Source organism: Onychomys torridus, chromosome 4, assembly GCF_903995425.1.
Source record: "Onychomys torridus chromosome 4, mOncTor1.1, whole genome shotgun sequence".
NCBI classification, from domain to species: domain Eukaryota; kingdom Metazoa; phylum Chordata; class Mammalia; order Rodentia; family Cricetidae; genus Onychomys; species Onychomys torridus.
Window position 1 is genome coordinate 87,890,595 of NC_050446.1, and position 60,948 is coordinate 87,951,542.

Consider the following 60,948-nt stretch of genomic DNA (forward strand, 5'->3'; position numbering starts at 1 on the left):
TTCATAGAGGTCACAATGATTCTCCACCTGTGAGCCACAGACTAAGTTACCACTTCTGTTGCTGTGATAAAACACCTCAACAAAAGCAACTTAAAGGAGAAGAGGGTTTATTGTGACTCATGGTGTGAAGTTACAGTCCATTGTGGTGGTGAAGTCACAGAAGCAGGAACTTGGGGCATCTGGTTAAATTCTCCCTACAGTCAGGAAGTGGAAGGCAGTGAATACTCATGCTCAGCTCACTGTCTTCCTTTTACATAATCCACGACCCCATCACAGGGCATGGTGCCACCCACAGTAGCAGGCCTTCCTGCCTCAGTTATCGCAATCAAGATACTCTGGCACCAGTGTGCCCAGAGGTTAAGTAAACCCTCACAGATGTGCCAATAGGCTTGGTTCCCAGGTGATTCCAGACCTTGTCAAGTTGAAAATTAGCAGTAACCATAGTACAGACATTAGTCAGCATTGCTACATGATTGGGAACCCAGGATTATTGGGAAATGAGGTTTAAATCTCAGCATTGCCCTAAGACTTAGTAAGGTTACTTTGCTTCATCCTCTTCAAGGGCAAGGGGAAATGATGGTACCATTTTGAGGAACCTAGGGAAAAGCATGTAGAGTACCAGTTACATAATAGAGGTTCGGGAAAAATTAGCTACTGTTCTTACTTCCATGAATTTCAGCAGGTTTAGACTCCGTGGTGGGGAACAGCACTAGTGGGACAGTGGGGGTCTCTTCCTCCATGCTGTGTGTTAGGGTGATAGACTCAGGTAACTGTGGAGCCCAAGGGGTAAAAGTAATAGAAATTCTTTAATTTCTAGGGTATTTACTATGATTATATTCACCATTTCAGACCAGAATTTGAGAAAGTTACCAAAACATGAGCAAAAAAAAAAAAAAAAAAAAAAAAAAAAATGTAAAGGTAGAAATGACAGTGGTTCTGCTTTCTTCCTTAAACAACAGAAAGAAAGACTGCGTCAGAAGGAAGCCAGTGTGGCCACCAGCTAACATGGAAACAGAAGGAAATTCCAGTGCAAGAGGAGGCAACCCAGTGCTCCTTTAGACCCAAGTGCCAAGGGAGTTCCTGACAGATCTGTTACAGAACATCTGCTTTGCTTATCCCTTCTGAAGTCCTCTGTAGAAAGTACCTGTGCCTTCCATGAAAAGTCCCTTGTTAATCCACAGGAACATGTGATGCTGTGTATGGGAATGTTAAAGGAATATTTGATAGTTGTTTCTTATGGAAGTCCAAAGTCCACCCTATAAAAGAATCAGAAGATGTATCAAAATGTTTCACATTTTACTTCATGCTGAAATGCTAAGCTTTCCAATGTATAGCCATCACAGAAAAAGAGGTACATCTTTTTTAGTGATTGTTTTGAGAGAACTCAAGCCTTTTTCCTCACACACTATATTTTTTTTTTATTGGTCTTAATCTTGATCCGGTTATACCAAGAAGATCCTATGGCATTTTCAACAAAAATGTTGAAACTTATCAGAACTGGTTTTAAAGAGGTTTAACACTGTGCATCTCCCAGACTTGGGAAATGATTTTTATGATGATATAATGAAAAGGAAAAAAATTAAATTTCACATGGGTAGAGAGAGAGAATAATAACCAAAAACCTTATCCTGGAGACAATGCTATAATGCTGGGAGTGAACATTAGACACTGAGATAGGCCCACTCAGTTTTCATGGCTTCCTGACCAGTAGAGATTCTGACCCAACTTCTAATAGAAACAGGGCAGGGACAGACTTGGATTGAGTGCTCCCTTGGACAAGGGACTGTGTGGCTTCAGATCCATTGTGAACAGTGAATGAATGTTGTGTAGACTTGCATATGAGGTCTACATTGTATTCCACCACTCCCAGCAGTTTCCAGACAGGAGAGCAAATGTTACTGGCTACCTTTTGTCGTGACCTTGACTCATAAGCATGTGAAGAAGAATGGTAGGTAGCCAGGGACCGTTTGTGGTCCCAAAACTTATGATCAGAGAAAAGTTCTTTACAGTGAGGTGAAAGCAAAGTGGTTGCATTAGTATTACGCTCTGAAAAAACTGTCAGGACAGGTTGTGTTTTCTAACTCTGGCCCTTAAATCACAGAGAAAAGCCACCTGGGACCTTTTGCCTGCTTTTTTCTCCCTAAGCCACCACTGTTTGAACTTCCCTGGTGAGAAAACAAGAAAGAGGACTGGGCATGAACATGATTGTATTGAAGACTGTGTTTTGAAGCCTTGATATAACGAAGGAATGTGCGTTCTTCTCTTGTTGGTGGAGACAGTCTAGAGCTACTCAGAATCTTGCATCCCTTGCTGATCTGGCTACCTCTGGCTGCCACATGGGGCCTGCCTCTTGCCTCAGCAACTTTATAGAACCTTTGAACTTGCCAGATACCTTAAGTGTCTTCTGGAATCTGCCTGCCAGTCATCAGCCCCACACTCAGGGACACTCCGATAATAGATGCAAGCTAATGAAAGCAGAACCGTAGCCAGATAAAGTGCAAACTTTGTGAAGCAAAAGTAGCTGGCATCTACTGAGTCACAGATGCCATTTCCATGTCGGTGCTAATTGTCTTTCAGTGGCCCAAAGGAAGAAGCATGGTCACTTGGTTTATTTTAACCAAAAGGAAAGGTTGAGACAAAATAGACAATCAAATAAGAAACTTAACATGACTAGAATGCCTTGGTGTCACTGTCCTTTTCCCGTTGCTTTTTGTATATTGTTTCCTTTATTCTCACTGTAACTATGAAGAAGAGCAAAGGACTTAACCAGCAAGGCAAATTCCACTTGTAGACATCCTGTTCTCCCTGGTGTCCTTGTTAGTATTGAAGTGCAAAAGAAAAATGCAATTTTGTCTGTACCCCAGGAGTCATCTCAGAATTCTGTGAGGTCTGCACAAGCCTAGAGCCTTATGGATCCTGTGGATGGGATGAGTGGGAACAGGAAGCTTTCAGTGGGGCTGATGCCACCTCAGGTCTCTAAGTAAGATGTTCATGAGTCATCACAGGTGGCACTGTCTCTCTGTCCTTCAAGAACACAGGAGATCTTACAGGCTGTTGAAAACTAAACCATACTGTTGGGGGTTGGGACAACTTTTTGTTTTCTAATATCCTAACTCTATTTTGTAGTACATATCCCCCATTTAAAAAGTCAAAGATAAAACCAGTTGGGGTAAGGATGCTGCAGAGATAGCTCAGTAGTTGAGAGTGCATACTGTTCTTGTAGATGGCCTGGGTTTAGATTCCATTGCCTTTGTTGAGGGGCTCACAATCATGATAACTATCTTGAGGAATCTGACATCTTCTTCTGTCCTCCATGGCCAGAATACACACAGAGACATACACATACCCACACACGGACATACATATATGCACATAATTAAAATATAAAAAGCAAGTATTAAAAAACAAGTAGGGACATGATACAGCAAGATAAGTGAATAAAAATCAAAAAGTATACCTTTTCCCAAATATTTCATTTTACAAAATAGTTTAAATTGTGTTAAAAATCACTAGTGAGAAGTATGTTTTCCTTGATTTTCATTTTCATTTTATATTGCCTGCACTTATCAAGGAAAAAAATACCAAAAGATGATGGGAAACATATGCTTCCATAGAGTTGGTAATCTACAAATAAGTTTAATTATTGAATCACTAAAACAGGGAAATACTGTGAAATCCAAAGTGGTAGCAGTCCTAACTAAGCATGTATGAAATTGAGTGGTTGTGATGGCTGGTGGGAGGCAACAGAATTGCCAACCATCTGCCTGAGGCTGCAGCTTTTGGCGGCCATTTTTCCTATGGATCTGAAAGCGCTTAGGATTGTCTTGAGAAACCTATTCTCAAAAAAGCTATGTAGAGAAAGGCATGGCATTCTAGAGTGGGATGTGTCTATGTCCTTCCCCTGAGTTCTCTTAAGGGGAGTTTATAAGTGAGTGGGATATCAGAAGACCGCGAACACAACACTTCATAGTTTAGCTATTATGGCTTGAGGGACCCTGCAGCTAAGTAGAGTGACCTGGATGAAGCAGTGAACCGACACCCGCATCAACTATCCATCTACATAAGGAAATCTGCAACACCGGTGAACCAAGTCTCTTTCCAAACTGATAGGGTTGTAAAAAAAAAAAAAAAATTGCCTCTCATAAAAGGCAGATAATATCAAATATTATGATTCATCATCCAGCTATAGAAAGCTGCTTAGACCAATCCAGAATTGACATAAAGAGAAGCACCCCCCAAAACTCAACTCAGCAGCTCTTCCCTTTTAGACTTACACAAGCATTCTTAATGCTGGTGACAGCTGGATCTGGGCACAGCCAGGCTCAGTTAGGCAGCTGTGCGTGACCAAGAGGCACATTTTGTGTCATTCTTGCTTCCCTGTCAGCTGTAAGGAGCCCTCGTTATGAATCTCACCATTCTCGATTCCCTCCACAAAGATGGGCAATCAACCAAACTGCTTCAAGATAACACTTTACAGAGATATGGGGACTGTAAAAGAGTTTCACCACATTTCACACGAAGCCAGTTCAGTAGCCTTGTTTGTTCCAATGCAATGCCTTGTATCACATTTGGGGAATTTGAATACTTAACAGCTTACTTGGATACATGGGGACATTAAAATGGTGGCTCACTGACTGTGTCTCTTGAGCTCCATATACTACATACCTCATACTACAAACTCCATCTGTCCTCAGATAATTTTCTGGGTTTTTGTCTCATGTATACGAGGAATCCCCTGGAGGCTGATCCAACTGCTTCCGTGGTTCCGTGGTATTTCTCATGGTTCGTGTACAACATGACAGCCCTGGGCTGTCAAAACACAAATGAGTCAGTAGGCTCAGGCAGAAATGAACATCCCAGGGATTTGACAGGGGATAAGCAGGCTCTACCACATTAGGGTTGTCACCTAGGCTGAGTGTTACCCTGGGAACATCTTGTGCTCTCCACCTCTGATGCTGTAAAAATATCTTGGAGAGAATGCTCATCCCATAAATAGTGTGAGTTTCCAGTGAGTTATACTTATGTCAAGTAAGAAATCAAGTGTGTATCAGGAGCTCTTTGCCAAAGTCATACCTGCTCCCCTCCACTGTTCTCTTCTAGGGTTTCCTTTAACTTCCATCTTGTAAAAGCAAGGTATTTTTAATTGTTCACCTAAGTTGGCTTCCTAACTTCAGAGTTCTCAAACAAAAGCCCAGCCCTGTAGATCACTGGGCATCTAGGAAGGTTACTCTGCCTCATCATAGCATGGCAGCTGCTGATAGATGTTCAGAAATGAGCTATTCTGGGAATCCATGGGATGGATTTTCATTCTAGTCCATAACCATAAGTTGTGAAAGGGAGCATCCAGCATGAACAAAATGTTTTGCTCTTCCACTGAAAGGCCAAAAAGCATTTAGAATACTTACATTGTAGGTATGTTTTATGAACTACAAATATCTTTTTTTCCTCTTTTTAGGAGGGATGTACTTATTTTTATTTTACATGTATGAGCATTTGTCTGCATGTATATATGTGTACCACCTGTGTGCCTGGTGCTTGCAGAAGCTATAGAGGAGGCTGTTAGATCCCCTGAAACTGGAGTTACAGACAGTTGGGAGCCACCGTATGGAGGCCAGAAACTGAATCTGGATCCTCTGCAAGTGCAGCAAGTGCTGTTAAGCATTTTTCCAACCCCCTTTCCCTACCAACTCTCTCTCGGTATAAGCTAAGTTTTTCATGTCTGACCATCAGTCTCGCTGATGGTTCTGCACAGAGCTTGGAAGGCACTCACTACTCTTCAAAACAAATCCATGAATGAAGAAGAAACTCTTGCGATGATCCTCTCTGCAGTGATTTAAATAGGATTTGTGGGGTCTACCAAAGGAGCAGGTTTCTTCTAAAATCATTAATTTTATAATTCTACTGTTTTATAACTTCCTGAGACACAAATACTATGCCTGTACTGTCCTACTGACTACTGGGTGTTTAATCTTGGAGGAATATGTGATTTAAGGAAAAAGGATTTCCCTTTGAGAAAACTAAGATCCTCTCTGAAAGGCAGAAAGTTTACAAATTAGACACTGGATAATTTTTAAGAACCTTTAGTGGAAGCATGTCATCAATTCATCACAGTCTTTTCCCGTCTTTGAATTATAATCCAGACAAGTGTGGGAAGCAGTCTCACTGGGCTTTGATTTAGGGATCATGTTTTTGCCTGGAAAATAAGCATTGGCCTGCATGTCTAGAAACTCTCTGAAATCAGTTAGCATCCTAATATGAGTCAGATGCTACAGAAATGTAAGTCGCTTTAACTCATTTATGGCTTGGCTTGGCTTGGTTTAATTTTTTTAGCACCACCAGGGATCATGGAGGCTGCTTCCTAAGAGTCACATGACCTTTGCAGTGTCTCCTTTTCACCTTCTGAGATCTCAAGCAGCATGGATGACAGAGGGAAAACAGGAAACAGGAGAAACAAACAACTGAGCAAATCCAGTGCAGTGTTTTTGCACAGCCTTTGCCATGATAGTACCAGCGGCAGCTATTTAATAGAAATTTGAGTCATTTGTATTAGACAAATAGGAGTGTTCCATGTTGTTATAGCTCAATGGCAGACTTTGTGCTGAAAAAGCAGGTACTCCAATGAAACTGACCTGTGTTTAGCTGAGTAACTTCCAGCTTCAGATTCTTCTACAAGCATGACTTGCCCAAGGACCTTTCTGTTTCCTCTATGCCTGCTTACAAGCCATATCAGTAACTAGCTAGCATCATCTAGCTTTCCTCCATCCTGTATTTCATCTTTGGTCTCTACTTCCTTCACATACCACAGCCCTTCTCTTCTGAAGACACCTTTGTAGCTTCCCCTGGACCCAGCTACTCTCTACCTCTACATCATAGATACTGAATGTCCCTGAGCCCTCTCACACCCTGTGCTCCAGCATTCAGTGTTTGGACAAGAGCACCACTGTCACCAAGGAGCCTGTGTGAGACACACTGTTGAGACTGCCTCTTGCTAATGTCACCATCACCTCATCAGTTAGGCAAAGAGGGGAAAATCCATAAAAGAGATGGAAAATGCATTTCTTTTTTCATTTTGTTCTACTTTATTTAAAAGGTTGGGTGTTCTAGTTTTTGGTTTCTCACAGATTTTTAAACTATAAGTAGAGAACACTTTTGATCCATTGCTGCAGATCACCAGCTATTGCAAGGCTACATCTTGTACTCTCAACTTCCTGGGCCGCTGGACAAATTGAACTCTGTGCAAACATTTTGTATCATAAGACTTCTTATTGCTACTCCATTCTTACTACTGCTCATGACTCAAACATCTACCACAATCTGAATTGAGATGTTGACATTTTGTGGTTATGTTCAGATTAACAGTAACTGTTATGCTCTTAAAAGCACTCATAGAAAGTGTAAGCATGTCCTGCATAGTTGACTATTTTGCCATGGTAAAATCCAGCCTTTCTATTTCAAATATTAGACCAATCTGTAAGGTGTAACTTTAAGAAATTTTAACCAATAAAATAAAGACAGCTTTGGAAAGGAGAAGGCACTTTAAAGACATGAAACCTTATATTACATGCTCTTGGATGTTTTTAAGCATAATAAGCTAACTGGATTTGGGTATTCTTCCTTTAAGTTAAAAATAGTATGTATTTCTAATTGCATATTTAATTTTGTCAACCAACACTGAGAAATGTTCATGAGTTGAATCTGTAAATGTAATTTGCAACCAAATGAAGTATTTATTTTTAAAAAGGAAAGGTGAAGTAACCGATATTGACTTGTACATAATGAAAATATGTGTGTATATATATTTTTCCTTTTTGACACTACTTGATCATTATATCAAGTGTATTTTTGTACATAATATATATTGGTTAGAAGAATTTAGATTGTCTATTGAAAGAAATTCTATCTCTGTGATAGATTATATTTATCCTAATCTATTGATATTCTGTTGATTTGTTTTAAGAGACAGAACACTATTTTTTTTTTTGAATTTCCAGAGAATTGCATTCACTGCACCACTTGTGACTATGTTAAGGGTATTTTAATAAATCTTGGTTTCATGTCCATCTGGTGTGTGGTAGAGATTTTGTTTCCACAGCCCCATTTGATGCGGTCATTTCTAATTTATGTTACTGAGTTATGTTACTGCTCATTTCCAGAAATTCTACTGGAAGTAGAGTTGCAAGAGCTGGGTCTCATTAAGTCTATCATATAGTGTCCTTTTCTTCCCATCCACCTACTCAACAATGGGCAATCTGGCTAAACATTGAGGACTAACAAAGGATGGAAATCCAACTAGGCTTTATCCAAAACAGTGCCACTAGAACATAAATTGCTCAAGGAGGGGACACACAGGGATTGGTGACTTCAAGTTACAGGTGGATAATTATATACTAGAAATGTAACAGACTATAATTATTGGTTTGGGCACCAAGCAGAAGTACAAGTTTTTTGTTTTTTCAGTTTTTTTCAGGCAATAATATAAAGTATAGCAATATTTTATAAGTAACATAAAAGCCCACAGTTTAAATCAAAAATACCTCTACAAAATTGTAATTGTTTTTTATCAACTCATTTGTTCAGTGTTACAGTTTTTTAATATGTTTGCCAAAATATGCCACATTATCTGCCATGACTTTGGTGGAGAAAATCTCTAACTCTAGAAAACCACTGAAGTTCAGTGGACTCACTGAAAAGTATACCCAGAGTATGAAATATATCAAGACTGATGTTTTCTTCATCATATTGAACTGGTCTTCTTTGTGGAGAATCTTTCTAGGGCTTGTTTGAAAAGAAGATTCTAAAGGTTGTTCTTTCAATCAGGGCATCTTAGAAGGGAGGAGGCTTATGCAGCCTAAGGACCTAAGGAAAGATGACAGGCTATCACATAAAGACTCCCCTCTGTTCCTGAATGATGACTTATTCTGTCATGCTGAGTTTTCACATGGGACATTTCACTGTCCTTTAAATTGTGTAGACTGTTTTGTGTTGTTGAAACAATGTCCAAGACTAGGTGGTTTACAAACACAAATGTGTAGGTTCAGCATACTAGAGATTGACAAGCCCAGTGTTGCAGTACCAACCTCCAGTAAGGGCCTTCTTGCTGCATCATCCCCACAAGGCAGACAGAGGACAGAAGAACTGAAGCATAAGATTGATCAACATCACCACAAGAAGAGATTTCTGAAGGCCCACTCTCCAAGTGATGTTACAGTAGTAATTGCCTTCAACATGACTTTTGAAGAGGGGAACATTCAAGCCATAGAACTGTCTATAAGTTCCCTGCCTGCACTAAATAACTGTCCACTTGACACTCCAACTACCCTCTTTCATCTTTATGTGGTTTATATTCATGAGAATAAAGAGACTTTAGAGTTGACCTACATGAGTTCTGTTTGTATTCCTTTGATTTGGGTGCCTCTTGGCCTCTTGACTCTTTTCAATATGGGTAACATTTGCTTCATATTCATCAGTATCCAATGAGTTATAGTAAGAAAAAATAACAATATTAGTTATTAATTGCTACACAACAAAAATTAAAACACCACCAATCATTTCTTGATTCTCATGGCTTTTGATAATCAAGAATTTGGGAAGTACAAACTTAAATGCTTGGAGTCTCTAGTCTCTCAGTGGTTGTAGTACTATAACAATTGCCATCGTATGAAAACTAGATGGTCAGAGAGGGGCTTCAAGATACACTTCATGGTGGCCATTATGGCTGGCAAGGTGGTGTTGGCTCTTGGCTGGAGGTCTATTTCTCTCTATGTGGACCTTTTGAGTACTTTACTATGAATAATACTTTTATTGTTATTTTGTTTTTACCAAAGCTAGGAAATCAATCCCAGTCAGACATCATATTTCAGTAGTTTAGGCACTTAGAACAATCATCCAAAGACCCTTACTGTTTATGGAGCTTGTTCTGCAGTGCATCACGAGGGCATGTGAATATAGTCTATCACAATGCACCATACCATGAGAGCATGTGAATACACTATTATGAGCACCACACGGTGGGAGTCTGTGAATATAGTCTATCACAATGGCTCACGCTGCTCTGGGCAGTCTTCTTTTTCTGGTCTTTTTTTTTTTTTTCTGTCCTAACCTAAATTTGATTTTTTTAACTGTTTCCTTCTGTGAGAATCTCCTCCCACCCCATCTTTTTACTGTGTATCAGCATAGGAACAGTTTGTCTTACTAGTCTTTATCTTTTAAAAAGTAAGATTTGTCCTAAGATTTTTAAAATAAACACTAGAGGAGAGACAAAAAAAAAAAAAGAAAGAAAGAAAGAAAGAAAAAAGACTGTAGGACTTTACTTCAAAATGCTATACCTGAAGTTCTCATCACACAAGAAGGGATGATGATCCACATGGATGCTGTCTGAGCCAGCAAGAGAGGATGGTTGTCCACATTGATGTTGTTTGAGCCAGTAAGAAGGGTTGATGATCTACACCGACACTCTTTTAGCCAGTTAAGAAGGGATGATGATCCACACTGATGCTGTTTAGCCAGTAACTGAATGAAACTTTTGCTGTAGTTTAGAATGGATCTCTTGTGGTGGAAATTGTGTTCCCCAAAATATTGTGCACCCTAATAAATTTATCTGGGGTCAGAGAACAGACAGCCACCAGATACAGAGCCAAAAATGGTGGCTAGAAAATGGGTCAGAGCAAGCCATAGCAGAAGCTGGGCAGTGGTGGTGCACGCCTTTCATCCCACCACTTGGGAGGCAGAGCTAGGCAGATCTCTGTGTATTCAAGGATACAGCCAGCATGGAGATACATGCCTTTAATCCCAGAAAGTGAGCCTTTAATCCCAAGGAGTGAGGCAGAAAGAAAAAGATATATAAGGCGTGAAGACCAGAAACTATCAGCATTTGGTTGGTTAAGCATTCAGGCTTTGGAGCAGCACAATTCAGCTGAGATTCATTTGGATGAGGACTGAGAAGCTTGCAGTCTGAGGAAACAAGACCTGCTGAGGAACTGGCAAGGTGAGGTAGATGTGGCTTATTCTACTTCTCTGATCTTCCAGCCTTCACCCCAATACCTGACTCGGATTTGACTTTATTAATAAGACTCTTTAAGATTCATGCTACAACCTCTCATTGACTTTGATTATCATATGCATGTGTTCATATGATATAATATCATTAAGCTTTAAGAATGAAGGAAATTCCTTTGCTACATCAGGGATGAGCCTTGAATATGAGATGCTAAGTGAAATAAGCCAATCACAATTTCACAGGGGGCAGAAAAGAGAATGATGTTTCCTAGGAGATAGGGGGCAGAGGAAATGAGCTATTTATTACTTAATGAATATGGTTTAAGTTTGGGAAGATGAAAAACAATATGAATTTGTTTAAAGTCACATAATTTTTAATGGTTAAAGTGATGCTTTATATATACCTTATAAAAAAAAAAGTTGCATCAAAAACTGGGAAGATGGCTCTATTAGTAAAGGTACTTGCTGCCCAGCCTAATTACCTGAATTCAATCCCTGGCACCCACACAATGGAAGGAAAGAACTGACTCCCATAAGTTGTCCTCTGACCTCCATACTCAAACCATGGTGTGTGCACACTGACACACACACACGCAAACACACACAAATAAAGTAGTAAAATTTTCAAAACACCTCTTTGTCTGGGACCATAAGCATTTTGTATTCATTACTATTTTCAAACTTCAGTAAAGATCACTACTATCCCCACTTTACAGAAGAAAATGGACACTGGAGTTATTGACAACTGGTCCATGTGATTGGTGAGCAGACAAAGCAATACTACAAAGAAGCAATGCCTGCCAGCAGTGTACCTCTAAGGCTGCCCAAACGGTATTTTCTGATTCTGGAGATAAAAGGGATTGTTAGGCAAGAGTTGTAGAGTCTTGAAAATCATCTAACAATTTTTCAGAGATGTTAAAATTCGACAGTTAACAAGTTACTTCTTTTACATACATTATTGACCCATCCAGCTACAGTATGTTTTTTGTCAAACAGTCAACCCCAGGAAATCATCGATACCAGCATCTCTGTAAAAAGTGTCCTCCAGATACAGCTCACGGGCATCTTTCATAACTTGCTTCCTTCCACTGGTAAGGTTGAACAGTATAGATAAGGCATGTGTGGTCAAGAGTTGCTAAGAACCATGGGAGGAAGAATCCAAGACTAAAGCTGCTCTATCTTTGAGTTGCTATTCTCACTTAAGTGAATCAGCCTGGAAATATGTCCAACAAGGTAAACTATATCTTATCCCCACACAAACAAACAAACAAGAATGTTTAAATAAAACCTGAATCATGTAGTGGTCAGAATTTTCCAGAAGCATCTATCTACATTGTGTCTCTACTGTTTGATGTGAGACAAAAATGGCACCCAGTTTGACCTTGTTCAGGGTCACAATGGTGATATTTCCTGCTAAAGTTAGATTTTCTGTGGAAACATTTTATTGTTGGTGGAAGAACCACAATTGTATGTAATTTTTGAAAACAGTTTTATTGCACTTCATTTACTTTTGGGGAAGGAGGGTGGGTGTGCTAATGCCACAGCATGTGTGTGGAGGGAATCAGTTTCTGCTTTTCACCATGTGGGTTCTACTGATCTAACTCAGGTCTTTGGGATTGGTTGCAAGTATCTTTATCCTCTGAGCCACCTTGCCAGCATGTATTCAATTTTGTTATGCTGGCTAGAACTAAAAGCAAATCAAAAGAGAAGAAATGATTCAAGAAAAAAAATAGTATCCTCTCATCTTTCAAGTTCTAGAAGACATCAGCATTCCTAAATTATTAATGAGAGGACTCAGGGACAACCGTGCATGCTGCACAGGTTGGGTGACTTGAGTTTTGTCTATGGGACCAGATAAAGGAGGAAAGAGAAAACTAAAAGTTGTTTGCTGACCTCTATACATGTGCCATTACCACATGATTGTAAACACACACACACACACACACACACACACACACACACACACACAAACAAGCAAACACACCAAAAATAATTCTTAAAAAAATTACCAAATTGTCTAAGCACTTACATAGTCTTTCAATGTCCAGTATAGCTGCAAAGACCAAAATGTTCTGGGTACCTTTGAGAAACTGAAACTCGAATGTAAAAATTTTAAAAAGTAGGTAAAAGACACTGAGGCCAAAACTCCATTACTGATGATAAGACATTCAAGGAATCAAAAAGGATGAGAGAATTATACACATGAGTACTGTTCATAGTTGCAAAAATTAGATTGTCTACTGAGGATATTAAAATTCAAAATAGCACACATGCAATTTAGGATTGTTACCAGAAGCCCTGTCATGAAACCATGTAGCTGGAGGACTATCCATCAAAGTTGCCTGAGAATCAACACTACAGACTATAAAGAACACTTCACATTGAAAAAAGACTTATTGAGAAAATAAGACAATTTTATTTCACTTATGATGTAGCCTCAAGATATCTGAAGGATAATATTGTGTGCATATAAATCCAAAATAAGCTCTGAACAAATTATTATATTTAAGTGTACAGAGGCTTGAGGATATAATGTAAGGTAAATGATATATGTATAAACAACAAACAAAATAAATTTTAATTATCATTGAGAATTGCATAGAAAAATAGCAAGCAAGCTATTTTCTATCTACTGGTAGAAGAAAGCATGGGTTAAACACTCCCAGGTTTGGAACAAGCAAGAATTTTCTAAGAAAAACTCCAGTAGCACAGAAAATAGCCCCAAGAGTGGACAGCTCGGAGTATGTGGTTAAAAAGTATCTGTACCACAAAGCAAACTATCACCAAAGTGAAGTTTACCAGATGGAAATCTAGATTTAACATAGTGTATATGACACTTTGGCTGCAAAAAACAGAGGAAGCAATCTGAAATTCACCTGGAAACTTCCTTCCTACTTGCTGGCTTTCATAGTACCAGGAGGTGCTATGCAGGCTTCTAGGAGAGAAAAGTCATTAATGGTCTTACCCAGTGATGGACCATGTGTGTTGCAATACCAAAACTGCTAGGCAAGATATGCTCCCTGGTACAATAGTGGCATGACTGTTAGGTAATCACTAATGGTTTTCTGATCAGACTTTAGGCCTGTTGGAGGAAATGTCATGTCTGCTATAACCTAGTCAAAAGTCTGTGACTGTGACAGTCACAGATCCTAGGGTAAAACTAACTTTTTTTATTTTACTAGATGGTCATGCACTCAAATTGCCTTTTTAATATTTATGCTTATAACCATATGCCCAAGGCTGCTCTTAACCTAAGTTAGAGAAGCTTCATTGCAGTGAGCAGCAGTTGATGGAGAAAAGATGTACAACTGGTGAATATCCAAAAAGTAAAAGACTGACTTTCTCAGCCCTGACTGAAACACCCATAATGATTGAACCCTATATTTACTTCAAAACTTCAAGCTTGGGACTGCCGAGAAAGTGTTCTGGGAAAGTGCAATTCAGTGAACAGAAGGCCTGTTCTCCTCCTGAGTCGTCACCTCTCCTGATTGCCCTTCAGGTTGGTGAAGAGCTTCTCTTGGGAGCCGTCAACAGCAGACTTAAAAGCTTCAGCTGCACCTGGAGTTCATATTTCAGAACCATAAAGTAGAAAGAAATGGTTTATGGCCTAATACTTGATATCCAAGGAATTGATTGAAAACTGTCTGGAACACCTGATAGATATGTTGACATCACAGGTCAGGCTGAACTCCACTCCCACAATGCAAAGATGAGTTGCACCCCAGAAAGCAAAGGGGCAGGGGTTGGGGACCGGCATTTGTTGTTTGTTTTCTCATCGTCCACTGAACCACATGCTTCTGGGAGAAGCTGTGTGGGCAATGCTGGTGGCAGGGGCTGGGTTTGTGCTGTAACCGCTGCATCTGCTTGCAAAGGCTCTTTACAGATGGTCCCCTCTGGCTCACATTACGTGGGCAGGGGTGGCTGGGATGAGCTTTGATAAGAGAGCCAAGTCCTTAGGAAGGAGTGCTCAGCTCTGGAAATATTTTCTTTTACCTCAGACTAAAGATGGTACCTGTCTGACCTCTGGACACCTTTCATTGAACTTCATCCTAAAATAGGAAGGATGGGACCACACTGGCTGCTTTACAGGTAGTCACTGGGCTCAGGGAAGACTTTGACTATGGGAAAGCTTTTAAATGTTGTATGGGTATGAGTTTCTCCCCTCTTCCAGAGCAGGAATCTGAGACAACAGGAAGCCTTGACTCACCCAATGACCCAAACTAAAGAAAACTAGCCGAGACTTGAATCTTTTCCACCAGCAGCTAGTGTTCTGCCCATACTGGACTGACTTCTTGGGGGCCATCATTTGTAGTTAGATGCCCTTGTGGGTGGACATGGGGCCTAATGGCTTCAGCCATTCAACTGGGAGCCTACTTTACATTGCTCAGTGAAAGCCATTGAGGGAAGTTCCCAAAGGCTACTTAACTCCTCACACCTGGCCCCCTGGAGGAAGCTGGGTTCACATTTGAAGCTCCATAGCCACAGTAAAATTAAACTCTGCCTCAACTGATGGCAGACAGAGGCTATGGCACTGGGAAGAACAAGATAGGAAGAATCTTTCCCAGAGGGCCAGCAGCATAGCAGCAGAGGAAGGGGCTCAGATTGGAGCACCTTCACTTAAATCAAACTTCTTCCGTGCTTTTTTAGAAGAGATGTTCTGAAGAGAACACTTTTATGGACCTGGCTGAGACTAAAAGCCAGAACCTTTGTTTCGGGGTAAAATGACTGGATTGGAGTTCCTGCCCCAAGGAAAGTGGCTTTGTTTCCTTACAGAGAAAGTGTGGGAGACTCTGCCTGGCCCATGTATAAGCTACTGGCAAGTTTTTGGCCTTCGCTGAACCACCCCAGTTGCCTATATATAGCCTTGTCTTGCTTAAAGAATTTAAAAAGCATTAGAATGCAGAAATCAAAGAGACAATAAATTTAAAACCAATCTTATTGTCTGCAGTCTAAAGTGTTATTCAGATCAAAGGGGAGGGGACATCTGGCTTCTGGCTTGCTACAAAAGGCAGATCACATTACCTACCAATAGCGGGATTCATCCACTCTCTCATATTCGTGGGGTCTAGAGAACATAGCTTTTTCAGCTCTCAGGGAAGCAGATAGGGGGAATAGTCAAACCCTGTATAATTTCGAAGAGAAACAAGCTCCATGGGGTCATATAAAAATGTACTGATAATTTTGTCCCCAAGTCTCACTTCTCATCTGTGATGTTTTCAAGAGCTCAAAGCCATGGCCATGCCACTGTAGCCAATCTATGATCAAACCCCATCTAGACCCAAGTCCCCAAAACCAGAAATTCTAGTTTTCATAGCTAACTGAGTAGATGAGAATATACTTTTATTGCGCTATTTGGGTTTGTTTTAATGTCCAAGTCATAGTTTAGGACTGAGTCACTGAATGTCTAGTTGAAAGCTTATGTTCATTTCCCCCTCCATTTTTGTTATAAAAAGCAGATTTGTCTTACTGTAAATGATTCAGTTTTAAAAGAAATATAAAAGGTGTTCCTTGCCTAGAAATGTGCTTGTATCTGCACAAATTCACAATATCCTCCCAAATAGGAGGGAGCATTATAACAATGTAAAAGCCCTTCTCATTATTAAAAACTATTGTGTCTTCAGTTAGCACGCATATATGACTCTACCATGAGCAAACTACACAAACACAGAATATTTCCTCCTTCAGATTGTTCCCAGTAGAGTAATCAATGAAGTATCCACATTAATACTTTCCAACTACTTAGTACCTTCTTACCAATTCCTCATCCCAAAAGTATAGAATAAACTACAGGCAATGTCAATGGATCTGTGCTTGGGACATAAAATAAAGATCCCAGCAGAATTTAACTGTTGGCTAACACAATTGGTTCACTCCCTGATACGGAGGTTTTGGTTAGTAATGCCCATTGCTTGTTTGTCTCAGTCTCATGTATACATTTCTTTTCACTATAGTTTCCTCCCACCAATTTCAGTTTCTTTCCTAAGTGCCTTCCAGAAGCTTAACAAAACAGAAGAAAATTGTCCGTCTTCATGTCTTACCTTATAGCCTTGCTCCTTCTCAGTTATTCTCACCTTTCCCAATCTTTCAGGTGAAGGACTTTTTGACAATCAAAATCAAGAAGAGAAATAACCAAGATATGCCCATGATCCTAGACTGATAACCTTCTCCAAGGTACAGTTCTTTTCCCTGGTCTTAAGTCATCCTTTACTGAGTATGCCATTAGTGGTTGATGGGAGGCTGTCGTCATTCACAGGTACAAATAGCCTCAGGTGAAAGGTGAGTATGGGGAGATTTTCAATGGATTATGTGACAAATCTTAAAGAGGAAAGGAAGAGGGGGAAGGGGAAGAATAAGAATGCAGGGCTATGGTTTCTGAAGGTGCACATGGAATTTAGTGAGTTTTCACATTTCACACTTCACCTGCATGAACAGCTCTTTAATTCTGATTTGAGTTGTGGCCAGTTCCTCTTCAATAATGAGTAAGCACTGAAGGGGGGAATTTGGTACGAATCTGCCATTTTAAGGGTTTATAGTATCTGAGAATATGAAGAAAGAAAAGAACTCTTTTAGCCTTATAAACAAGGTCAGCCTGGTCTGCAGAGCAAGTCCCAGGACAGCCAGGGCAACACAGAGAAACCCTGTCTCCAAAAACAAAACAACCCAATAACCAGAGTAGTCAATTATCAGTGCTGAGACTCAAGACACGAAACCCAAACAGTTTGTCTTTAAAACTCACTTCTATCCCCTCCCCTTTCCTTCCAAATCCCAGCCTCTCTTTGGATTTCAGTGTAACATCCCCCAAACTTTGTGAAATGCCTTCATACTTGCAAAAAAAAAAAAAAAAAAAAAAGTCAGAGCAACAAACATATCCTAACTGCTAAGAAAAACTGCTTTTTTAAAATTAGGGTTTTAATACCAATCAACAATCAATTGCCTATAACTCTTAAAAGAATCTGGAGTACCCCTGAGCAGACTGTGTATTACAATATGTTTGTATATTTATAGCAGACACAATGGCAGAAACATTTTCTCCCCCCATTAGGTTCCTAAGTTTGATTTTGATAGGCACAATTTCCCTCGGTTTCTAAAATGCATACCTTGTTCCACCTTCTCCCATCACTGCAGGAAGGATAATCAGCAAAGCCCAATTTTGTCAGAAGAGAAAAAAGTGAAGAGCAGAAATGAATGTCAAATAATTGAAAGCATCATGGATCCCATTATAGTTTATGGCTTTGTTCTAGGAGTCAGATGAACGCATTTTAAAGAATGTGGCACTAAATTTATTATCATGGTTATCATCTTTCAGACAAGACATAAAGTAGAGGAGGCTTCTCCCATCACCTGCCATCACTATAGATCCCATGGCACCTTCTACAAGAAGAGTCGAGTTATCCTGGCCCAGATCCAGCTCCTACTATCTGATGACTTATATTTCCTTTGTACTATGCCTGGGAGACATTATGGGTTCTTCCTCTTTGAAACTCTCTCATTACTATAAGCACAGCCAACGTGGGCTCCTGCAAAGTGATGTGGGGAAAACATTCTCACATTCCAGCATGTGGATCAAGTGAAACAATGAACAGTCTGACCTGGAGTAGGAAGCTGATCTATGTCATCAAAGTCTTCCTAGTGTGTCCCTGACCAACCAACCCCACTACGGCTGCTCATCTTATATCAAAATCTCATTGATTAGGTTGGTGCTATCATGGGGCACTTTCCTTACACATACAAGACAGTAGGTTCAATATCCCAGGTTGTGAATGGGTCACACTAATGTCACACAAATTCTAGTTTTTATGAATGTCATGCACCGTGCATCTCCCTTCACAGTGTAAAACCAAAAGAAAAGAAAAAAATTGTTTTTCCTGACTTGCTCTTAATTCCAAAACATGTTCCTATGGAATTAAAAGAAACCAATCGCTCATGCAACATTTTGCAAATAATTTTCACCACTGGTTTCAGGTTATTCACATCTAAATGGAAATCATGGAAATATCTGTACTGCATTTCTCTAAAAATTAAGGTATATTAAATGAAATAATGTATGCAGAAGTGCATTTTATTTTTATTTGAAAGCCCTCAATTAAATAACAGATTAGTTTGCTAGCAATTGATGACTACACTGAATTCGTGAAACTCCACAAAGATAAAAGTAAAGAATTTTAAAGCTATGCACACACAAGGACAATGAAAATAATACAAATTTGATTATTTATATAAAAATTTCAAGGGCTAGAAAATTTTGACCTGTACTGAAGATATGTGAATTTGATATTTAGACAGAGAGTGAGAGGGAATGGGACTAGATAGTATGACAGGTCCCTCCATGGCTGCGATTGCTAGCTCCTATCTGTAAAACAGGGTGCTAGACAGACTGGGCAGGAAGACACCTCCACTCTATGCAAAGGTTCTGCCTACGGTACTAGCTTGGATACTACTGATGGGTTGTCTTAATTCCTTATCCTATTGCTGTGATAAAATACCCAGACTAAGGGCTACAGAGATGGCTCAGAGATCAAGAGCACAGGTTGTTCTTCCAGAGGACCCGGTTTCAATTCTCAGTGCCCACATGACAGCTCACAACTGTCTGTAACTCCAGTTCCAGGGGATCTGACACCCTCATACCAATGCATAAGAAATCAAGTTAAATAAAGTATTTTTAAAAATACCCTGACTAAAAGGAGTTTCTCTTAATTCACAGATCAAGGATTCATTCCATTATGTAGAAGTCTTGACAGCATGAGATAGCTGGCCAGGAACCGATCAATGCCGGGTGCTAAGAATGCTACTAGATAGCTACCTGTCTTCTTCTTATTCAGCTGGCAGTTAAAGTGGGTCTTTGCACTTCAGTTCACCTGATCTAGATAATCCCTCACAGGCATAGCCAGAAGCTCATCGCTAATGATTCTAGATGCTGTCAAGTTGACAATAGGCATTACCATTACACAGATGTAGAGTAGTGAGTACAACACATCCCTGCCTGTATGAGATAAGTTCACCAGGTAAAAATAAATCATAAAAAATTACTTACTTAGTGACTTGGTGTCTTAGTTAGGGTTTCTTTTTGCTGTGATAAACGCCATGACCAAAGGCAACTTGGGGAGGAAAAGGTTTATTTCAGTTTATAATTCTAGGTCACATTCTATTACTGAGTGAAGTCAGAGCAGGAGCTCAAGGCAGGAACATAGAAGCAGGACGTGAAGCAGAAGCCACAGAGGTACACTACTTACTGGCTTACTCCTCATGGCTTATTCAGCCTGCTTTCTAATATAACATGACCACCTACCCAGAAAAAACAGCACCCACATTGAGCTGGACCCTCCCACATCAATCATAAAAAATGCCCCACCCCCCAACTTGCCTATATCAATCTTTAGAGTGTCTTTTTCCTAGATAACTATAGCTTGTGTCAAGTTGACAAAACAAAATAGGACATTCAAATGTTGATATTGTCCAGGACTATTGGATTGCCAGTCACAGAAAACCAAATCAAGCTAAGACAAAAATGACATTAATTAATTTGTGGAACTGAGAGCATAACAGTTTTAAAAGATATTCACAAATTTCCTGATACTTTTTCCTTTGAGAGATAAAAACTTGGTACCCTCCTTTTTACTGTGGGAAAACTTGAAGACTTGGTTCCAGAAGACCAGGTAAGAGATGTGAAAGGATGCAACCTTGAAGATTAAGTCTTGAAAGGCATTGTGCCTTCTTCTGGATCATTTACTTTAGAGGAAGCAAGCTGAGTGTTCTGAGAGAGCTCTAGACTGGGAGGCTCTTGGGGGCTACCACTCACTAGCCATGCAAGCACTCCATGTTGGGATACCAGCCCAGCCTTTAGATGATCTTAGCCTCTATGACACCTTGCCTCCAACCTGACTCTGAGTCAGAACCTCCATATTACTCACTAGAACTCTATTTGACAATGGGTGAGATGGTGTTTGTTCTGCAAGCCTGCTAAATGTGCCACCTGTTACAAAGTAATACTGGAAAACCAATGCACTATCCATTGCGCCAGAGAGCTGGATCAAGAACAGAAAGGGAGTATGAGGAATAACAGGCCATGATAAATGAAAACCACATGAGAACAGGAATAGGCAGAGTGCTCAAGAGGTCCCCAGAAATCCACAAGGATATATCTTCTGTAGTCTGCTGGCAATGGTTGAGAGAAAGCCTGATCTGACTAGGTGATCAGATGACTAAACACCCTAACAGTCGTCTTGGAACTCTCATCCAATAATTGATGGAAGAGGATGCAGAGATCCTCAGCCAGGACCCAGGTGGAGCTCCAGGTATCCAACTGTCGAGAAAGAGGAGGGTCTGCAAGAGCGTGAATTGTTGAATCCAAGATTGCAAAAAGCACAGGGACAAATAGCCAAATGAATGGAAGCACATGAATTATGAACCAAAGGCTGTGGAGCTCCCACCTGGATCAGGCCCTCTGGATAAGTGAGACAATTGAATAGCTTGATCTGTTTGGGAGGCACCCAGTCTGTGGGACCAGGGTCTGTCCTTAGTGCATGAGCTGGCTGTTTGAAACCTTGGGCTTATACAGGGACACTTTGCTCAGTCTGGAAGGAGGTGACAGGACCTGCCTGTACTGAATCCACCAGGTTTAAATGAATCCCCAGGGGTGCCTCGATCCTGGAGGACATGGGAATGGAGGGGAGGGGCTAGGGAGAAGGTGAGGGTAGGGGCAGGAGGGGGGAGGACAGGGGAACCCATGGCTGATGTATAAAATTTTAAAACACATAATAATAAAGAAAAAAAAAAACCAAAAAAAAACAAAGTGATACTGGGCTGACTTCAAACATATCTCAGTTTGGAAAAAACATTGTTTCCATGGGATACTCCATCTCCTGGCTCTGTTTTTTTAATGCATGGGGACTTCATTCTTTAATCTATATGGCCAGGAGAGATAAGTATCAACAGACCAAGCTTATTATAACTTATGAGGCTAGTGGAAGGAAAGGTCTCTTTTCTATTTTTCCATATTCAAAATTTAAAGAAGATTCTTTAAATTTTCTGTTACATTTATTTATTTTTCATTCTGAGTGGAGGTGGAGGGGAGCGTGTGTGTGCATGTATGTGTGCAGGAATATTCCCACATGCCACAGCTCACATGCAGAAGTCAGAGGACAACTAACTTGTGAAAGTTGGTTTCTTCTTCTACCGTGTGGTTCCTGGGAATAGAACTCAGGTCATCATCAGGCTTGGCAGCACATGCCTTTACATGCTGAGTCACCTTGACATGCCCTTAAAGAAGATTTTTAGAGATTTGCTCTCAAGTTCTTTTTAAAAATCCATCAGTATTATTACTATATGGTGTCATGTCACACCCATATCTAGAAAGAGACAGGAAATAAAAGTGAGGTGAGTGATACCATTGGAGAGAGAGAGAGAGAGCAGTTCTTTAGAAGACATTATACCCTCTTAAAAGGCTCTGCACGTGTAGGCTTTAGTTGTCACTTGACGTAGCAGTGAGTTTCTACACTCCAGGAGCCGATGCTGCACTCTGGACAGATTATCTGGAAGCCAGTGAAGCAGCCCCAATGTGTGCTGTGGTGGCTAATGACACATAGGAAAGGTGGACAGGAAGCATAGATAATGATGGAGTTCATTGGTTAGTAAAAGTGTGTAAGCCTTCTTCTATGAGAATAGGGCTGCAACAATGAGAACGGTTATTTTCAATGCAAGAAAATCTCCAATTGCCTGCATTTCATTTTATTTGAACATGTAAAACATAAATAACCTTGAATAAAATGTCAAGTGAAAATTCAGTGTCAGTGACTAGAGATACAATGCTATCCAACAGATGTCTAGAACCTGCTTGCCTTGTTTAACTGAGGGTTTGTCTGTTGACATGCTACCCTGTCGCTAGAAACCATCATTCAATTCTGATACAGGCTGTGGATGTCTTAGAGACCTCATACATGTGGAATATTTGTCTTAATTTGGCTAGCTTATTTAATACCATCATGTCTAAAGATCAATCAATGTTGCACAATTATTGTTTAAAAGGCTTAGCAATATTCCTGTGTGTATGTGTGTGTGTGTGTGAGAGAGGGGGGGGGATTTTAAATTCATTCATTTGTTAATTGGTGTTTCTACCTCTTGGCTGTCATAAATAGCACTACATTGATATTTTGGATTCTCAATTTCAATTCCTTTGGATAAACACTTAGGATGAGGTTTTATGGACCATATGGTAATTCTGTTTTTAATTTTTTTTTTTTACCTTTTTAATTACTGTATATCTATTGTATAAATGTGGTCATGGTCAGCTAATCTATCTTGTTCATCTTTTTCTGTCCCCTTTCTCTTCCCAAATAGTGATCATTCTCCTTCTATGTCTTTTCTAAGATACAGATTCTACATATGAAATAAAAATATCTTTCTGTATCCATTTATTTAATATGGTGATCTCCAGTTAAACTCGTTTTCCAGGAAGTGACTTGATTTTGTTCTTTTATGCTTGGATGATGCTTATTGTATACATATGCAGTATTTTCTTTAGTTTTCACTTCTTGATGGACACCGAAGATCATTCCATAATCTGGTTATTGTGAATAATGTTACAATAAGCATGGGATGCAGACATCATTATTCTATACTGACTCTGATTCACTTGGGTGTGTACCCATGAGTGTACCCACGTGGTGTACCTGAAGAGTGGTAAGGTTTGGCCATATGGTACTTCTGATTCTGCTTTTGTGAAGAGCCTGCATACCATTTTCTAATATGGTATACCATGTTTCACTTCTACCAACAGAGCATAAGGGATCCAATTTCTTTATGTTCTGGTGAATATGTGTTGTTTCTCATTGGTTTGTTCTGCAATTGCCATTCAAACATGTAAGAGGCAATATCTTAGTATCGTTTTGATTTGTGTTTCAATAATGGCTTGTGATACCGGGCATTTTTTCATATATATGTTGGACTTTGTAGACCTTCCTTTGTAATGTGGAGGTTTGTTGTTGTTGCTGCTATTTTCTTGCTGTTAGATTGTAGGAGTGCCTCCTGTAGTTTTACATTTGAAACTTTTTATTGGATAAATAATTTGCAAGTAATTTCTCCTTTCATGGTTTTCCTTCCTTTTCCATTAGTTTGTTTACCATGTAGAAAGATTTAATTAGATAGAGTACTCCTTGTTGATTTAGATGGACCTCTGGTAAGAGCACTTGATACTCAAGCATAAGAAACTGAGTTCATATCCTCAGCACCCACACAGAAAGTAAGACATGACAATGTGTGCTTTGTAATACCAGCACAGGAAGTCAGAGCCAGGAAGATTCTGGGAGCTCACTGGCCAGCCACCTGGTGAGCTCCAGGTTCAGTAAGAGACTCTGTCAAAAAATAAGATAGAAAACAGTAGAGGAAGACACCTAATGTCAACCTCTGGCCTCCGTACATACATGTAGAGGTGTGTCCACGGGGGGGGGGGGGGGGGGGAGTTGTTTCCCTATATTTTCTTCTAGGAGTTTTACAATTTGAAGTCTGACATTTAAATCTTTAATCCATTTGAGTTTCTTTTGTGTATGGTGTAAGAGAGTAGTATGATTTAACTCTCTGTGTGTGCATATCTAATTTCCCCTTGCCGTTTGTTTAACCTAGGATCCTTTCCCCTTCTGTAGACTGAGCCTTTGTCAAACATCAGTTGATTGTATATAAGTGAGTTTTTTTTTCTGTACTTGATATTTTGTTCCATTTGCTAATGTCCATCTTTATTCCAATATCACCTTTTTACTACCTTTTTTATGCATGTTTACTGTGACTGTGATATATGTTGATAACAAGAGGGATGGTCTCTCCAGCCTTTGTTCTTTTTCAAGATTGATTTATTCCTTTGTGTTCTTTTGTGATTTAATAAATTTTATAATGTTTTCTTCTATTTATATAAAATGCCAACTACATTTTCATTGCAGAGAAGTTGCACTGAATTTGTAGATTGCTGTAGGTAATATGTACAACTTAACAATATTAAATCTTCCTGTCTTTGGACACATGATGCCTTTCCATTTGTGAGCATCTTTTATTTTCTTGCACTAATGTATTGCGATTTCAGTACGCAAGTTCTTCACCTCTTTAGGTAACTTAACTTCTATTTTTTTAATGTTACATTTAAATTTTATTTATTTGTTTATTCATTTATTATTTATTTATTTATACTCATATTTTACATCCCAACCATTGTTTTCTCTCCTTCTCCTCCCAGTCCTCCCCCCACCTCCCCTCTCCCCCAGATCAACTCCTCCATTTCCTTCAGAAAAGAGCAGGCCTCCCAGGGATATCAACCAAACATGCCATAAGAAGTTACAATAAGACTGGACACACACCTTCATATCAGGGCTGGACACACCAACCCAATAGGAGGAAAAGGGCCCCCAAAGCAGGCAAGAGTCAGAGACACCCCGCTCCCACTGTTAGGAGTCCCACAAGAACACCAAGCTACACAACTCTAACATATATGCAGAGGACCTAGGTCACATCCACACAGGCTCTCTGATTATCCAGTCTTTGTGAGCCCAACGAGTGCTGGTTAGTTGATTCTTTGGGCCATTTCTTATGGTGCCCTTGACCCCTCTGACTCCTACAATCTTTCCTCCCCCTCTTTCATGGGATTTGCCCAGCTCCGCCTAATGCTTGGCTGTGGGTCTCTGCATCTGCTCCCATCCATTGTTGGATGAAGCCTCTCTGATGATGATTATGCTAGGCTGTGGTCTATGCATATAGCAGAGTATCTTTTTGATGTTATCTTAAATGACAATTTTTTCCTATTTTTACTGTTAAAATCTAGAAAAATGACTGATTTTTTTTGTGTTAATATTGTAAGGCTGAAATGATAGTCCTGATGGTAAAGTGTTCGCTGTGCAAGCATAGGAATAAATTGGATCCTCAGAATCCATATTTTAAAAGTCCTACATGATGATATGTTCATGTAATCTCAGTGCTAAGGAGGAGATGGGTAGATAGATCCCTAGGGCTCTCTGGCTAGCCAGCCTAGCCTAATCTGAGAGTTTCAGGCCATGTGAGAGATTTTGTCTCAAAAAAAAAAAAAAAAAAACAGGTAAACAGCACTTGTGAAAAACAGTCAAGGTTGACTCCTTTACCTACATTCACATGTACACATACACACGAACATGCACACACACACACACACACACACACACACACACACACATCCACTGCAATTTTACTAAATTTGTTATTTCTTTTTGTTGGAATCTTCTGTTTATTTTTCTTGCCTAATTGCTATGGCAATAACGCCTCATAGTGTAATAGGTAGAAACGGTGGTGGTGAGCATCCTTTCCCTTTTCTGATCTCACTGTTCCTCACCACTGAATGTGTAACTAGCTCTGAGTTCTTTATGAGTGTCTTTTGTTATAAATAGGCACTTTCCTCCTATTAGTTTGTCCAGAGGGTTTTAACCATAAGAGGGCATTAAGTTTTAGCAAATGCCATTTCTGCATACACTGGGTTATTGTGTGATTTTTACACATATGCTTTTTAATATACTGTCTTGTATTAATCTATTTTATATATTGGAGTGCCCAATCATCCCCAAAATAACTGCAATTGCCCATTGTAATTGAACTATCTAATTCAGTTTGCTCATATTTTATTAATGACATTTGAATCTATGTCTATCAGGAATATTGGCCTGTAGTTTTCTTGTGATATCTTTGTCAGGGTAATACTGGTCTTACATAATAAATTCAGAAGTATCCTTTTCTCTTCAAATATTTTGGAAGAATTTGAGAAGAATGGATATTAATTCTTCTTTAAATTTTTGAAATCTGTAAAACCAATCATTAAAACCATATGGTTCCAGGTTTTCCTTAGTTGAGAGTGTATGATTGTTACTTTAAACTCCACATCAGTCCAAGGGCTATTCAGATATTCTATCAATTCTTCACTTAGCCTTGGTGCATTGAATGTTTTAAGGAATTTACTCATGTATTCTAAATTATTCAGTTTGTTTGTGTCTAATTGTTTGCAATAGTCACTTATATTCCTTCCTATTTCTATAATATCAGTTATGATGTCTCCTCTTTTACTTATGATTGTTGAGTCCTTTCTTTCTGCCTTTGTCTCTGGAAGGTGTTTGCTGATTTTTTACCTATTTTTACAAAACACCAACTCAGTTTAAGAACTCTCTTTATACCCCTTTTAAATAAAAAGTACACTTAAGGTGGGTCTAGAAGTGTCTTACTCTTTTGCCCAGGAAGGGTGGATGTAATAATATTCATAAAGATTATTTTTAACTAAAACTTTATTATAAAGAACTCAAAAAAAACCCACAATGCAGTGATTTGCCAGACCCAATTTCTGCACATCTCAATAAACTTCTGTCCACTTCAAACAGTTATGCTGAAGTTGTAGAACTTCACAGTGGATCTTACATGTTCACTGTCAATTATATTTTTATGCATCCATCAAGACTGTAAGACTGCCTTAGTTCAAGTCCTTATTTTCCTCATTGATGGTTTGAAACTGGATCAGAGTGTTGAGTAGTGGGTGTACAACTATTTATATATAGTTTCATCAACTAATGATGAAACGATAAAAAGGTAGAAGAGGGATTTTGTAATTTAAGAAACTGGTTGCTACTGGTGTGTAGGAAAAGTTAAAGTGGAGTTAGAATAAAAGAGTTTTGGAGAAATGGTAGTTTCTGTTTCCTAACCTAATGATTGACAGAAGGATGCCTGGCCTGGTAACAATTTTTGTTGTTGTTATTGTTGTTGTTTTGTTTTTGTTTTCTGTGTATTTTGAAATCAGGAAATCCTTCAATGTTGTTAGTTTTTAAAGATAGTTTTGGCTATTCTGGGTTTAAGATTTTGTTATGAATTTTAGAATCAGCTTGTCAGTTTTTAGAAGGAAGCCAGCTGAAATATGATAGACATTGTGATGACTGCAATTTCAGTTCTTCTAAGCTGATAGACATTATGATGACTGTATAGAGCAATACCAGTTCTTCTAAGCCAATAGATGTTGTGATGACTCTATAGAGCCATACTAGTTCTTCTAAGCCATGAGTTAAAGGTTGCCCTTCCATTGACTGTTTAGTTTAGTTTTGTGTGGTGTTTGTTTGTTGTTTTGGTTTGGTTTGGGTTTTTTGAGACAGAGTTTCTTTGTACAGCCCTGGCTATTGTAGAACTCACTATGTACACCAGGCTGGCCTTTCCTCAGCCTCCTGAATGCTGGGATTAAAAGTGTGCACCACCACAGCTTGGCAATTTTGGTATTTTTAAATATCTGTAAGCAATATTTTATATTTCAGCAAACAAGGATTTTATGTCTTTTGCTGACTTTTTCCATTTTTGTATATATTCTTTTTATAGAACTGAAAATGGAATCATTTGTTTATTTTTTTCATATTTTTCCTTGTCAATGTATAAAATTATATAGAATCATGATTAGTTGTTGTCTTTTATACTGCAATCCAGCTGAATTTATCTGTATCCTTTGTTCATTCCTTAAGGTTCTACCTATAAGACAATGCCATATAAAAATAGAAATATTGTTACTTCCTTTTTGCCAACCTCTCTATTTTTTTTTCTAATGTAACTGTCCTGGGTAAAGACTCTAGTATAATGCTGAACAGAAATGGGTAAAGATTTCCTGTTAGCAACTGCTCTTAAAGAAGAAACCTATTAGTAGTTTACTAAACAATGTGGACTCCTCCCTAAAATTTGGTTCAATTGTTTGGATGATAATGGTGTACACAGCTCCAAAGAGGACAAAAGATCATTAACTCATGTTCTGTTCTGAACATAGCTTGGAAAAGTAGGGAGAGGAGACTTCCTTGGGTTTTGATGGTAATTAGAGAGTTAAGGTTCCCCATGAGGCAGGGTTTTACATGCTGTGATCATTCAATTACTGCCACATTAGGGAGCCTGGCTTTCCAGTCAACTTGTCCAAACATGAGCTTTAGGGAAAGAAGAAGAAGAAGTAAGACTTAGAATATGTCATCAGAGCCTATAATCCATAATTAGGTTGGTTATTATCAAAATTTTGTTTAAGAAGGTTTCTAATGGTTTATTATTCTTCGCAGTTTGACTTCCTTAAACTGTTAGTCTACTTTTAGTAAAATTTATAAAAGGAAAAAAGTATAATCAGACTTTTTGTTTTGATATAATTTTTTTAAACTTTTTATTGATTCTTTGTGAATTTCACATCACGCACCCCAATTCCACTCATCTCCTAGTCCCCTCATATCTACCCTCTGCCCTTGCAACCTTTCCCCAAAAGGGAAAAAAACTCTCATTGTGGAAGCAACAGTGTGTATCACCCAGTGTACCCTTTTGCTCAAATTGTTTTACTTGCAAATATTCATTGCAATGAGTCCTTGGTCTGGTTTAAGGCCTCTTGCTTCTACTACACTATCAATGCTAGATCCTTACTAAAACTCCTCTCAGATATCCTGTTGTTGCCCTGCGTCATGGAGATATTGTAGCTTTGGTTCTGCAGGACTGGCCCCTTCATGTACTCCAGCAGTTCTTAGATAGAGCAGATGCTGGGGTGGGCCAACTCAAAGCCCTGAATCTGGGCTTGAATGGTAGTTGAATTGATCAACCCTCCTGCTCTCTCACATTGCCCAGGTGAGGGGTGGGTCCAGCTCTCCTGCCTTCAGCAGCTGGCAAGAGGCAGGACCAGCTCTCCTCCCACACTTCACCCTCAGGGCCAGCTCTGCCAAGCTTACATCACCAGGGACAGCTCTACTGTGCTGCCCAGATGAGGTGTAGGGCCAGCTCTCCTGAGAGCTGTAGTTGTTGAGGGATAGGACCATCTCTCCTGCTCTCAAGGCCAGCTCTCTCACCTGCCACAGGCATCGAGGGGAGCAGGGTTTGATGGGTGGAACCATCTCTCTTTCTCTGTCCAGGTGAGTGAGAGGCAGGGCCAGCTCTCTGCAACCCTCAGACATCAACATGGTTCCAGGTGGCAGCCCAGACCCAGGGCCATCTGCATGGCCTTTGGTGGTAACCTAGGCCATGGACATCAACCCAGACCCCATAGACATGGTCTTCCTTGACAGCATTGGCCAGGCCATCTCCATGGCCTCTGGTGGCAGCACAGGCTACTCAGATCAGGTTGTTCCTCACCACCCTTGCCTCTCATGTTCCACCTCTCTTTACAGTGCTCTAACCATTCTGCTTCTCTTTGTCTACCATCTCTTCACCACATACTTACTCATGGTAGTGGTATTCACTCTACCTGTGCTGCATGGCTGCAGGTGGGGGTCTTGTCAGTGTCTTTCACGCCCTGCCTACCACTACACTGTGCTGGAAGCCCAGGGTTGGTCTCCATGGCAGCGTCTCTATAAGGTACAAGGCCTCTTTTATTTTTTGGTGCCAAGTCAATTCTACTTGCCATTATTGCCTCTTGAAAGTTTGTCTTTACCATCCTACTCCAAGCTCCATGAGAGCAGAAAATGACATCTGCCATGTTCCCCAATGCCAAGAAGAAGACCTGGCCCAGAGTCAACCCTGGTCACTTTCATCATGTCTCCAGTTCTGCCTCTGTCAATGGCCCATGAGCTGATATATATATATATGTATGTATGTATGTATGTATGTTTTCATAGTATTTTTTACAGTGCATTTTAAAATATTTTTGTAGGGTCAAGAGTAGTGTTTGCTCTTTCATATCTTTAATTTTGTTTGTTTGTTTGGGTTTCTATTTGTATGTTTGTTTGATACAGGGTCTCACTAAGTAGCCCTGGCTAGTTTGGAACTCACTATAAAGACCAGGCTGGCTTTGAATTCACAGAGATCTGCCTGCCTCTGCCTCCCAGGTGCTGGGAGCAGAGTTGTCCTATTTGAGTTTGGTCTCTTCTTCCTCTCCCTTCCTTCCCTCCCCTACCTCTCTCTCCTTTCTCTCTCATGGCTGATCTTCTACCTGCTCAAATCTGCTTTTGGGCCCTCATAATGAGCTTTTATTTTGGTTACTAGTTTTCCAACCTTCCACCTTTTTATTTGGTTATTTTTCATAATTTTTCTCTTTTTTGTTATTTCCAGGTTTCCAAATTATCATGTTTCTATGTTTTCCTCTACGTTTTTAGAATTTGTTTATCCAATGAGTGTGGGCACAGTGACAAGTGCTCATAGACCCAGTCGGAAGAAAGGACAGAGGCAGGAGGATGACTTGAATTTAGAAATCAGTCTCTTTAGTGATTTACTCTCATGTGCCTTGATTTTTTTGTGGGAACAAAGTTGTTCTGAGCCTGGGATGCCTTCTGTGTTGAGTTCCACTCACAGCTTTCCAGCTTTATTCAGATGTTGCCTCCTCAATGTGGCTTTCCCAAAGCCCCTGAATGTCCCAGCCCACTCCCTACCCCCCTCATATACAAAAAGGAGAGAGGGGTGGGCCAATAAGCTTCAACTTAGTGAACTTGAACTCCCACTCATGCCTAATAGGAGCATGGATAGCCTTAATCAATAATCAATAGTTGGGTCTGTTTTCTCTTGTTAAGGAGAGGAAAAAAAATCTTAAAATTTTTTAGAGTTTTTGCTTCTTTTGCAATTTTTACTTCCACTGAAAAATCTTACAATTTTTAAGGACCCAGGTGTTACAATAAGATCACAAGGGTTTGCGACTTTCTCTTAGGGAGGATAACAGTGCCTTCTGAGTTGAGCTATCCTGAGAACTGTGGAACAATACAAATGTGCAACATTAGTGCTTTACACACCTGGTTGCTGGGATTGTCAGCTAACTAAAGCCACACAATACTGTATGTCCAGGGTGTTAACTCTGAGAAACATTCGTGGTCTCAGAGAACTAACTTTCCTTATAGTCCTATGGAATGGTATCAAGCACATTTAAAAATATTTCCAAGAAAAACAAGTTTGTCTTCTCCAAGTCAGCCCATGGTACTCCTGATCACTCTCCTCATTACAATTCTTTGTTCTATTAAATTCAAATCCTTCTCCTGATCTTTCCTCCTTAACCCACTGTAATAAGGCTATCCCCATGTCTGTTTGTCAAGTCCTCTGCTTTCTGCAGGCCCCTGTCTTATATCACCATTCCTTCTAGCTGTGCTTGGGAAAACTGCAGGTGACTAAGGAATAAACCAGCCTCCTTTGTCTTTAACTGACTGGGTCTGAGGTGTCGCTCCTGAAATCAAAGAAGATCAGAAACATCTGGGTGGGGGCTGGAGAGATGGCTCCAAGGTTAAGGGCACTGATTCCTCTTCGGGAGGTCCTGAGTTCAATTCCCAGCAACCACATGGTAGCTCACAACCATCTATAGTGGGATCTGATGCCCTCTTCTGGCATGCATGCAGATGGAGCACTCATACACATAAAATAAATTAATCTGAGAGAGAAAGAGAGAGACAGAGAATAAAATAAAATCTTAAAGAGAGAGAATAAAATAAATAAATCTTACAGAGAGAATAAAATAAATAAATCTGACACACACACACACACATATGGAGAGAGAGAGAGAGAGAGAGAGAGAGAGAGAGAGAGATAGAGAGATCTGGCTGAAATGAATAGATTCCTCTTAAAAAACGAGAGAAATCTCAGTACTTTGCTTCTTCTTATTCTTCCTTTCTAGATCAAGTGAATCCCTGCCCCCAGCACCGGCTGAGAGACAACCACCAGTTAAAATTTAAACACACATACACAAAAAGAAGATGTTTAATTTATTGGTTGCTTTTTTTTGGCAAAAGGTTATATAGAATGTTACTATGGTGAAAATAAAATTCTAGTTACAGATTTATAAACCTTTAAGCCAAATTAGCTTTTATGAGACCATTAAATCCCACCTCACCCCCATCCATATCAAGGTAGTTAGATCATAGCCTATATAATCCTTTGTTGTTTTACAATGATTAAAGCAGATTAAATACACAATGTAGATGGTATTAAATATCTTGAGGAATGACAAATCAATAGAATTTCTTTCACTCTTTCAGCTCAGATTTCTTGCTTAGAAACGTTCTGTTCATACATATTTGTGGCCATCATTGTCTTCTATTTGCTTGTATATGAACATTTTAAGTCTCTCAAAATAACATTTAAAGTGTTTCCTAATATGTTTCAGAAGTGTCAACCTTCAAGAAACAATAAAAGTTCATCCTCGACTCAGTAACACCTCTTCATATGTAACAATATTGTGTTTCTCTCTGACCTGATGAAAGTCCCTAACAACATAACAGTGGCCAATTTCTTCTTTGCCCAAATCAGAGGCCGTCATATAAAATAGAGAAAGAAAGCATGTTTGAAATCACAGTAACCAAAGGACTTGGATTCATAATTACATTAAATAACCATAACTTTTTGATTATTCACATTCCACACGGTGGAAATTATCCTTTCCTCCAGGTTTTCACTTATAACTTTGAGCTGTGAAGAGTACATTTGCAAAGAAGCGCTCAGACTTACATGGTGCGTGGTGTCTCTCTTTCAGTGCCAAGCACAAAGAGAACACCGCACAATTCATATTTGGTATCTGGCATTATTTTAATAGGTAAGATCAAGATCTCAACTATCTCAGCATGAAACAGTTCTACTACAATGTTGGAGAAAGTACACATCATTACATCACTGATGAGTCCAAAATAAGCCACAGACAGGGCATCTTCAATAGATGATGGGGGATGCTCATTTGTGATGGTCTTGGTCTAGGCCCAGAGAGGAAGAGAGGCATTTCCTTCCTTGGCCAGTGATGTGCTTTAAGGCTGCTTGTACTGCTGATTGTTGCCATGAAGTTAATTTTGAGGCAATCCTCTTTACATGAATCAAATCCAACTTATATGAGAGACCGTGGTACAAGCTCCTGGAAGGTGACTGTGGCTAACCTAACTATTACTTTATAACCATACTGCATGTTTGTGGAAGAATTAAGACACTCCGTGTTTCTTAGCACTGAGTGTCATCTTTCATCTCTGGTGTGGTTTTAAATTTTCAGCTTCTTCCTCTTTTACTTTTCATTCTTCACTACCCTCAAAATTTTGCTTTTGCTTTTGTGAGCTTGATCAAATCCATCCTGGGACTTACTGGTGGTGGATGTGGACGACACAAAGATTCAGGGAAGGAGCAACACAGTACAAATGGAACATGCAGACTATGTGCAATTCATATGCTGTGGAATCATCAGGAGTGACTTTTAAACTCTCAAAATTAGACCCAAGGTTTTGGAGATTCAAGATAGTTTTTGTCTTACAGCATGGTTTCCATTTAGATGTCACATGGGAGAGGGCTAGACCAAAATAAAAAGTTTCTTTACATCCAATGGTTCTTTGACTGTGGCAGTTTTGATAGGCAGTGAATGTCGCCCTTCCAAATGATATATAACTTGACTAGTGACTCTGAGAGGAAGAGACAAAAAGGGTGTTTATAGCTAGAATCTCAGTCTTAAGGAGCATGGCTTAGCCAAGCCAAAATGTATCAAGGCTACTTTTCATTTTGGCCCTTATATAAATGCTAAGTAGGCATTGGGGGAGCTCAGATGTATTCAGAGGACACCCATAGTAGACATAATGATTACAATGCTGCATTGACCCACTGGGAGTAGGTGGCCTGTTAATATACTCTAATGCTCTGCTTTCCTAGTGGAACTTTCTTATAGACCTAAGAAGAAACGAAGAGAAGGCAGTCCTAGCCCTTAACTCTCTTCCAGACACTACCAAGCCAGCTACAATCCCTTTGACTCCTCCCTTCTCTGATTCTTTACTAAAAAGAGCCAAAGCAGAAAAGCCCCCATTCATGTCTAGCTCAAATGGAGCAAGTAGCTCTCTCATCTTAGACTGTTCCTAACTGGCAGATGTGCTCAGCAAAGGAAGAATTTTTAGCACAAGGCTATGCATCTCATAAGCATTTTGCAGGAACAATGGAAAAGCAATGTTAATCCAGCAAAACTAAGCTAAGGAGTTGTTTTTTTTGTTTTGTTTTGTTTTTTGTCTCTTCCTATCCCAGTGTACAAGACTCTTAGTTGCCACCTTGAGAGGCAAAGTAAAGTAGGAGGCCATGTTTCTTTCTGTTTCACTCTCTTGGTTATTAAAACAGGAGTGGTCAATATTTCACTTTTACCTTTGGGTTACAAGAGCATCAGTAGGTTATAGAGGCAGACACAGAAAATTGGGTTGTGTGTGTGTGTGTGTGTGTGTGTGTGTGTGTGTGTGTGTGTGTGATTATATTTCACCTCCATGCTTCTGGGTACTTTTAAATATCAGGAAAACCCTTTCACAGAAGCAAGACGCACACATTTTTGGAGAACAACTTTCAAACTCTGGACATCATAATATTGAATTTCACTGTCACAGACTGGTCATCAGCCAATGCTCCTATGTCAATCCCCTGTCTCATTTGTCTTTCCACATTCTGGAGGTTCTTCACAAGATGGAAAACATTTACACCCACGGTCAAAGAATTTAATTTAGGGACAGGGACTAAGACTAAGATGTCAAGGAGAGCAAAGAAAGGAATAGGTCATGGGAGTAAAGGGTCCCCAATTCTGATACAGCCCTCAGAGTTACCTCTTCATTTAGTATGCATTCTCAGGTGAAGTCCTGGTCCCCAGGAGGGCGCATGGAACACAAAGGCAAAGCCAACTACAGCCCTGCCCCGGGGGTCTTCGGTCCGGTGGTGTGGGCATTTCCGACCATCTGAAGCAGAGTACCAGGAAGTGCTTTCTAGCAGAGGCTGTTTCCGCTGGTGTTTGGAAACACACACACAACACCCAGGCACACTCACGCGAATACACTATGCATAAGCAGCCTCCAGCCAGGAAGCAACTGCTGGTTCTTCTGATCTCTAGGTTTAAGCCAAGTAGGAATCGGGTGGTTTAGGCGTGGCTCTCGGCATGGCTATGACAGGCTGGATGTGCCCGCTTTGGTTTAATCCAAATCGATGGATATGCAACGACACTGCTTCACGCGTGTGACCCGCTTCTTCTTGGTGGGTGGCTGTAGCTCAGGACAGTTGAGCGTGACCATCATGGTGGTGAACTTCTTGGGCTTGCAGAAGGAGCAAGACTGAAAGGAGCCTTCCTCCTTCCTGATGTGCCTGGGGATATAGAAGGAATTGCACTGGCCATAGCAGAAGCGGTTGATAATAGTGCGGCTGTTGCAGCCCTCCTCATGGATGGTCTGCTTCAGGGGCTGAGTTTTGCACCAATCTCGCTTCAGGTACTTGCGCTCTGTCACATGCAGGGCCTCTTGGCTGGACTCTAGCACCTCCTCTCCTGGCATGGCGGTGCCTCGCCCCTGGCCCCGCCCCCGGGTCCTGGAGCCAGGCTGTGGTGGGGACTGGGTCTGCTCAGAGTCATTATGCTGAGCTTTGTCTGGAGGTGGGATGGCTCCTTGGGACCCTTTCTTTTTCCCTTCAGCTGCCGGTAGTAGGGTCCCCAAGAGGAGAAGCAAAGCTCCCACAGTGTAGGCGGTGCGGTTCATTCTAGACAAGGGATGCAGAGAAGGGGAGACACGAACAATGAGAAAGTTATTTAATAAAAATTAATAATTGCACCTACCATCTTATATTGTACTCACCACACACTTCAGTTGCTCTGACTTCTTAGAGTATCACTAGCTATTAGATACTATTATTCCCATTATTCTCTCGCCCATCAAACTGAATAATTCAATGCAGTTCACAATGTGAATTTGCCAAGCTTTAAACTCAGCCAGGACCTGTCTCTTCATGGCATCAACTCCAGAGAGAATTGCATGTGACCATTTTTATGCTCAGTTAACTGTGTTTATTCTTGAATCTGACAACATAAGACTCTGGTCTGGCACTTGAAAGAGACTAGGAAGCCTCTGTGCTGTTCTGTGACAGAACAACAACTTGAGAAGAAGGCCTTGGATAGGAGGTAAGAGGACAGAGATGCCTGGTGTCATTCTTTATGCTGTGTGTGTGTGTGTGTGTGTGTGTGTGTGTGTGTGTGTGTGTGGTGTGTGCCTGAGGAGGGCAGAAAGGGACCTCAGGATCACTGAATCTAGAGTTATAGGCAGTTGTGAGCCATCTGGTTGGTGGAGGTGCTGGCAGCTGGTCATCTGGAAGAACAGTGTTCTTAACTGTGGAGCCATCTCTCAGGCCCCCAGTTTTCTACCTTTTTAAGTGGTAAAATTTGTCACTCACCTATGTGCCTATATGCATGTATAGTAATGTTTCGCCTGCTAGTTGACCAGGTAGGCCTTTAATTTCTTTGATTTTGAATATTTAAGTTGCTATACAAAATGAGTTTCATTGTGCATTTTCATACACATCCGTCACTGTGTCACTGTGCATTATGTTTTTCCTCCCCCACTGTTTTCCTGTGTCTGTCCCTCCTCCTCCAAATAGTCCTTCTTCTGTCTTCATGCCCTATGTGTATTTTGTGTGTAGAGAATTACATCTAAAGCATATAAAAATGAATGAATAAATTCAGGTAGAAATGGGCACCATAGAATAAGTGGATGAATATTTACATTCATAAGTACAAATAGGGCTGATGACAGTGAATTATGAGCAAGTCTGGACATCTATATAAGTCATAAATGGCAAGGGCATATAACATTTATTAAATAAATAAGTAAGCAAAGCAAAACTTGGGAGAACAGGAAGAAATATAGATGGAGAGACAGGAAAATGAATGGAGTGAACAAAGCAAATCAGAGAAAAGGGGACTCATTCAGAGGCAGGGTTGCTTAGAAAAGACAGAGCAGACAGAAGAAGGAGGAAAGGACAGGCAGCAGACAGTCTCCTCGGCCTGGACACAGTCATCTGGGGAACTGTTAATATGTAGACACTGATTCAGTCAGTTGGCCTTTCCACCCAGCTCAAGGCCTGGAACATTTGTTGGCATAGGGTACACCAGAAGTTATTCAAACATCAAAGGATTGTCTTTTCAATGAGAACAGTTTCAAATTCACAGCCTCTCTTCCAGGCATGGCAGTGCCCTGAGGTTTCCCCTGCCCCATGCCTATGGTTTGCTCCCCAAGAACGCAGCTGTGAAGCATCTATTTTTCTCCACTGGATACCAGTATTGCATGTGAAAACCACTAAGTGCACATTAATATAACCTCACTTAATATAACCCCAGTCTCCAAGAAAGCAGACAAGTTGGTGTCATTATCTAGACCAATTATCTTTAAGAGACAAAAGCAGTGTAAGATGCACCTTCTTTGAGGAACTACTTCTGGCAAGTGAGGACCTTTCAACCCTAAGGCTAATGTCAAACCAAGATAATTGGATGTTGCATTAAAAATATTCTTCAGTGTCATCATTTTTCCAACACTAACTGAATACTTTGGAGCAGACTCAAGTTTGGAGCTGATAATGTGACATTTAACTCCTGTTCCAACTGTAGCTTCCCTGGCTTTTGTCAGCTTATGTTACAACATCACTGTTCTTTAAACAGAGCTGTGTTGACCACCACCACACACAAAAAAAAATTAATTGCTTTGTTTTGTCTTATAAAACATCACTTATGACTATAGTCCAGTTATAAAATAATACAGATTTTCTCCAGAGGCCAGGGTAACTTGATCCATTACCATTTGGTTTCCCAGGAACTGTAATGTGAATCTGAGACATTTTCACAAGTTTCTCAATGGAGGGCCAGAGTCTAAATTAAAAGGCCAAGAGCTAAAATAAAATACATTCACAACTAATTTTAGAGAAACATTGCATAGATGACCCTACACGTAGGCTGACTATCTTCCTCCATGTCTGCTAAGAAATAACCTTCAAGCCAATGCACTCCTTTCAGGCCCAGAGCCTCGGTGTCCACAACCACAGAGGCCAACCTGAGGATGGCTGTGGATGTATGGTGAATGCATGTGACAATTTATGTCATGGGGCCATACTGTTCTGCAAACATCCATTCACAAAACTGTAATTTATTTTCCCAGACCAACTCGGGACTCAGGCTTCTAGACAGAACTGTTTTTTCCTGGCATATTTACACCTGTTATTGAAAAGATATCTACTCTGAAAGTTGATGAAGGTTAATTCATCATCTGGCCCTCTGTGCCTGACACCGAGGAGGTGTTTGTGAATATTTGTTAAGTGGTTGATTATTATACCATGTAAATTTGATACGGTATGTTCTTTGCATTTAAAAATACCATCACTGGCATCAACATGTCAACTAGCCATAGGGCCTTTGGTTCCTGACAATCACACAGGCCTAGCCAGCTTCCTATAACACTTGTCTTTATTTTTCTAGAGAAACTCCAAGTGGTCTCAAGTCCTTATTTAATCCTGAGCAGGATACTATGGATTTTATTTTAACCCAGTGATAAACCAATATATTCACAATTAGTTGACTATAGTTTGGGGTTTAATTTGGGAAAACTTTCTGTTCCTATGCACGTGTGTACCACATAAGCCAAAAGAATCCACCAGCAGGCTTGCTTTTCACTAAAAAAAAAATTAAAAAATTTAAAAAAAGAAAGAAAGAAAGGAAAGAAAAGAAAAGAAAAATTCAAACTAAGATTTACTGGATGTAGAAAATATTTTTTTTTCATTTAAAATGCTTATTCTTTTTAAATATTTAATCTTTATTGTTAGGCTTTCAAGCTCTTGAACTTTACAGTGTTTCAGAGAGAAGTTAAAAAACAAATAAACAGAACCCCCTAGCCCCCCCCCCCCAGACCATCAATGAGCAGAAACCACAGCAATGCTCTGGGTCAAGAGAATGCCCGGTGTGCTCCTGATGGTTGACTTGAGAAAGGATACAGGAAGAAGCATCGTAGGCAAGGCTGGAGCCAGGCTCTGCCAATCAGTGTCCATTCATTCAAGCTGCCTGCAACTAGTCTCGATTACTCAGTCAAGGAATTAGGGGTTTTTCCTCTTGAATTTGTAACTGTGTTTCCACCAAATGCTTAGAGCTTTATATGTATTACTGGTGTGCAGGAAATAAAAAAGATGGGATTTCCTGGAGGACAATTTTTTTCCACATCAACCGCTAGCAGTCAGTCCACTGAATCACTCAAAATCAATCCAAATGCTGGTCTGGATTTAGGTCCCTATGACTTGCCACAACATGAACTCCATAGTAATTTCCATTCATAAAATACCTTGTTCACATTGTTGCATTCAGCAGCATCCTATGAACTCAGGGTGTGTCATGACACCCAACAGCATCTCCCTTGGTTTTCCTTTACAGACAGTTTCCTTCTTCATCCCCTCCACCTTGACATCCTCTGAATGCATTTCTGCTGTGAAGTGATGTGCTAATGCTTTGAGGTGAGCTTTCTCTGCAAAGCTCTCTGACAGCAAGCTTCACTTCCCCCTCTTCTCTCTTTCCTATTGCCACTGCCCTCCTCCAAGCACTCATCTCAAAGGACAGATCCTCAAAACAGGTCTTCACTGCCTCCCACTTGTTCCCAATTCCCTAGGTGTTCAAGAATGAACGCCTATAAGCAAGATATGCCATAGTAATCACCTCTGCCCTGGTAATTTATCAGAAATTTCACAAAAGTACTAAGAACAGTTTTCAGAGTCTGGAGATTTGGAAATTCAAATAGTATGTATGACTTGTTTCCAATGGTATTGATGTGATTAGGGAATCCAGGGTCAGCCAGTTCCCTTCAGCACACTTCTCATTGTGTCTTTCACATTAATCAAGCAATCTGCTCAGTGAGAAAAGCAGGTTTTCTGGTAAGAATTACAGTGAACTTCAGATGTCTATACCTGAACTGGTCCATTGTTGCTGCTGAACAACCCTTAGAAAGACAGGTGACAAGAATGACATCACTCATTCTCCCAACATAAAACACAATGGAATTGACTGCAAATCCTTTATGGGCCAGCCGGAATGTCAAAGAATCCTTTCTTTTTCCCTTGAGCCTCAGTCTTTAGGAAGAGTGAAAGTTAATTTTGGTTAGATCTTTAATTTTGAATTTTAAACCAGCCTTTAGAAATTAGCTAGAGAATTCCTTAATAAGAATAAAGGTTGATTTATTTCTCAGAAAAGTTACACCAAGAAGATAAGAAAAATTAATGATTGGCACACGTCATAAATTTTATTTCCTGCGTGTTGCAATCTCTTAACTATAACCCACCTATTCAGGTTAAGTCAGGCTGGAACCCAACACCACCCAGGGTGGGAAGGAGACACCTGGTGGTCAAATATCCATAGTTCCCTAGAAAATGTATTTTTAGTGAGGTTAATAATTGTAGACCATATTTGTATCAACAAGAAATGAATTAGAAAATATAAACATCAAACAGCACTATTGAGTGATGGCTAAGTTATATGCTTCATTTTGTAATAGAAGCTATGTAAGTATAAAGTAGAACTTGGGCTTAAATTCAAAATCACCCTTTGGTCTCTCCTGCCCAATACAACCACTAGTAATAAAAGGTACCTCTTGTTTTTGAGTCCTTACTATGTCAAGCATTATGCTAAATACTGTCCATGTTATGTCATAATAAAATATGAGGTATATAATAATGTCTTCCTGTTATTAACCAGGAATCCATCCAAGGTCACATAGTTTATAAAGTGGATAGCCAGGATGTGAGCCCAGTTCTGTCTAACCCCAAACATGTCCTTAGTCACTTTGCCAATGACATCCAGCACGGTACATTTAACAAGGAACATGTGGATTTGCTTTCTAATGCAATAAATTTTGAAGAATATTGTAAATCTAATAATTATCTATTTTGTATCTTCATGTTTGCATGCAAAGGAAAAGACTTCTCTTGTCACAGGAATTCCTGTTGTACTTTGCATTTCTAAGAACATGTGTTAAAAACTAAAGAAAATTCTTTGCAGATGTAAGACATGGGCTGGTAGCACTTGCCTGGTCAGTGCCTTTCAGGTAGATCTGCAGTCAGTGCTCCTAACTGCCTTCCTCTCTTCCCTTTACACAAAAGGCCTGAGTTTCCCTCTGCATCTTTGGCTTTGCATTTTGGAACATAGCCTACGGCTTTGCTGTCACCAAGCACTTCTTGGGGAGAAGTCTAGGGCATGGGGTTTCATTATATTCTAACACTTTAAGTACTGTGCCACTAAGACTGAGGCCAGAAAGAGCTTCAGTTTAGAAGGGCAGGAGGTAGACATTGAGAGATGTGGGGACTTGATGTTTCTGTTCTTCCCTGTATACACACTGGTGTGAAAGCCACATTAGCCAGCCTGGATTTCCTACAGATTGTAGGTTACCAAAACATCTCACTCTAAGTGAACTTTAAAGAAAATGGGAAAGCTGTGAAATTACAAAGTTTACAAAAGACTCTAATTCCTACAGTGACCTAGGGGTTAAACACACACACACACACACACACACACACACACACACACACACACACACACACTCCTTAAATATTTAGTAACTTCTAACAAACCCAACTGTGCAATGTATCCACCGAGAGTAATGGAAGCACCCCCATCTACAGACTTGGTTGGGGTGGTGGTGAGGGAGGATCTTGTTTTCATAAGATCTTTTTCCCCTCTTTGCTTTGAAAAGTCTGTACTCCCAAGTCCCCTGTGCCGCCTGCCTCATCCCAAAAAGAAAAAGGGGGGGGGGGTAGGGCAGCCCTGGGGTGAAAGGAGACTCTTCACCCTGGGATGGGGTTATCTTAACCTCTCCTACGCTATTTATTTAACTTGTAAGAGCAGTCAGAAGGAAACCACCACTCTGGAGTCGCAGGGACAGCTGAAAGCCCTGGTGACCCATTGAACACAATAGATTGTTTTAATCAATTCGTATCCTGGCACCATCTCAGGGGAACATAAACAGACGTGCGCACCGCTTGGGTTTGCTCTTTCCACCAAGAGATCCAATTACCTACTGATGGTCGTCATTCTGCCCTCCAACAGTTAAGAGGAGATTTTAACCCCTCACTTCTAGGCTATATTTCTCCATCAAAGAGTAGGGATTTGGATTCGGCTGAGGAGGGGAAAGGCTGGCTGCTGAGTTAGACCAGCGAGCCAGCCTAGGCTCTCAGAAGGTGCTCCCAGGGAAGGCTGATCACCTCACATTCTTGCCAGCCTTGCTGGTGGATCGTCGCCTGAGCCGGGCATAGGAAATACTAAGCTGAAGCGTGCCAGAGGGGAAACAGCCAGTCCAGAGCTGTATTGAGCTTGTTCTTCCCAAACTAGAATTCTGCAAATAGCTAGGACCAAGCAGATGACAGTCACATGGACTTCCTCTTCACTCTAGCCTTCCACCAGGAGTTAGAGAGGGCTCACTGGAATGGGCCAGGCAGCCAGCAACAAGCAGATGCGATGCGGACATTAGAGCAGAGTTGCTAGCGAGGTGCAGCGAGGCGAGACGAGTGCCTGTTGGGTACAGATCGGCCGGCATCCGCGGAAGTAGGAACCAGCCGGTGGTGAGTGCCCGGCGCCTGCACGTCTGCAGTAAGACGGATGAGTGCGTGGAACCCAAGAGGCTCAGAACAGACAGCCACGCTCAGGCCTGCGCACAACTGGCATAGGAGTGTGTGGCGCGTGCGGCGGGGACACCGCAGGCGGCAAAGCACTCTAGCTTCTAGACATCGGATCCCTGACTCTTCGCGGTTGTTGAGCCTGGAGGATCCTGTCTTACCACTCACATCTGCTATACCTGCAAATGCACATGCCACCAATTCTCAAGTCCGCAGCAGTTACCACTCACCACCATGGGACTGCCGCTCCTACAGACGTCCCGGTCCCAGCCCCGCGTCCAATCCTCGACACTGTCTCTGCTTGCAACTAGCAGCGAGGTCGGCTTCTGCTCACACATACCCGGCTCCCGGGCTCCGACCCGGGCCACTCTGTGCGGTGTCCTGGCAGGCGACTCCCGCCGGCTGTGCTTCAAGCACCAGGACGGTGTTTGCTGCGCTCCCGCAAGAGGAAACAGGATGCACGCTCTTGACATCCTCTCTCCCTACCCTTTTCCACAGACCCAGCGCCGCGAAGTCACCGCGTATCTACTTCCACGGCAGGAAGTACCAGACTCGGGTTCTTCAAAGCGCACCCCAGGGGACCTCAGGACTTTGGTTCACCAACCGGCTGCGCCGCAACTGAGGGAATTGGGGTGGTATGGACCCTGGGGATCCCTTGACTAGCCTGGGGACCAGATCGCGCGCGCGAGCACAGCACACACACACACACACACTCACGCACGCACACACGAGTGCCACTGCGCTCACCTGTCAGTGCCGTGGGTCTTCGGGTCCTTCTCTGTGGACACGTGGCCCTGCGTGCGACCGCGGCCTGAGCCACTCGGGCTCGGCGCGGGAGGAACGACGGAGAGCGACGCTACCACGGTGCACTGGGTCTCCAGGTCCGCGAAGGGCGCACCGAGTGTCGTGCATCTCCGGGTCTCCCGTTTAAATGCTGCCGGCTAAGCGCGGCTCCCGGGGCGGCGTCTCTCCATTGGTCAGGCGCCATCGCCGCCGCGGGACCCGCTATCCGCCCCTTTTCCCGGTACTGCCCCCGCCCACTGCACCCCTCCTGCTTCCCCGCGGGGTCCCCTCTCCGCCCGCCTCGCCTCTTTGTCTACTCCCCCCGCCTGGCTGGGTGGGAGAGGTCACCCCAGGGAACCGCGCCTGGAATGCACAGCAAATCACATTTTCCGCTCCCGTTGGAGAGGGGAGCGCGGGAGGAAATCCCCCTACCCCGGCTCCCAGCCCCTCGTTCCTCTCTAGCCCCAGGTCTGGGCTTCTCCTCTAGCCAGCTGAGCTTCGCCTGCGTGGGGCCCCACGCTCAGGAGCCCGAGCTGAGCTAGGCAGAGCAACAACCAGCGGGAGCTAGGCAGAGCAACAACCAGCGGATCGCGACAAACTAGGTGGGTTCTTCACTGTTAGGGGAAATGGCACTGCTGGACGTTCTGGTCAAGCGGAGGAGGAGGCTTGCCGCCTCTGCCCGAGGGCCCCCAACTCAGAGGGCGCTGACCCTTGCGTTGGTGTTAACCCGGCCCGGCCCGCCAGCAGCCAGCAGGAGCCTGTAGCCAACAGACACCCTCTTCTCGCTCCCTCAGCTCAGTTACCCGTCTGCTTCAGCTGGGTGTAAGGCAGGAATAAAACTAAAGGACCCGCGGCTGGGAGTCAGCGTTTCCATTTGTAAAGGGCCTTAAAGAAGGAAATAGCAGTCACCAGGTGTGAAGGATTTTCTGTAACACATCGGAGATGAGTAAAACGGGAAAATAATATTAGGCAAGGAAATAACTTTCCAACAGTTTCAGATAAAAACCTACTTAAAGGAAAACCTGCTGGCATATTCCGTAGTCTCAACCAGCAACCTGATGGATAGAGAAAAACACAGCAATGGTATAAACATTTTCCCACTGATGAGTGAACACATTCATTTCTTCTCTTACCCTGAAAATCTGCAAAGAGCCATAGGGATTGTGTGTTGAAGTTGCAGTCTGCGCAAAAATCAACCGGTCTGCCAGGTCTGAAGACATCAGCCAGGTCAAGTGAAGACTTTGCAAAAGATATGTCAAGAAGGAAATTTGAAGATGCCTGTGATGCTTACAGCAAAAAGAACCAAAAGACTTATGAAACTTTTGTGATATAAGCACTTGATTAGGAAAATAAAACCAAGCTATGAAACAGCTTGCACATATACATAGATATATGTCCATGCATGTATATTCACACATCCTTTTTACCAAGTGTTAGGGGAGGGAGCAAGAAACACACTGAGCAGGGCTGTGGTGGCGCACGCCTTTAATCCCAGCACTCGGGAGGCAGAGCCAGGCAGATCTCTGTGAGTTCGAGGTCAGCCTGGGCTACCAAGTGAGTCCCAGGAAAGGTGCAAAGCTACACAGAGAAACCCTGTCTCGAAAAACCAAAAAAAAAAAAAAAAAAAGAAAGAAAGAAAAGAAAGAAAGAAAGAAACACACTGAACACCTGAAAGGTAAGGTTAGGAATTCAAAGACTTTTTTTTTTTTTTAATCAATAAAGCAAGAAGGAAGCCTCTGTTACTACCTCAAGAATTAGGGTGTACTGAATGCTGTTTGTACCAATGGCAGGTTCTATACATGAACTCAGTAGTGCACTTTACCCCACCTCATAAATTGTCCCATAGTTCGTAGTTGTCTACAGAATAGGAACATTCAGTGGGCTTCAAGATCTATCCTGGTCAAGTGGACTTAAGGAGAGTCATGGGTCAGAAACCTGCAATGTTCTTATTCAATGAATTCAGAGTCTACTGGAGCCCACAGACAGGGTGCATGGAGCTAGTGTGAGAACAACTTCCCTAGAGAAAAGGAGAGCTTATTTTACAAACTCATTATAATTCCCTCTCATCTAAAATCAAAGCTTTAAAATGCAGAGAGGTGAAATTACCGTCCTTAAACAAAATGATTTTTTTTTTTTTTTTTTTTTTTTTTTTTTTTTTTTTTTTGAGCCCTGATACTAGGGCTTTCTTCATTCTGCACTTTGTCTTCCGGTCATTACATCACTTTTTTTCATCACCATCTATCACTCCCTGTCACCCAAGTATTTTCTAGAATGTAAACTTCATGAGAGCAGGGCCTTTTCTATTTTGGTTGCTTTGATTACATGACACAAAATATGATGTCTAACACATAACTGGGATTTGATAAATTCTTGTGGGCTGAGAAAGTTAGGCACATTTCCACTAAGTAGGACTGTTGGCTGAGCCAAGTGCTGAGAATATGACCCCTGTGAATACAGCAGCAGAGGCCCTAGCCTCTTCAGTTAGAGTCTAGGATGTTTGTGAATATTTATTTAGATACGCAAGTGTTTTACTTTGTATCTGAGTTTTCACAGCTCACAACTAGTTGTTGTCAACTGTTATCTAATCTGGATGAAAGTAACAGAGTAGAGATTTTTTTGGAACACTTTAAGCCTAATTGAACAAGTAAAAACCTGCTTTTAATTAGGAGGAAATAGTAGGGATTATTCAATGTCATCAAAAAAAATTTTTTTTTTCTTTTTGAGGAGAGGAAATTTAGACAGGATCTCAAAACATAGCCTGGGCAAGCCTTGAACTTGCAGCAAGCCTTCTACTCACCTCCCAAGTGCTGCAATTGCAATTACAGGTCTGAGCGACCATGCCCAGGTCCAAGCGAAACTCAGAACCTGAGGTGCCTGAGCAAGGAAAACTAAACAACAGATTCTACCTCATGAAGTCACTTTCAAACTACCCTGAGGTAATGTGAGAAGAGTACATCCTGATTGGTTACTGGTTTATAAAGTCCTCTTCTTTTGTTTACCCATTCGTTTATAGAATGTCTACCCCAAGATGCTGACAAGGGCTGTTGTCTGAGTTTGGGAGGAACCTGAAGGCATTTGTAGGAAGGTTTTGCCATTATTGTACTAGTGGGCACACCTGGCTAGGCTGGTGATTATTGTGGTTTGAAGAGTTGACGCTTAGGTAAGACCATTGATGACCTTTTCCCTCAGCAGCCTACACAGCACCCCCTGGCACTATGTAAGTTAGCCAAAATAGAAGAAGTTACTAGATCAGGACAAGCTTGATTTCTTCATGTCCTCTGACCAAAGTTGTATATAGTACCTTTATTAAAAGGGTTTTGCCATCAAGTACTGGTGGGTTGCCAAGAGCAATAGCAGTGGTTGGTGTTGTTTTGAGACCTCTGGGACCTCCCTGACCAACCACTCATAGGGAAATAGTCTGCACTTGGCACTAGGATTTTACTAACCTAAGGTTTCTGGGAGATGTGTTTTCTTCCTATCTAGGGTACCTCTAGTCAACCCCTCCCCCTTTGTTTTTTCCTGACAGGGTTTCTTTGTGTAGCCTTGGCTGTCCTGGAACTAGCTCTGTAGACCAGGCTGGCCTCAAACTCAGAAATCTGCCTGCCCCTGTCTCCAAAGTGCTGGAATTAAAGGCATGCACTGCTACCACCCAGCCAACCCCCTTTTTAAAATAACATTTTGTTTATTCTTTACATTCTTCCTCTTCCTCCTCCCTCCTCTTCTTTCTTCCTATCTGAGACAGGGTTTCACTGTGTAGCCTCAACCTCAAACTCAGAGAAATCTGCCTGCTTCTGCTTCCCCTGTGCTGAGATTAATGGTGTGCACCATGACACCAGGCTTTTTTTATTTTGTACATTTATACAATGTATTTTGATCATATACATCCATCATTACCTCTTTCCAGCTCACTTTAATGCCCCCACCCTACGTCCCTCCTAACTTTATGTCCTCCATTTTTTGTCAAAATTTTAAAAATTATATGTATTACTGGGTGGTGATGACGGTGGCGGCGGCGGTGGCGTCAGCACTGGCGTCAGCAGCTGCAGCGGTTTAATCTCAGCACTTGGAAGGCAGAGGCAGGCAGATATCTGTGAGTTCGAGGCCAGCCTGGTCTACAGAGTGAGTTCTAGGACAGGCTCCAAAGCTACACAAAGAGCCCTGTCTCGGGGAAAAACAACAACAACAACCCCCAAAATATGTATTTAAAAATGTGTGTGTGTGTGTGTGTGTGTGTGTGTGTGTGTGTGTGTGTGTGTTTGTGCGTGTGTGCGCGAACACGTGTGGGTTTTCCACATAGGTGTGACTGCCCACAGAGGCCAGAGGAGGGCATTGGATCACCTTGGAGCTGAAGTTACAGGTGATTGTAAGTTACCAGATGTGGATACTAGTATCCAAATTCAGGTCCTCAAGGGCAGTGGCAAGCACACTTGACCTCTGAGCCACCTTCTTCTTGAGCTCCTTTTATTATATTTTCGAAGAGCTTATAAAACAGTATGCTTCCTTAGTGTTACTTATCCCTCCCCTTACTTTACTTCTGTCCTACCCTCCTACTGTTCTCCACACTTAAGCCTTTCTCCCATTTCCCTTTCTCCCTTCATACCACCTGTGATAGGGAGTGGCACTATTAGGAAGTGTGGCTTTGTTGAAGGAGGTATAGCCTTGTTGGAGGAAGTGTGTCATTATGGAGGCAGGCTTTGAGGTCTCATATGCTCAAGTTACACCCAGTTGACTTTGTTGCCTTCAGATCAAGACATAGAATCCTCAGCTCCTTCTCCAGCACCATGTCTGCCTGCATGCCACCATGCTTCCCACCATGTTGATAATGAACTAAACCTCTGAACTGTAAGCCACCCCTATTCCTTATGAGAGTTGCAGTAGTCATGGTGCTCTTCACAGCAGTGGAAATCCTAAGACGTCACCTATATTCTACTGTCCATTCTCCCTTGAGACCCTTCTCCTCCACTTTCTAGTGGCTGTTTTCTAGTTTCCTGGCTTCTATAGTTATTCCAAATCAAACACAGAAATATGAGTTTTTGAAGCTGGGACCCACACCCAAGAGAACATGTGGCATTTGTCTCTCTAGGTCTGGGTTAGGACAGGTCTATGTTTTAAATTAAGAGATTATAAATAAATTCAGTGTTTTGGTGTTTCCTCAAAAGAGAATGCAGAAGAATAGAAGTGAAAAAGTAAATCCCTGGCTTTATTTCCCTTTTACAGATACACCTGAACTTAAATGCCACTTTGTATTTGACAAACCAAGGTCAAAATTTAAACATTTTAAATTTCATTTATTCATTAGCATTGTGTGTAAGAGAATGTGTCTGTGTGGATGTGTACCACAGTGCACATGTAGAGGTCAGGGCACAATCTTGTGGAGCTGATTCTTTCCTTCCATCTCTACATGAGTTCTGGGACTTGAAGTTAGGTCACCAGGCTTGTGCAGAAAGCACCTTTACCCACTGAACCATCTTGTTGTCCCCAAATTTAAATCTTTTCCACTCTTTTGCTTTCTGGATTAGAAGGTTGGATCATCTGGCATATGATTTCTCATTCCTCTTTAAAAGAAAGACCAAAAAATGTAAACTATGGTCTCCTCGCTCATTATGTCAGAGTAATACATGTGTGCTTTATATAAACTCACCATTTGTCTATTAAAGTTTGAAAAGAGCTTCATAGACATAAAGTATTTGAGACACACTCTCTAGAGAAACATAGCATCTATTGAGAGAATCAGACAAGTTGTCAGAGAAATTCCTTCATACTTACATTCAGAGAAGAGCACCCAGCCTCTTTGCCCTAATGTTGAAAGAACTCTGGGAGGGAAAAGCATTTCCAATAGAGCAAAGTAATCTTGACTACAAGCTTTATTTCTATACTCTCTATTACTTGTCTACATGACAAGAGAGACAAAATAAAGTGGGCTAGCTTTGAAGTGGGCAGCATGGCTATGTGTCCCCAGACACTGACTTCAGATGATCCCCCATGTGTCTGCCAGGTGCAATGAGATTTCTGGTGACTCTGATCCCCACATCATCCTGAACAGCAAGGGGATTGCATCATCTCAGGCACCAATCCACGTTCTTTCATTTCCTTCATATTAGAAGAAAGTGGCTGGGCCACACAGTGCTCCAGATTATCAAGTGTGATTCATTGTCATGAAGGCATGTTGTGATAGGCTGAAAATCAATCATAATGATTCATACAGCAGCTACACTGCCAACTGGAGCAATCCACCATGTCTTTAGGCAGCATGGGGTGGATTTTCCATCAAGAAATGCTGGTAGTTGTTTCTTTGCACTCTAGAAAACTTTGGGACACTAGCCTAAGCCTCTTGTTAGGCTTCCAAACTTTTTGGAAAGGAAGGAAAGAAGGAAAGAGGAAAGGAGAGAGAGATGGAAGGAGTGGAGAGGAGATAAATATAACTAGAGGAGTAGATAGAAGAATGGAAAAGAGAGGGGAACTTAGTTAATTTTAAATAGGAATTCCCATTTATTTCAGAGACTGGTAGCTTCAGTAAGTGAAGCTTAACTTACTTAACTTTTTCTATAACATTATTGCCACGTGAATTCCATGACACCAATCTATGGAAAAGAACCTTGTCACTCTAAAGACAAATTTAGAAGCAAGAATTGTGTTTCCAATGCGAGTATTTAACATGGACATTAAGTTATCTAGATATAGTAAGGAGGAAGAGTCAGTAGATTGATAGTCACTTGCTTTTGCCTGGGTTTATTGTTTCTCTGATGGTCTCAGTCTCCCTCTACAAACCTAGCATTTGAGCAAACCAGCCCTGAGCGCACTGAGAAATATATTTCCCTGCTGTGGGATGGCCTGTATACTGTGAATATATGTTGCTATGATTGGTTAATAAATAAAATGCTGATTGGCCAGTAGCCAGGCAGGAAGTATAGGATAGGCAGGATAGGCAGGAAAGAGAATGCTGGGAGGTGGAAGCCTGAGTGAGGAGACACCAGCCTGCCATGCAGGGAGCAACATTTAAAGGCAACAGGTAAAGCCACAGAACACGTGGCGACATATAGTTGAACAGAAATGGGCTGAGTTTAAGTGTGAGAGCTAGACAATGGTAGGCCTGAGCTAATGGCTGAGCAGTTTAATTAGTATGAGCATCTGAATGATTATTTTATAAGTGGTTGTGGGGTCCGTGGGGCTGGGCAGGGCTGGAGAAAACTCTAGCTACCTTTCCCCTCTTCTTTGAGTCCCTGTGAGTCTAGCACAAGCTGAGCTGAATCAGATCTAAGGGGTTGCGAGTCTCATCAACTGTGCTCTGGCTTTGCTCTATCCCATCACTGAGGCACCCTTGCTGGTGTTCACCCAAACCTTGATTGCCAGTTGCAGTTCACATATTTGACTGCAAAAGGCCCCAGTCCTGGTCAGGCTTCCCATCTGGATGGCTGCCACGGTTTCTCTGCTGTCCTGTCCACTTCCACCAATCTGTATCATAAATCTTTGAGCAAACTTCTAGAATCTGAATGGAATTCTGCCCTTCTTCTGCCTAAAGCCCTTCCTGGCTCTTACCAAGCTCTCATATTACCCAGTTTGGTCCCTTTTCACGCATTTCCTCCACCTGTCTGTAAAACCTCTGTGAGTACAAGAGCCATTTCTGTTTTGCTGTCTCTCTGGTCACCAGCTTGGCCCATGGAAGTCAGAAACATTTGTTGAATGGAGCTGTCAAAAGAGCAAGTCGTTCTCATTCTCCTTTGAATGATGACCACACAACCACATGACCACACAGACGACTCCCTCTGTCCTCAGCCTGATCTGATCTCTTCATTTTATTTGAAACTATGAAAACATAGAATAAGGAAATTAAGCTGTCTGCAGTGGGCTGAACTGATCTGACATCTATTGAAGGTTGAGATATTTATAATAAGTCTTTAGAGCAAGTTATAAGTTCTAGAAGCTGGTTTAGAACTGTGCAACTGTGCCTACACATGATGAAACATGTAGATGTCCAGAAGTGATGCCAGGGCCCTTGCAACCTAAGGGAACCCTAGGGAATAGAATCCTAGGACCCAAGTGGACAGTTTAAGCTAATATAGCTAGAATGTTCTTGGTTCCCATGATAACTAAACATAGCATTTCCTGGATGTCTAAGGGGCTATGTTTTCAACATAGTGGCTTTATAATGGGTGAAGAATGAAGCTGATTTTTGCACAAAGAACTAGGTTTCATGTTTTGTCACCTTGATACAGTCTCTGCTTTATGAATGTGAAGCTGTTTCTTCTGTCTAAAAATCCAGTCCATTTCTGGATGTTATAAAAACTGTTGAATGCAGATATAACTGCATAAAATTCATAGTTTCTTTTTTTAGTTTTTGGTGACACTTTTGTTATAGTTTACAGGTGATGTTTTCCTATTTGGACCTCAGTGTTGTCTAAGGATCCATAAATAAATGAGACCCCTGGCATCTTTAGTATTTACTATTCAAAAGATTCACAGTCTTTAAGTTAAATATGACATTGTTCGCCAAAAGAATATGTTTTTTTTTTCCTTTTGAACTTCTGACAATTCTAATGCTTTAATAGCCTAGGGAAAGTTAGGGTAATATTAAAAACACAGAGAAACTAATGTACAAGGGTGGAAATCACTTGCAAAATAAAGGTTTCTTTTCTCAGATCCTAAAGAAGTAAGTTTTGTGTCCTGCCCCACTGGATGTTCACCTCACTGAAAACAGTGAGATATTTTTCACAAAAAGGTAATAATGCACTATTATCTCGGGTTTCTGGTAGAGTTTAAGAATGTAGGAAATATTTCAGTTTTTTTAACCCTTGGTGCAATAATAACAAAGGAAGAAAACCATATAGATTTAAATACAGACTAATTGGATATGTGGCTGGGAATGATATGTATTTTACCAGATTTTTTTTTTAAGCACTCTTTTGTTTTGGAGCAAGGTCAAGTCTAAGTTTCCTAGGTTTTCAGAGTGACCTTGATTGCAAATTGTGGTGGTATTGTGTTCCCTGAAATATTGTGTGTTCCCTGAAATAAATTTGTCTGGGGTAAGAGAACAGACAGCCACTAGAACAGAGCCAGAAATGGTGGCTAGAAAATGGGTCAGAGCAAGCTATAGCAGAAGCTAGGCGGTGGTGGTACATGCCTTTAAACACAGCACTTGGGAGGCAGAGCCAGGTGGATCTCTGTGAGTTCAAGGACACAGCCAGCATGGTGACACATGCCTTTAATCCCAGAAAGCGAGTCTTTAATCCCAGGGAGTGGGGGCAGAAAGAGAAAGATGTATAAGGCATGAAAACCAGGCACCAGAGTTAGTTAAGCATTTGGCTGGTTAAGTATTCAGGCTTTGGAACAGCACAGTTCAGCTGAGATTCATGTGGAGGAGGACTCAGAAGCTTCCAGCCTGAGGAAACAGGATCACCTGAGGAACTAGCAAGGTGAGATAGCTGTGGCTTGTTCTGCTTCTCTGATCTTCCAGCATTCATCCCAATAACTGGCCTCAGATTTGATTTTATTAATAAGAACTTTTAAGATTCCAACTATAGCAAATGCCTCTTCATATTCCACTCAGTGAGGCAGAACTGAGTATCTTACTGTGATTTATCTTGGAAGAAGAGAAAGTGCTACCAGTGTGCACCTTCTGAAAGCAAAGCACAGGAGGCCTGGAAGAACCCTGGAGCAGAAGTTAGGCTGACTAGGGATGCCTGGGACTGGAGGAGTCAGGTTAGGGGAATGTCCAGCATGCTTTTCAGATCTGTGTGAATCCTGTACGACTGTGTGCAGTTTTGCAGGCTGTTCATAAAGCAGTGAAGTACCATATTCTACTTTCTTCTCTGGCCTCTGGTCTTTCCTCATTCTCACACCATCACTGTGTTGCAACTGTATGCAGTGTTTCCCCAAATCAACTGTATCAGAGTCAATGGTAGAACTTAAAAGGGAAAAAAAAAAATGGTTCTCAGAGCATGCTCTAAACTACTGAATCAGAATTTCCTGGGCTGAGGCCCAAGAATCTGTATTTTTACGAAGCTTTCCAAATGATTTTGACAACCAGCCAGCTTTGAGAATAACTCATATAGTGGAAAGAATTCTATTTGCACCTGGGCTCAACTACCAGGTACTCAAACAGCTTTAGACAAGTCAACTCCTGGGTCATCAGGAAAACAGGGGAATTGATGCCCATACAGCAGAATCTTTGGAACACTAAAATGTCTTTCTTATGTGATCCATCTCAATGTGACTTTAATTGGTAGAGTTAGTTAATACTCTGCTGATGACCAGAAGCCTACCAGAGGGTTTTTTCTTCCTTTCTAGAAAATAGGTTCAACTTCCTCTTCCGTGTTTAATTTCTTTCTTTCTCTCTGTGTGTGTGTGTGTGTGTGTGTGTGTGTGTGTGTGTGTGTGTGTTTAATTTCTTATGAAACTTGGCTTCTCCTTTCATCAGTCACCAAGCACAAGGCCATATGCAGATGAATTATGAGACCATCATGCCATGTGTTCTAAAACCCTCCCAAGTTCATCGCTGCAAGAAACATTTAACAGTTAATGCATATTGTTTTTCGATATCTCTTTCCAAATTGCTAGTACAATTTCCATTTCTGGGAAATTACATAGACATGTCTGGATCCAGCTCTATTAACTTTGCATTTCCAACTGCTCTGTTTTCCTTCTTTCTTCCCATCAAATTCTCATATTTTGACATTTTGAAGAGCAGCTCTTCTTGATCTTTTCCTTCCTGTAATACAATGCATCAGAAAGAGCCCGTTTTCCTCGGCGTGCTTCGCCTCCAAACACACAATACTCTGAAGTTCAAATTCTCTTCCTCTGAGTGAGTTAACATCACAGAAGCCTTGTGGTTTCATCCATCATAAACACCAGGGTTTTAAATGAACTCTGCTTCTTTTCTCACAAGAAACACAGAAAAGTTGGGACAAAGCAAAATGAAAATATAAAAAGAAAGATATGTACTAAAATAGTGGTGATAAAATTATATTGTTAAAATGAGAAGAATGTTTAAGTTGTTTCATAGCTATAATGAATCAGGAAAAAAAAAGACCACTTTGGCCACTTGAAAAATCTGTCTCCTCTGATGAATGTTCACAGACTGTATCTCAAAGTAGCCTTTTCTGCAAGACACCCTTTACCCAGAGCATCTGATCTCACTTCATTTGGGAATGTTGCAGCTTTTGGTTGTATGCCCAGTGATCTGAGAATATTAATGTAGTATTAGCTGCTGACAGTGTCTTCTATCAAACGGATCCATGGTAGAAGTAGAAGAAATACTATATTCATAATTTCAGTCCCTCCCCTTTTCCTTAACAAAAATGCTGCAATGTGGTTTGAGTTGTGAATCTATTGAAGACATCTTTGATGAGTCAACAGTCAAGACACATGTAAAAGGTGATTTGGGAAATTCTTCATGGGTTATTGGTAGTAGGTAGAATAGAATATTGGGGATCTCTTCATTTTCTTCCTGGCTCTTCCATCATCCCCTGTTGTCCCTAGGTTCATCTGCTTTTACAAGAGAAATAATTGTTACTTTCTCTGGATATTATTGGCTAGCAGTAGAATAATTTGAGTTTTCATGAACAGCTGGTACTATCTCAATATGATAGATTATTCCTTTGTCAAACACTCCAAAATAGCATCATTTGAGCTGGAATGTACCTAACATTTGGGATATTAAATAAACTAACAGCCTAACAAAAAACAAAGCAAAACAAACAAACAAAAAAAACAAAGTAAAGCCAAGACATATTAAAAGAGGGCAAAGACAACCTTCATCTGCACGTTTTTCATTAATGTCATTGTGTATCTGAGGCAGGAGGGAATGATTCCTATGTCAGATGACAAAACTAATGGCATAGCTTAAGCTTGACTTATGTCTGTGCTCCAATTGCTTATTTTCTTTAGAGTAAGCCCTCTTTTTTATCTGACAAGAACACTGGGAAAATAATTTTAAAATTTCCACAATCATACCTGTCTCCTTTAAGCTGTTAGAATAAAGTGGATTAATGGCTTGAGATCAATACAACTGGGCAGTGCATTGGCTCTTGACAGAACAGTCAACATACCAATAGTTTGGCTACATTTACATAGAAAATATAGAAGATAGTTGGCATTCAGGAATCTGGAGGCAAACTGGAGCACAAAATAAGACGCATTCCCACAAGACTCTGAGGGTGGAGGAGAGAAAAGCCTCTTTTGAGTCTGTTATTTCTGTTACAAGAAACCTTAGCTGCAGGCAAGCCAGCGTTCCACTGTCCAGACAATGGCTCTGGGGTGTTGAGCATCAGCCTTAATGTTGTTGTCAGCGCAGTGAAACCAGCCACCACTTCCTGACCTCTAGATTCCAGCCATGCCAGTGACCTTGAACTGACTAAGACCAGCCATGGATTCCTGCCTCATGCTTCTCAGCTTCAAATAATTTTGTAAGTACCTAATGCCTCATAGTAAATTCCTTTCATCCAAAATCATCTAGCGTGAGAAGAACTTGTTTCTTGCACTGAGATCTGACTGTTTCTAAGTTTGACATATAAATTGAGTTTTAATACAGGTACTGTATTGTAGAATTGACCTTTACATCAATTTCATGCGTGGATGTGGCCGTGCCCATTCATTTGTCAGATAAAAGAGCTAAGATTCTATGAAATGAAGGTTCTCTACTTATGTGATACAACTTATAAATTTATAATTTTTTGGGGGGGGGGTTCTCTATGTAGCTTTGAGCCTTTCCTAGAACTCACTCTGTAGCCCAGGCTGGCCTTGAACTCAGAGAGATCAGCCTGCCTCTGCCTCCTGAGTGCTGGGATTAAAGGCATATGCCACCACCACCCAGCTTACAACTTATAAATCTAAAAACTCAGGAACAGTGTAAATCTAATTACAAAGTTTTGTGTCTGTTTCATCCAACAGCAGTGATGTAAGGTTGAGTACAAGTAGATCATTTGGCATGTTTTTACGCATTATGTTACACTATAAGCTCTATGAAGTAAGAACCCATATCTTATGCATTTTTGCACAGGACTCCTGTGCTGGTCAGTTTTTGTTGTCAATTTAGTGTAACTTAGAGTCACCTGAGAAGAAGAAACCTCTAATGAAGAATTGCCCAGATTGGCCAGTGGCCATGTCTGTGAGAGATTGTTTTGATTGACAACTGATGTGTGGTCCAGCCCACTGTGGGCAGCGCTGTCCCTGTGCAGGTAGACCCGGGTTGTTTAAGAAAGCTAGCTAAGATGATCAGGAAAGCAGTGTCCTTCCATGGTGGATGCTTTAGTTCCTGTCCTGACTTCCCTCAGTGATGGACTGTGTGACCTGGAAGCATAAGCCGAATAATTCCTTTCCTCCCCAATGTGCTTTTGATCATAGTGCTTTATCCCAGCGACAGAAAGCCAACCGGGACAGCCTCCCGGTCCCAGAACACAGCTCAGGATTTAGCACCTGGAACATGTGCTTGACAATAACTACTTAACGAATATGTGAAATGTTGTGACAAGGGAAGTGACGAGAGAAGATGAAAAAGTCACCAGTGCCCTGCTTCTGGGGGATCACTGGACTAGCCAAGGGGATGTTGTTAACACATTTCTCACTTCTTGTGTCTTTACTTGTAACTGCCAATTCATATATTTTCCTGTACAAAACAAAAATTCTACAATAAAACTGATGTCAAACACAGAATCCTTTCTTTGCCCAGGGTTTTTCGAAAGCAAAAAAAAAAAAACAACCCAATTCATTTTATTGTTTCCAGTTTCACAAACTAGAGATAACATCCCAAATCCTGTTTTTTCTCTGTTCTCACCAACCAAGCTTTCTTTCATTAAATGCTTATGATGCGGTTTTATGGCCCTTGTTTTCTCCTGGAACTTTTGGACAAAGCAATCTGCTTTGTGGGACCATCCTGATAACTAAGTCTTAATAAAGACTCTTTTCTTCTCTGGAAGAATGAGACAAAGGGCTGTGAAGAACAAGCCTGAATCGTGGTACACCCAAGCCATGGGGAAATCCAGGCCTCATGTGGTTTCACATGTTACCTTTTCAAGATACAGTCCTAGTTAAGTATATCTGGCTTTCAATACAGCTGCTAAATAATGTCCTGGAAGCTGCCTCTGAGAGGTGATTGCCCACTGCACTGACCTCTCTTTGCAATGCTCCTACAGCCCTCCAAGTAAGCCCACCATTGGTTGGCCCACTTTTCCCAGTGTCTGTCTCCAGTAATTTCTAAAGCTATTGCTATAGTGCTTGATACATGTTAAGGGCTCACACACACCCTGCACACTGCCTGTGTGGCTAATGGGTATCCCATGGTCAGAGAAGTGCCAAATGGATGGAAATCCATAGTGTAACCCAATGCAGTGGCTTCCTTCAGATCAGCTATCATGAAGAGCAGGATTGTCAACCGGTTCACCACACACCCATGCACAGCTATCCTTGAAATGCAGCAAATGGAGGTATTTAGATGGCACCTCTACTTTAGATCTGTTTTCACTGGGCAGTAACTTTGGGAAAAGGAGTGTGTCTCAGTTGGGCCATTCCCAGAAAATCCTGAGAATCATCTGCATGCCTTAAAGTCGATTTGGGAGGCCCTAGCACCCTTACTTCTTTTTGCGGTGTGTGAATGTGTATGTATGTGTGTTTCTGTGTGTGCAGGTGCACATGTGAATGCATGAGGGTGTGGTGTATGCATGTGTATGTGTTCAGGTGTGTGTGTGTACATGTGCGCAGGTGTGTGTGAATCCAAATGTTGTTGTCAGGTATCTTCTTCCATCCCTTCCCACCATTTTTGTTTTAAGGCAGGGACTTCGTGGTCCCAGAGATCACTGACTGGCTAAACCAGCTAGGCAGTGAACTCCAGGGATTCAAGAGACACTGCTCCTAGTCCTAGGGTTGCAGATTGCCAGCACACCTACTTTTATGTAGGAGCTGAGGACCTGAACTCAGATCCTCTGGCTTGTATAACAAACGCTCCTTACTGACTGTAGTATCTCCCCAACCTAAACCTTAGTTTTCATTTGTTTGTTTGGTTATCTTTTGAGACAGAGTCTCTTACTGACCTGGAACTCACCAATTAGTTTAGGCTGGCTGGCCCACAAGCCCCAGGGACCTACCTGCTTTATAGTAGCGGGATTACAAGCATGCCACACCATTCTTGGCTTTTGAAATGTGGGGTTGGGAATCAAATTCGGGTTTTTATGCTTCCGTGCAAGCATGTTACCCACTGAGCAACAAAGTCCATCCTTCTTCATGCACAACCTAAGATGATGAACCTTTTCTAAGTTTTTCAAAACATCCCTTTAACGTTCATTTATTTGACACATAGGTATTGCTGTTGGAAGGCTCTCTGGAAGATCTCAAGCTAAAAAGAAACAAGACAGAGTCCATGGCCTTAAGGAGTTATAACCCTTGAACGAGGCAAACACACTGATATAGAGGAAAGGCAAAATGGCTTTTTTTTTTTTTTTTTAAATCTAGAGCAAGACAATGATTTAAAAAACAAAACAACAACAACAACAAAAAACTGATGTCAAGAAATCCCTATCCTTTCTTCCCATGGATTTTTCCCCATCCCCCAATTCCCCATTCTATTGGTCTAGGACACACAGCCTTGTTCTTCCTAGAGTTTTGCACATGCATTTCCTGGGCTAAAATTTTCAACTATCCATGTCTCTCCTGGCTTTGAAGGTTGTCTTTCTATTGTTGTAATAAATACTTGAAGAATTAACTTACAGAGAGATAAGACTCACTTTGGTTCACTGTTTAGCTGCTTTAGTCGATGACTGGTTATACCCATCGCCTTGTTTTTAGTAGCATGTCATGGTGGGACCATGTAGCAGAGGGTATTCAAGAAGCAAAAGAGAGACAGAGGAAGGGCAGTTTCCTTGAGGGCACATCCTCAATGACTTCAAACCATTCCATGAGACATCTTGAAGAGGCCTGTACCTATTAAAGGCAGGATCACTTCCTACTACACATGGGAATGAAGTATTTAACATAGGCATTTGTCTAAACCATCATAAGCATTCAACTTTCTTTCATGATGTATTTCCTCTGAGTAGGCTATCGCTCTGTTCTAGTTCTTGTCCTGCTTCTCTTTGTTTATTTTTAATTTTTTTGAGATGAGTCTCACTCTGTAACCCAGAATGACATGGAACTCACAGTAGTCCTCCTGCCTCATCCTCCAGAGTGCTGGGATTGCAAGTGTCAGTCACCATGCCAGGCTAAACTTCTTTTCCTCTGAGTCTTACACTTCACAGATGTTTTTCTTCCATAATTACTGCATGTAATCAGCCTCTACACTGGGTCTGGGATCATAAATCATTGTGGGTCCCCCATGGCACAGTCTTGATTCATAAAACACTTGTGTGAGTCATATCTTCTTACAGAAAAGTCCCAGTTATTCTCATCATAGCAAACTTGGTGCCCAATGAAAGACTTTTCCAATGCCAAAATCTTCTCTATTTGGAGCAGTGTGTTTGTTGCCTTATGGAGCAGAAACAAAACCACTGTGAGGCAGAGTCACGGGCTCCCTTTGATTATACAAATGTATGGTAAGATCCCACTATCTTAGGATAAGTGTGTGGTGTAGAACAAGCCTGTATTTATTTTTTTAAGATTAATTTATTTTTATTTTATGTGTTTGTGCGAATGGCTGGTACCTGACCACACTGCTTCAAATAATCTACACCAGTGTTTGGGGATCCATTACTGATCAGTTGGAATGATATGGGGATGGGGATGGGGATGGGGTACTGAGAGTATACTACATTATATTTAGAAGTAGGGAAAGGCTCTACGTCTAGAGTCTTATAATTGCATCATTATTATAAAAGTAAAACAGCACAACAAAACAGACCTTCTGGCACCTAAGAACAGCATCCTTGT

At 41.2% G+C, this 60,948-nt stretch overlaps 2 protein-coding genes across 5 annotated transcripts in view; one reads left to right on the top strand and one right to left on the bottom strand.

The window, feature by feature from the left end:
* Positions 1–3,339, top strand: part of Fmn1 (formin 1) — a 365,829-nt gene extending 362,490 nt beyond the window's left edge. For all 4 annotated transcript variants that reach the window (XM_036185303.1, XM_036185304.1, XM_036185305.1 and 1 more), the window contains one exon: positions 960–3,339. In XM_036185303.1, coding sequence (XP_036041196.1) covers positions 960–1,004 — 45 coding nt within the window. In that variant the 3' untranslated portion in view covers positions 1,005–3,339. The remainder of the gene's footprint in view (positions 1–959) is intronic.
* Positions 3,340–34,870: 31,531 nt separating this feature from the next.
* On the bottom strand, positions 34,871–44,230 carry Grem1 (gremlin 1, DAN family BMP antagonist). Its single transcript, XM_036185388.1, has 2 exons — positions 44,065–44,230; positions 34,871–36,393 (listed from the first exon to the last, which is right to left on the bottom strand). Exon 2 carries the CDS (start codon positions 36,390–36,392, stop codon positions 35,838–35,840), a length of 555 nt encoding a protein of 184 aa, XP_036041281.1. The 5' UTR covers position 36,393; positions 44,065–44,230; the 3' UTR covers positions 34,871–35,837.
* Positions 44,231–60,948: the final 16,718 nt, after the last annotated feature.

Excerpts from the sequence above, each read along its gene's own strand:
- Grem1 (XM_036185388.1), bottom strand. The coding sequence starts at position 36,392 with ATGAACCGCACCGCCTACACTGTGGGAGCTTTGCTTCTCCTCTTGGGG.